This window comes from Corythoichthys intestinalis, chromosome 2, assembly GCF_030265065.1.
Source record: "Corythoichthys intestinalis isolate RoL2023-P3 chromosome 2, ASM3026506v1, whole genome shotgun sequence".
Lineage (NCBI taxonomy): Eukaryota > Metazoa > Chordata > Actinopteri > Syngnathiformes > Syngnathidae > Corythoichthys > Corythoichthys intestinalis.
The window spans coordinates 55,902,299-55,974,387 of NC_080396.1; the positions used below are offsets into that span (position 1 = coordinate 55,902,299).

The window sequence follows — 72,089 nt, forward strand, 5'->3', positions numbered from 1 at the left end:
TTTAAATTGAATAAAATACAATAGATACAATTGTACAATAAATGAAGCATGCCAAACAGTACGCGAATTTAGCAAAGTCCAATAGAAAATAGAGCACAAAAACCCAAAACGATCAAAGTAGGATACAACTGGAGGAAATGTGGAGAGCACGAAGATGAGGGCACACAGCGGTAAGCAAAGGAGTCGTCCGACAAAGCTGATAGACACAGACGTCCTTAAATACGTTGCGCTCCTAATGCGTCACAAAGACAGTGTGCTCCTTCATCCGTCACAAAGGACAACTGAGAATACAAACATGACGGCACATTAAAGAAACGCCACCCCCCCCACCCCCCTCAACGGACGCCCTCTGGTGGACCACCTGGTTTCCCAGGGTGGAGAGAGTAGACATCCAGCAGAAGCAATGGATCGAGAATCCAGGAGCGGGGCAACTAGGAACGCTCTTCAGGACCCTAACCCTCCTAGTTGACCAGGTACTGCACACCCCTGCCCCTCTTTCTGGAATCGAGAATAGCACGCACTGTGTATACCGGCCCACCATCAACCACATGAGGAGGAGGCTCTGGCGGAGGATTTAGTGGAAACGTGGAGACTGGCTTGAGCAGAGAGACGTGGAAAACTGGGTGAACTTTCATGGAGCTGGGCAGCTTTAACCTGACTGTGACTGGATTCACTACAGTGTCCACATCAAAAGGACCTACGAATCTCGGACCCAGCTTCCTAGAAGTCCCCGGAAAATTCAGATCCCGCGTAGACAGCCAGACCATCTGGCCCGGACGATAGATTGGAGTGGGTCTTCTGTGACAGTCAGCTATCCGACGGTTGCGGGCTGCCGGTCGGACGAATGCAGCTTGCGCGTCCCTCTAGATCCTATGAGCCCTCCGGAGGTGGACCTGGACAGAGGGCACGACTACCTCTTTTTCTTGAGGCAGGCAGGCAGGCAGGCAGGCAGACATAGGCAGTCATGAATGGTGAGCTCCCAGTGGCTGAGCAGACGAGGGTGTTGTGCGCATACTCCACCAACGGGAGGTGTGAGGACCAGGAGGAAGGATGCTGTTGACAGATGCAGTGAAGGGCGGCCTCCAGCTCTTGGTTGACCCATTCTGTTTGCCCATTGGACTGGGGATGGCACCCAGAAGAGCGGATTGATGTGGCCCCCCAGGCCTTGCAGAATGCTCCCCAAACAGAGACAAACTGGGGCCCTCTGTCAGAGACGAGATCACAGGGAATGCCATGACTTTGAAAAACGTTCGTTACCAGCAAGCCGGCAGTCTCCAGAGCAGAGGGCAATTTGGGGAGCGTGACAAAGTGCGCCATCTTTGACAGTGTGCTCCTTAATGCCTCACAAAGAGCAACTGAGAACACAAACATATCACAAAGAACAACTGAGAACAAAATCATGACAGCACATGACACTGGCAGAGATCATTCAACTGGACAAGTTCAAATGGATTGGGTTTCTACTATTGCCGCCAATTGCCAGGGCTGGCAGTGAGCACTTGCCAGTTGAACGATCAATGCAAGCCCTCCCAGTTATCAAGGGTTTGCATAGGAATGGTAGGGACATAACACTACCAACTTTTCAGGATGCTCAAATTGTCCCCACCAACCTTTGAGCACCTTCGCTTATTTAGGTAGTTTAGCTTATCTTCCCATATGTTGTAAGGATAGAATTGACCCTACCATTTTTAAGTGAATCATTTTCATCATGTTCAGACTTACATTTACCCCTTTTCATTTGTTGAATGTGCCGGTCCATTTTATTCCCTCAAACGCACGTTTGATTGGCTGATGACTGGATCCCGCACACACACACACAACCTCGACAGAAATACATGTCAACATGCCGCCTTCTCTGCCCCCTTCGAAGAGAAGGGATATTAAAGTTTTATTCCGCCAGCAGCAGCAGCAGCCACTGTAAGTAATGTGAAAAGACGTCAATGTTTTGGAGGTGGGGAACATGCCACTAGTTTTGCTCCTGAAAGTCCAACCCACATCAGAGTTAGCATAACAAACTGTGAACTTGCTAGGGCGAGGAGCAAGCTGCTTAGAGAGAAGTGTCCTCCTGCATGTGTTTTAGTGTTAACGTAAATTAAACTGTGAAAAATGTAGGGAACTCTGCTGGAAACTATGGACCCAGCAAGCCGTGAGCAAGAAGCTGCTTAGAGAATGAGGTCCCATTCTGTGTTCCACAGGAAAGTGTTGACATAAAAAAAAAAAAAAAACACATACACATTCTGCTCCTTTTCTTCTTGCAAACGGCCTAGTTTAGAAGAAAAAAAGGGTAGAACATGTGGTGACTTTACACTTTTGAAGCCAAATACCAATAAGAGCATTTATTCATTAATTAAAATGTATCTATTTATTTTCTACCTTATTTATTAAAAAAGATATATTTATTTGCAGCCTATGCATTTTTTCAGACAATCATATAATTGAGGTAAAATGTTTAATTAATCCCAATTTGGATTTTTTTCCATAAGTGCTCAACCCACTAATGCACCTTATGAAAATAAGGGAAACGTAGAAGAAAGAGACAACCAATTAAATCAAGATATTACTTTTGTGGAAGGACAATGTAAACTAAAATGTAGTTCCACGTATAGGTTAAGCAGTACAAGGAAAAAAAAAAACCACACACAAAAAAAAAACACTGTTAATTTCCTTTATATGAAACAATAAAAAAAAATGGCTTTCTCCCATGAAAATAACAACTTTTTTCATTTTTACGTAAGAAACACATAAGCATATTCGTGAGAAATGTAGCCGTGCCCCTGATCCCTGTTCACCCTATCTGTTTGGTCTTATTAATCTCCCGTCCCCTGCAATAAGTGTACATACAGGTTATGCTGTAGTGTACCTACCAATGTTGAGACCAAATTTACACCCTTGTTAGTTATGGACGTTTATGACAATGAATGAGTTATAAATTGAGAAGATTGGATTAGTGTTTTACAGACTGAAGGCCTGTATACTGTAATTGAAGCTCATTTTGTGCTTGTTGGGGCGTGTAACATCGTTTTTTATAATGTATATTTCTCCGTTATTTGAGGACGGATCAGAATGAAATTTGGTAAGTATATTCAAGGGATCTACAACCCCCAGAAAAAAGTATGGAATCACCAGTCTCGGACGAGCACTCAGACATTTTATCATCTAGAACAAACGCAGATAAAAAGCTTGAAAAAATAATGAATTTGTTCAAAAGTGCAACTCTCTAGCATTCAGAAACACTAAAAGAAATGAATAAAAAACATTGTGGTGGTCAGTAAGTGTTACTTTTATAGAGCAAATGCAGGAAAATATGTATGGAATCACTCCATTCTGAGGAAAAAAATATGGAATCATGACCAAAATCAAACCAAGGTTCCAGCATCACCTTGTCAGGAGTCAAGAATCTGCATTGAACGAGGTGTCAAGAGTCAAGAATCTGCATTGGACAAGGTGATGATGCTGGAACTTTTTTTTTGGTGCTGTTCCAGTGAGATTTACAAATATGACTGCCTGAAGAAAACATCAAAATTCCCTCAGTGCTTGATGGTATGGGGCTGCATGTCAGGCAAAGGCACTGGGGAGATGGCTGTGGTTAAATCTTCAATAAATGCACAAGTTTACATTGAAATTTTAGACATGTTTCTTATCCCTTCAATTGAATATATGTTTTTCATTTTTCAAGATCACTCTAAATTGTCCGTAGGTATGAGTGTGTGCGTGAGTGGTTGTATGTATCCTTGTGCCCTGTGATTGGCTGGCAACCAGTTCAGGGTGTCCCCCTGCCTACTGCCCGTAGTTATCTGGGATAGGCTCCAGCACATCCGCCACCCTCGTGAGGAAAAAGCGGCATGGAAAATGAATGAAATGAATGAATTTTTCAAGATGGCAATGCATCATGCCACAGAGCTAAAACTGTTGAAGCATTCCTTGGAGTAAGACTCATCCAGTCAATGTCATGGCCCGCAAATAGCCCAGATCTCAACCCTATTGAAAACCTGTGGTGGAAATTGAAAAAAAAAAAACAGGTCCACAGCAAGGCTCCGACCCGCAAGGATGATCTGGCAACTGCAATCAAAGAGAGTTGGCACCAAATTGATGAAGAATACTCATCAAGTCCATGCCTCAGAGACTGCAAGCTGTCATAAAAGCCGGAGGTGGTGCTACTAAATACTAGAGATGTGTTTTGACTGTTATTTCTTTGTTTGTTTCTCATGATTCCATATTTTTTTCCTCAGAATGGAGTGATTCCATATATATATTTCCCTGCACTTGATCTATAAAAGTAACATTTAGTGACCACCACAATGTTTTTTATTCATTTCTTTTAGTGTTTCTGAATGCTAAAGAGTTGGACTTTTGAACTAATTCATTATTTTTTCAAGCTTTTTACCTAAGTTTGTTCTACATGATAAAATGTCTTCTATGCCCAATATTTTTCTTTATTTTTTTTTGTATCAGGACTGGTTGATAAATTGTGGACTTACTGTTGCTTGATATAGGTTAGGAACCAGCCAGTAGAGGGCATGCAAGCTCTTTGCCACAGCCTTCAGCCTGTTGTGGCACATTAGTGCTTCTTACATTTTTTTTATTACGTCATCTACACCATTCCCCGCTCCCACACTAAATTGAGTTTGAGACCCCTGCTATAAAATATAGCTGTGAATGTGAGTGGAAGTGAAGTTTTTATTTATTTAGTACATCTATTTATTTAATACACTGATTTCTTGCCTTGATTATTGTTGCAAAAACAAACATAATTGCAAAACAGAAATACAAATGTATTCAAGTAATGTATGTGGAAAGGCTAAAAATATTTCTCACTATTTTTGGGCAGCTGCATGTCAGGCCAAAATCTATAGTGTAATGTTTGGAAACGAATAAAGGAATTTTTCAAACTTAAAATCGAATACTGTATCATGAGCTTGTAATTCGTTATGAATAGATCAATAAATTCATAAATAAATAAACTCGCAGCTCGTCGCAGACGCACGCACACAGGCGGGCACCCACTTCGCCATGAATGGCTGTGTGTGCGCATGCGCGTTGGCGCTGGCTCGCTCACGGTCAGGGTGAGAAGCATCTGTTCCGAAGGACTGCTGAGATTCCAACATGGCAGTGGCGGCTGTGGTCAGTGTCTGCTGAGCAGCTCACTTGGGATGCTTCCAGCTCCACCGCGACCGGGCCTTACCGGACTTCCCCTGGTTCCGATGCTGTCCTGAAAACGCAAACAATCCCTCAACCCCTGTCCCCCCACCTCACCCTACCCCACCCCAACCCCACCGAAACACCACGCTTGAGGTCGACCTGTGGCTAAAATAACAGGTAAGGAGAATATATTATTGTCGGTCCACAGAAGCTTTTTGTAAGCGGCAGGAGTGCATTTATAGAAGCCGCGAATGATTTTAACCAAGTTTTGAATCGCCATGTCCGCGTGGATTCTTCTCCCGCTCTCTTATTTTGATATTAATTTCTGAAACGCCATTTTTATCGGACTGCACCTGGCAGGCCTGGCTGTGTTTTTGTTTCGTGGATTTTAGCCACTTTAATCAAGACAACTTGGCGTGTTCATCACCTCCACGGACTGTCACTCGCACCCTTTTGTAGCACGCAGCCTGCTTTACAACAAGTTGACACGAGTGCTGCGATGCAAATGTATGGAACCTTTCTCCTTTCTGACATAGTCCTCAACTCTGGTTGTGCGTAACAGTAATAACAATAATATTGAGTTCTTTTCCTAGTCTGATCAGGAATTTATACATGGAATTTGCATCTAATTTTTCTCTCCATCTTTTCCAGCACGACATGATCAGCAGCAGCAACAACAGCAGCAGCGTCTATGGTAAGTTTATTTACATTTATTTTAATTTGTTTCCTCGTCACGATTGTTACTTGGATATCAAAAAGTTGATCACAGGGAATATAAATTGGAGACTTTCTTAATTAATTATTAATTAGTGTGGTAGATAATAATCTTTCTTGGAAGTGTTAAATCATGTTGTCATCACAAGCAAGTATAGGAACTTTTCCAGATTTAACAATGGAAATGCATGCAAATTACAAGCTTTCACCTCATCTCTGAGACACATCAGATAGACCTATGAAATTTTATTTTTAAAGTTTAAAAAATAATAGTTTACATATAATATGTTGTTATACCTTTTTGTATCTGACTTAATTGTCATAGCAATCTACATGAAGGTTCACTTCACTTAAAGTGTGTTTCCCCCCGCAAAAAAACCCAAAAACAATTTCAGGTATTTGTTTGACAATAAATTAAAGTGCAATGCGTGAAATGTGTACTTTTGCATGTTAAATATCTAATTTACATTAAATAAAATAACACATTATTTCACTATGAAACAGTAGCTTTTTAAAGAGGAAAATGGTAGAGAACCAACTACAAGGAAAATATAAGTCTGTTACTATCTCATGCTTTTCAAAATATTTTTTTCTGCCAGACATAAATTCCAAAACTCAAAAAGCTCAAATGTGCATGACTGAAGTTGATGAGCAGTAGATTGACTGAATTGTTGTTACACTTTTTGGACAGCCAAAGCCATAAGTGCCCGAGTGCGTCATTCAGTTCCAATAGAAGATCAGAAGAGTATAATTGGCGTTAAACGTATGGTGACCCTGGAAGTCAGACGGATATTAAGCACAAATTATTATTTAGATAGGATTAAATATAAGATACAGTATACTATATATTATGTGTGTGGGTGTGTGTGTGTGTGTGTGGGGGGGGGGGGGACGACAGTGCCGACTGGCTGTTTCTACTGCTTTGAATACTGAAATGCAGTAGCAAGTTCCTGTGAAAACCCAAGCAGTAACAAAAACCAATAGCAGGCAAGTCTATCATTTGTATGATGGAACATGCTCTTGACTTACTGTATACACAGTAAACCACTTGAGGCTTAGTTTGAGTTTGTGGTGTTTTAAAAAATGATTAACTTGTTGATTGTATTTGCTGGTGGCTGTAAAATATATTTTCCTGATTTCTTGTATAACTGCATCGATGACCGCCCTCATTGTAAATATAGCATCTTGTCTCACATCTCAACATGTGAGATGGTTAGATGGTGAGTGAACCAGGGATGGGGTGGGGGTTCTGAGCAAAACTGGGAGCTTCTCCTATGTCTTTTCTTCTTTCCTAATCCATGCTTTGCCTCCCATGAAAAGAGCGATAGAGGTGGCTAAGTGACTCCCAGTGGGACCATATAGATAAATTATCCTGACACTTTCTATCAGTCTGTAATGTTTACCATTAAAAGCTGTTTTACCATCCTGCATTCCGCCTGCCCCATGGGACCTCCTGACAGATGTAAAATAGTTGATGGGGGCGATGTGTTTTTTTTGCCTGTATGTGCGCGTTAAGCTCAGCCTTGTCTCTATGAGTGCATTTCGCACAAGTGTGATGCTTTCAAACATCATCCAGGAATGGGTTATCATCATTTAGCAAATATGTTAAGTATCTGTTATGTTTTGCTCTGCAAGCAAGTGCACTGCAACCCATGGGAGGCCCCGAGCGTATGCAAATGGAAATGCAAAAAAAAAAAAAAAAAAAAAAAAAAAATCCATCTGGTCTGTAAGTGACCCGTCTTCTTTTTCTGCTTACTTCACATTTGCCCGATAGCGCTTGCTTTGTAATCTTTATGCGTTGTGTTCGGATGGCTTCGCACGTCCCTTGAAAAGATTTGACAACCAGATCTTGCTGCAGTCTCTTCACCAGCAGAATTGTCTTTTTCTTGTTGTGGAAGGGTCCATCCATTTTCCCACTACGGCTGGTTCTTAGAGGCTCTATTTCAAGTAACCGTGTTCACTAAGTGTGCAGGGTTGTGCCACTAGTTTTCATGAGTGACTGATTGATGGCCACTAGTTTTTGCTGGGATTTGAAATTTGATTTGCAGACGGACGCCCTCTCAGTTGTACCAGCGAAAACTTCCATGCCATGTTGCGTTAACTTTCACATTAACTAAGTGGTTGCCATTGCCGGCGATGGATGTCCAATGCATTTGGACTGGGGGAGCTTAGAAACTTAAATGTGTCCAACCTATATTTTGTCAATTGTTATCTTCTGAAATGCATCCAGACTTTTAATTGTGAGGCGACAATGCTGCACACCTGGCTTCAGTGAATTAAGGAAGAAACTCAGAAACTCTTACTACACTTCTCAGATGGTTAAACAAAGTTAATATTTTCAGCAATATAGATAACTAAGTCAAGACAGAACAACAGAAATTTTTTTGAAACAATATGAAATTTACGATATTTAAAACTACAGCCCAGCAGCAATGATGATTTTGTTGTAGGGAAAAAAAAAATCTCTACACTACACTCTTGTGGCACTTTTCCATTCAGTCGGATGAGAAAAGGCCTCACAACCGTTGACCAAGGATATATTATGTGTCGGTGATTCCCTCCTCTAATGAACAGATGCAAGTAGACATCACAATGGAGTAATTTGAGCGACCAATAACCCTGACTTGATCAGGAGTCAACAACAGTTTTTTTTTAAAAGAAGTTTTGGACTGAAAATAAATCCTTCTCCATGTTAATTTCCTGTATTATTTCTCAATCCACCTTTTTGGAAAAAGTTCAATAGTTTATTGAAAGAATGTGATTAACTGAAAGATTAGATGTCCCAGATCCATAACCCGCATTCGGCAGCAGATATATTTTCATCCATTCAGGGTGTGTAAATGTCATCCATCGTTAGGCCATATTAAAAAAAAAGATTAAAAAAAGATATACATATACCCAACTTCCACTTTTGAAATAGAAACACATTTGACCTCAAAAGAGATATTGGCTAATCATTATTCAAATGAGAAGTTTTTAAATTCTGGCAAAGCTATTAAAAGTGTGATTACGCACTGATGTGCAGAGAAACTAAACACTTCGTGTGCTCTAACAACAACTTCCACTTCAGAAGCTAAAGCAAAATGGGGATGCTGCTTTGAGTAGCAATTTGCCAGTGGTCCAAACAAAGCATCTCAACAACTTTGCCATGATAAGTTCATTTGTAATTGAAAGAATAAACTTTTCTATGATATTAAATCTTTTGGTAATTTTTAGAAAAGGGTCTGTATTTGAAATAATTTATAACACCAATTTGTTCATTCACTTCCAGCCATTTATCACAAGACATCTCCTGCTGTACCAGCCATTTTCAGTGATTTTGTTTGATCTTTCAAGTGCCACAGGATATTGTGCTCGATGGCTACATGAACACAGAACCTACCAAAAGAAAGATAGAAGAATAGATAGAAAGAAGAAAGATTTTCTTTCTTCAAGAAAAAAAGTGTTTATACTCTGTTTCGTTCTTTAGTTATGAGCAGTAGAACATAAAGTTTTCAGAAAAGCCTGATTTCAGGGCGGGCATCCATCCATCCATCCATCCATCCATCCATCCATCCATCCATCCATCCATCCATCCATCCATCCATCCATCCATCCATCCATCCACCCCCCCCCCCCCCTCCCCACCTATCCGAGGTCAGCTGTTGAGGGGAGCAGCTTCAGCAGGAAAGCCCAGACTTCCCTCTCCCCAGTCACTTCATTCAGCTCTTCTGGGGGGATCCCAAGGTGTTCACAGGCCAGCTGGGAGACATGGTCTCCCCAGCATGTTTTGGGTCAGCCCCGCAACCTCCTTCCAGTGGGATGTGCCCGGAACCACCTCATCAAGGAGGCGTCTGGATAACATCCTAATCAGATGCCCGAGTCACCTCATTTGGCTGCTCTCAATGCGGAGGAGACACGGCTCTAATTGGCGCCCCTTCCAGATGACTGAGCTTCTCACCCTATTTCTAAGGAAGAGCCCAGACACCCTGTGGTGGAAACCCATTTTGGCCTCTTGAATCCGGGGTCTTGCTTTTTTGGTTAGGGTTAGGGTTACTCATAGCTCATGACCATAGGTGAGGGTAGGAATAAAAATCAACCGGTAAAAAAAGAGCCTTTTTTCTCAGCGTCTTCTTTCCCACAACAGACTGATGCAGTGATGCCCCCCAATCCGCCTGTTGATCTCCCACTCCTTTCTTCCTTCTCTTGTGAACAAGACCTTGAAATACTTAAACTCCTCCACTTGAGGAAGGACTTCATCCCTGACCCGCAGAGGACATTCCACCTTTTTTCTGACTGACAACCATGGTCTCATATTTGGAGGTACTGATTCTTATCATGACTGCATACTCAGTTGCGAACCGCTTCAGTGAGAGTTGAACATCACGGCCAGATGAAGCCAACTGAACGAAGTCATCTGCAAAAAGCAGAGATGAAATTATGAAGAGATGAAAAAATTATGAACAGAACTGGTGACATCCTTAGCGGAGTCCAACCCTCACTGGAAACTGATCCGACTAACTGCCATCTAGAAACTCTGAGACTGGTCATACAGGCACCAGAGCGCCCATATCAGGAGTACCACCCACAGGACTCCGCGGGGGACAAGAGTCGGACACCTTCTCCAAGTCCTCGAAACATCTGTTGACTGGTTGGGTGAACTCCCATGAACCCCCGAGAACCCTGCTGAGGGTTTAGAGTTGATCCACTCTTCCACGGCCATGATGAAGACCACGCTGCTACTCCTGAGTCCGAGATTCATCGTCCCGATGGACCCTCCTCTCTAACCCTGAATAGACCTTCCCAGGGAGGCTGAGGACTGTGAACCATGACTTCAGGGCAGAATACCGAAAAAAAAAACAAGCTTTTTGTGAGAAGATACATTCAAGCATAACTTTTGCACTAATATTTTATTGCTTTTAGACACCTAAACATTCATTCATTCATTCATTCATTTTCCATGCCGCTTATTCCTCACGAGGGTCGCGGAGGTGCTGGAGCCTATCCCAGCTAACTTCGGGCAGTAGGCAGGGGACACCCTGAATTGGTTGCCAGCCAATCGCAGGGCACAAGGAGACACACAACCATTCACGCACACACTCACACCTATGGACAATTTAGAGTGTTCAATCAGCCTACCATGCATGTTTTTGGGATGTGGGAGGAAACCGGAGTTCCCGGAGGAAACCCACGCAGGCACGGGGAGAACATGCAAACTCCACACAGGAAGGCCGAAGCCCGGGATTGAACCCTTGATCTCAGAACTGTGAGGCAGACGTGCTAACCACTCAGCCACCGTGCCGCCGACACCTAAACAATGTTTTCCTATTATACCACAACATAACACAATCAAAATAACTAATTTACAAATGCCATGAGCGATTTACAATTTTCATGTTGAATAAGTTTGAATAGAACTGCATCCATGTCCGTGCCATAGAGCTCTGTTGGAGTCAGTTGAGGAATTTCATTTAGACAAAAGTAGTGCTTTGCTGCCATCTTCAGGCATGTAACTTTAGGGAGGCCTTCCAATGACCTGCTGATTTCTGCTATTTGTGGCAGAATTCGTTCCCTATACATGTGTTGTTGTGTTGTGGTGTACAAGTCTGACGCCTGGAGGCGAGAGAGAGGCCAGAAATCGAATGCAAGGATAGGCGCATGCATGAGGCTGTCCTCCTGCACCCTATGTGATGCATTAAGCATGCACAAGGAGGAGGATTCACGCATGGTATTGACTTTTGAGTAGGTGTATGCTTGTCCACTGTTGGCTCAGTGATATTGCTGAGGTCAGAATTGTTGCTCGAGCTGTAGCTGTAAGATTTTTTTCTATGTAAATAACAAAAGTTCATGGTATAATTATTTATATAACTGATTGCTGTTAAATGTTTACCACAGCCGAGCGTAGGAGCTAGGATTGTTCATTAGTTTGATGCAAAATGAGACAAAAATCATACCCCAGACTTCCATGAAACTATGTGGAAATGCGAAGACCAAGTCCCCATTTATTTATGGCACACGTTAGAGAAAAAAATGTTAACGCTGCCTACGAATTTAATTAAATGTCATCCACCTGCCCTTAAAATCCACAGTGGAAGTTATGCAACAATTATTAAAATATTACATTTAAAATCTTTAAATGTCATCCCAGTGTATTTAAAAAAAAAACCTGCAGCACTATTCAGCTTGTAGCCTACATTCAGAATCATTGAATACTAAATCGATAACATCCTTGCCAGGACATTTTTTTATGTTCAAATGTTCAGACTGATCCAATAATAATATTTTTTTAATTTTTTTTTTAAAGAGGGCCATGTTTGTTTGTGTTGCAGCTGTACCTCAGAGGTTTAGAACTCATTTTTGTCATTGTCAAAATTATAGTTTAGCTCGGAGGGCCAATGTGAATGGGAACCTACAGTGATGTATGATTGCCTCATATTATTACATATACACAACAATTTAAACTCATACATGGTTTTGAAATCAGAAGTCAGCAGACGTTTTTGTTCACAACTACCGTATTCAATTTATTTTAAATGCGGGCATGGTTACAAAAATGCTTTCAATATCATATTGTTTTTAAAAGTGACTGTAACGTGTGATTTTGGTATTTTACATGGAAACATGAAATTGATTCTCATTTTTTGCTTTTTGTGGGCTAAGTTAAGGGTTGCATCTGTCCCCCAGGCCTTGAGTTTGCCACCACTGCTCAAGATGAATATTACTTAAAAAAAATATATATATATACCTGTATATATATATATATATATGTATATATATATATATATGTATATATATATATATGTATATATATATGTGTGTATATATATGTATATATGTATATATACATGCATGTATATATATATATATATACATGCATGTATATATATATATATATATATATATATATATATATATATATATATATATATATATATATATATATATATATATGTGTATTAGGGCTGTCAAAATTATCGCGTTAACGCGCGGTAATTAATTTTTTCAATTAATCACGTTAAAATATTTGACGCAATTAACGCACATGTCCCGCTCAGACAGTATTCTGCCTTTTGGTAAGTTTTACAGCAAGGCTTTTTGTGCTGTTACAGTGAACTCTTGTGGTCGCTTTGCGACATGGTTTATTTTTTTCTTGCCAGTTCAATATGGCTGCACGACGTCTTGGGCTGACGCCTACGTTGTAATGTTGTGCTTATATGATCCTTGGACAAGATTTGTCCGTAAGTATGGTTGTTGTAAATAATGTACATATTATGTTAGTAAGCGAAATGTTCTATTTTTTGTATGAGACGCTTTTTGTTTATGTTTAGTGAACCTGTATAGCGTGCTAAGCTAACGTTGTTGCTAATGCAATGCTTGTGTACTTTTTTTTTTGTAGTTTTATGACGGTCTAAAGAGGACAATGGTTTGAGGCTATTTTATTAATAAATCAGATGAAAAAGGAAGAAGTCTGATTATTAAGGCGTCGTTCACTAGCTGTCTAGCTTTGGAAAAAGTAGACGCTTCGGAGTGAGGACAGCATAGACAGATTTAAATGACAGTAGAGTGAAATGCCCACTACAGTCCTTATGTATCGTATGTTGAATGTACAGTGGGGAGAACAAGTATTTGATACACTGCCAATGGGTTTTCCCATTGGCAGTGTATCAAATACTTGTTCTCCCCACTGTATATATCCATCTTGTGTCTTATCTTTCCATTCCAACAATTTATTTTACAGAATATATATATAATTTACAGAAAAATATGGCATATTTTATAGATGGTTTGAATTGCGATTAATTGCGATTAATTACGATTAATTAATTTTTAAGCTTTAATTAACTCGATTAAAAATTTTAATCGTTTGACAGCCCTAGAATATATATATATATATATATACAGTGGTACCTCTACATACGATCACTTCGACACACGATCTTTTCGACATCCGACGTAAAATTTGAGCCGCCATTTGTTTCTACATCCAACGAGTTGCTCGAAATACGACGACATGACAGCACTGCAAACGAACGCACGGTGGATTTTCTTGTGTGAGAAATCAACACAGTTTTCAAAAAAGGTTGATACAGTTGGAGAAACAAGGAAAAAAGTAATGCTTACCTTTGAAATGAAGATGCAAGTTATAGAAAAATATGAGCTTGGGGTGCGCGTCCCTGAACTGGCTCAACAATACAGCTCCATGGTCCTCTTCCGACCACCGTTCGCCACTATTTATAAGTTAAGGTGACAATTATTATTGTGGTAACATTGCCAAGGAAATCGCCAGCTTCGTCACGTTTTTATCATTTATTTAAGAACTTATCCAACACAAAACGCCCATTGTCTTAAGCAGTTGACTGCTCTCAAGAAAACGAAAGTATTATCTCTACCGCACCGACCTATCTCACTATGACGTCAGCTTCGCGGTGCGTTCAGGGACAGTAAAAAGTGTCCGCCATATTAGAATCCAATTCGTTACATTATTTACAGGAATAATTATTAATTATTCTTCTTATTATTATATTATTCTGACTTATTTATTTATAACTTATTTGTTTTTCTATGTTTAATTGCCATTTGTAACAGTGCCAGCAGTATTTATTAAGAATTTAGTGTATGTTTTTAGGCTTTGGAACGAATTAATGGAATTATAATGTATTCCTATGGGAAAATCCTGCTCGACATACGACCATTTCGACTTACAAACAAGGTCCTGGAACGAATTAAATTCGTATGTAGAGGTACCACTGTATATATATATATATATATATATATATATATATATATATATATATATATATATTTATATATATATATATATATATATACCATATACCCAAAGCATATTGTTACTGTACATACTGACATCTAATACTATGCAAAAAAAACTGTAATAACGGCCCAGGATTTTTTTTTTTTTTTTAAAAGAAGAAACAAATCAAATCTTGATGATTAGGCACAATGCCTTTATTTTCTTGCCCACTAACATATATTTATCCTCTTCACACCACATTCCTCAAGGCCACTCAAATCCCCCCTCGGGAGTCCAGATGACATGCTCGCTAATGTGGGCTTTGTCCTCTAAGTCTCACAAAGCACTGTATGATTTGCCCCATTGTGGCTGCGCTTGTGCCAAGTGCTTGAATCAGAGAGAGGCTTAGTACTTGCTTCCAGGGGGAAGTGTCAAGTGCCAAGGCATTGAAAATGTTTTAGAGGGGGGGCAGGGGAGCGTTTGATGGCAAGTAGAGAAACTAGGTGGCCGCTGTCAAGCAACTCCTTTGAGGCTGGGTGAATGGCTCATTCATATTTTCCGACAATTACACAGATGCCATATTGTTGGTTCAATAACAATTAAATGCAACAAAGATGGGGTTGTTGCAGCGTCTTCAAAAGTGCCAATGTGGAAAATATCTTGGAAAATGAGTGTAGGTGACGCATTTTGACCGTTGGTTTTGTAACAATTACTGAAGATACAGTATGTCTCTCAATCATGTAACTTTATTGTAACATCCTTGAAAACAGCAAGTTGGAATCACATCTTAGCAGGGTTGCACAGAAGGATAGATATTTGAAGTACTTTCTTTGTGTGAATATTGGCAATATGACTGTTCAATCGTCTTTTATTTACTTTTATTTTCAATCACGTTCAATCAAGTTCTAATTTCCCTTCTTTGTGCTTTTCTTTACTCGCTGGAACTAGCAGTGCACTGCACACATTTGGGTTTCAAGCATGTTTAGCCACTGAATATTAAAGCATTGGTCCCTGATCTTTATTGCAACTGGACAGTTTCTGTCTCAATTATATTTCGACACATGAAAGCAAATGATTCAATGGACAACTCATGTTAATGTAATACTGTTATGTTTAGTGCCATTCCGACACTTGTTTCTTACTTTAAAGGGGAAGTTCAGAATTTTCGACATCAGGCTTAACTTTCGGATAGCGGGGTTTTAATTGGTTGGTGGAGTTGATCTAAAAAATTCTATGCAGTTTGTCAATTATTTGTTAGTTTCAGGGCTCCGGAGTGACTAAGCTAGAGCGAGTCAGTGGTGCCTGCTAAGCATGCCAATGAAAAAAAATATTAACCCTTTAACACCTGAGCCTATTTTGTCCGAATTTGCATGCCTTTATTGTTTCCTTTATATTAAAAAAAAAAAAAAAAAAAAAAAAAAAAATTCAATGGCCTGGTTGGGTCCCTTTTTTCAGGACACCATAACCTTCATGTCTAAACTGTTGTTTGTTTCATTGACAAATTATCATCAACATTTTGGACCCCAAAAGACAAAGAAATCCCAAATTTTTTTTGTCAGAATTTGTAATATTCAAGTCCCATTGACAACCAAACATGCTTGACGAACCGTTTTGAAGCTTGATAATATTTATTCAATTTGTTAGGAAAAACATTCAACAAAAAAAAATAAGAGAGTTAAGTAGATATTATCGCGTACTTATCGCATGTATCACTAAGTGTCAAGACACAGCCGTGAATGGCCACAGCTGGATTTTTTTGGGAATTTATGGGCGAAACATGGTAATATAGCAAGGGTCGCGATGCAGAAATCGCAGACATCAAGGAGTTGTCCAGACTTTCTTTTTCATGTATTTACCCCTTTTAAACATTTTTTTTTTCAAATTTTCTTTGTTTGGATGCATTATTTATCATCTAACATATTGGAGAAAATGCAACAGTAACAAAAAAAAAATACAATTAAGCGATAGTTATGAGGTAGGTATCCGTGACTTTTTTTTTTTTTTTTACAAACACCATTTTTTTCATTGTGACGTAATTTGTTTAAAAGTTTAAAATATGCGATTGAATAATTTTAAAAAGTTTTTTTTATTTTTTTTTTAAGGGAATATTATACATCAATTAATGATTCTAAGCTAAATATGACAGACATTTTGAATAATAAATATTATTAATTACCTTTGTTTTATGGCTGGGTTGAAACAAATGCGGTTGCGCGACATCTGTAAACGGGGGTTTCCAGGGTGAAACGGACAAATTAAAAACAGTTCGGGGCTTAATGCGCAATGAATCTGCCATGGCAGCATATAGGCATATTGTTCGATCAAACACAACAATTGTTTTGGCTTAAAATACAGCAGTTTCTTTTAAAGAGGTGTGCAAGAGCAGAAACTGCTTTTTCAGTCTTGTCTGTGTTTTCCGCCATACTGTATATATAATCAAAAACAAAAAGGGTTTCGAGGATATCTGTTTGTGAGGTTAGGTATTGTACCCATCACCTTATAAAAATGTATACATTTAATCAAGCTTCTCAAACACACACATTTATATACAAATTGAAAAGATTGATAGTGAAAAAAAAAATCAAATATAACATTGAAAAAATATTTTCAAAAATATTGACAATAAACTAGTTCAGCTCAATTTTTTCAGGCATGCCACTCAGTTCCCCCTTTAACAGGACTAAGGGCCACGTCATACACTACGTCACACAGCCCACTCTTCCGCCGTTTGCGCTGTCAGCCTGTCACTCTTCCTAATTCGCCGACTCATCCGAAGAAAACAACAACAAATCTGGTCCTTCTTCTTCCTGGAGTTGACGAAATAATGCATTAGCTTGTGCTAAATTTAGTTTTCGATTCATTCCGCACGTTTCAAAGTCGCTCGCTCAATCCAACCGGCCATCTCTCGCTACCTCGCCTCCCTCTCCTTAGGTGGCGCCTCGCTTGGCAATTTATTAAAAATGTTTACGTTACGTCCGTCAGTCTTGACTTCACAATGGCTCCTGAGATATGCAGTCTTTTGTGGTGCTTTCGGTTTTGAAAAAGGACAAGAACTTATGGTAATATGAACATAAACACATGGTCCATGGAGCGTTTTAATGCTTATTTATGAGGGCAATAAAACTATAAAACTCAAATGACATTATCTCCCGTTTTACTTGGTCGATTGACTTCAAGTAAAAACGGGTGTGGACCTCAACTTCTGCACTTTCAAATGAGACCAACCAGTGTCACGTGGGTGATGTAATTACAGCATGATGCTGCCTTAAAGATGATATGCGTTATTTTGTCGCCGCCGAAAAATTCGGTGTTAAAGGCCAAATTTTGGGGTAATAGTGGATAAAGGGACGCTGTTACTATCCTACTCCTAAAAATCATACTCTACTGTGTTTTGGGGCTATTTAGGTTTTATTCCATCATTTGTATGCTTTTTGCCACAAATCACGTTTCCAGCTGTTTGTATTTTTATTTTTTTTAATTTGAAGCCGTTCCCAGGCATCTTAGATACTTGTCTTTCACATGCTTTTGTCAAAATCCCCCACGGTTCAAGAATTACAGAACACTTAACTTTTACTTCTTCTTTATACCCTACCAGGGAGCTGTGGGTTGTGACAATTCTATGGGGTTTAAATTCATTCTGTTGTCACTCATGGAGGCTGTACTATTTTGTTATACCATAAATATGTTATACTGTGACAAAATTGTCATTTTAACATCCTATAGCTATACCTATAACCAAAGAAATTACAGAATTTATAAATTATTCTTATTTAACGGCATCATCACATTGATATTGATCATATATGAGCTTAGTCGGTTGGTGTGTCTCGTAACAACAAATGCATTTTTTCTTTGGCTACAACCGTTTGCTGACAATTTCTTCTTTTCAGACTTGTGCCTCCGAAAAGCTTGTTTGTCAAGTGCTGATATTAATGACAGTTTGTCCTGGAAATTGCATGTGGCAGCACTAGGCATGTGCCGGTATGAGATTTTCACGGTACGATAACCGTGAGCAAAAATACCGCGGTTTCACGGTATCACGGTATTGCAATTATAGCTCCAAAATTTTGAGATGTATGGGTTTTAAAAAAAAAAAAAAATCCATTGAACAGGATTTTTTCAAAACATATTTGCAAATTGGAACATGAATATAATGTGAAAATAAATAAATTAACAAAAAAATAACAAATATTATATAAAATTAAAATAAATAGAACCTAGACTATACCCACAGCCACAGCTCAAGTTGCTCAATATTAGAGTAAGAACAAAATAATTGCTATAAAAAGTAAAAACACTTCTAAATAAAATTAAAAATATATACTGTATGACTTTTTTTTGAGGGGGGAAGCTCAAGTGAAGTTTCGCCATTTTCAGCCACTGTGTCAACTCTAGTCTACATGATGCCATGCCTTTGTGTTAAAAAGAACAAAGAATTCATAAGTTAATAAGTTAGTTAAAAATGTATAAGTTAGTTTTATAAATTAGTTAAAATGTAAATATTGTTGAGGAAAGGTTTCATCTAAAAAAAAAAAAAAAAGTGAGGAGTGAGACATCCTCTCTCAATTAGCGATCTTTGACGTGATTCTTTTTCTTTCCCCCCTGCATTCAAGCTTTTCTCTCACTCAGCGGCTTTGAGACATAAAAGAAGCTGCTCTCCCAGTTTAGCCTAGGCTAACATTCGTCTTTGTAAGTTTTAGTTAGTTTGTATATTGAATTTGAAAGGAAAATGTGTGTTTTGTTTTTGGCGAACTTTTTAATGGAGCTACTGCTATCCTGTTGAACCTAATCACACGTGGAAAAATACAATTGTACAGCGTTTTAAATGTATTTATTTGTATATTTCACCACGATTTGAGAGCTCAATAAATTGAAGAAAAGTACGCCTTTGGTTTGGAGGATTTGTTTTTGGGTTTGCTGGCTGTTTAGTGACACTCACGGCAACAAACGGGAAGGGGTGAGCGGTGCCGCACCAAGCCACTTCGGCTGCATTTTGGCACATGAAAAATAGCGAATACCGTACTAAGGTATGACGGAAAATTTTAGTGGTTTTGAAACCGCGACGTTTTCACACCACGGTAAACCGTGAAACCGGTAACCGGCACATGTCTAGGCAGCACCTTATTGAACAGTGCATGTATAGAACAAAAGAATTGTATCTCTCGTAACTTTTTCTAACAAACCACACAACACTTATTACGCATATCGATGAGGATATGATAGGGAAATAAACACAAATAGAAAGAGCACAACATTACAAAGCCCTAAACATGAAGGTAAAAACGTGATACCCATATTAATGTAAAATGTGACAAGATAATAATTTCTGCTCAGAGTAGCTGCGGTACTGTTTTGTAAAGCTGGCTGCGCAGTTCGACTGTAATGGTAAAGAGACGAGTACTTAAGCCACTGACTGAATGGTCAGGAATCATATGACACATTTTTCTTTAGGTTTGTGAATTATCTACGAAACATAACAATCCTGACATTGCATTTTTTTATTGCTTAAGTGAACTAAAAAAGAAATATTCATAAAATATAAAAATTTCGTAGTGAAGCTTCGCGTTATCTGATTACCGAGAGTGCCAAGCTGTTAGAAGAACTCGTATCATACCCACAACATTTGTGTTGTGTACTCATTTTATACTCTATCTAATTCTAGGCAACACATTTGTGTATTGCAACCACAAATAATGCTTTTGTGGACAAGTGTATCCACAGGACATTGTGGTAACAATTCAAAGTGTTTTCCCCATGTTTCTTCATACAGATCATCGCAAAAATGAAAATACTGCCATTTTGCCACAACAAAAAACTGCCATTTGTTGAAAATTATAGTTTTGGATACATAAATGTCAAAATAGCAAAGAAAAAGAGGGGGTTGCTAACATTTATTCCGCTAGCCCAAACCTTCTGCGCTTGTCACCACCAGTGTTGTTAGTAACGGCGTTACAAAATAACGGCGTTACTAACGGCGTTATTTTTTTCAGTAGTGGGTAATCTAATTAATTACTTTTCTCATCTTGGCAACGCCGTTACCGTTACTGAGGACGGAAAGGCATGCGTTACTATGCGTTACTATATTGGTCGAAAAGTCTGAGGGAGACGGACTCACCGAGACGACAGAGCAGAGCAGGAGCGGGGAGGAGGCAAGAAAGTTGTAACGCCGAGCAAACGCGATGCTAGGTAGCTCCAATAATACATGTTGTAGCCGATAGCCGACAAACTACGCCCGCATGTTATTGTAGATATGGTAGACATGGTAGATATCACTTGTACTGTATATAGATATAACTAGATGCAAAATGACAGCCGCCATCTTAAAGCAGTAGGCATTTTAGGACGGCTCTGTTGTAGAGAACCTTCCTCGCGAACCTAAGTAACTTTTTATCTAAAATACTTCTAAATCGGCAAAATCTTGACTTGAATCTATCTTTAAATGATGAAACAGTTTTCAAACTTTCATATGTCGAAAGTAGAGAGAAGGGAACTAATGCAATAATGGGAGCAATTTTAACAACTTTTAACAGTTGATTCAGGGTAAAGGGTAAATTAGGGTAAAGAATTGGGCTCGGGCCAATTGTACCAAAAACCTCCACAAAAAACTTCATATAGTGTGGCCAATGTTTTTTTTTTTTTTTTTTTTTGGAGGGAAAAAAAAAAAAGTAATTATCACCAATTACTTTGCCAAGTAACTAATTACTCTTACATTCAGGTAATTGAGTTAGTAACGCAATTACTTTTTGGGAGAAGTAATTTGTAACTATAATTAATTACTTTTTTTCAGTAAGATTAACAACACTGGTCACCACCCATTGTGCAATAAACCCATTTGAATCTGTCCTCGATGAGAGGCTTATTACATTTATTGTTTGACGGGCTGGCCGCTAATGGCTGTTTAATTACTCAATAAAACCCACCATTTAATAGATTCCTAGGTCTCCTGTGTGTTGAGCAAATGGTATTGATCTGGCTCTTCGCTGCAATTTGATCTCTTGAGAAGGACAATCAGACCAGTCAGACCTTGGTAGTGCATTTGTCACTTATTAGCGCCATTAGATGGAGGGTGGGTGAAGATGTAACATGAGGCTGTCATTGAATGGATTCACCAAAAATCACTTTTCAGGACAGCAAAAATATGGAAAAGCCCAAACAAGTGACTAAGAAGGAAGGCACAACCAAGGAGGTGAAATTTTTAACAATACACAATGAAGATTGTATTCGTCTAGTCTAGTCTAGTCTAGTCTATTCAGCTTTCAACATTTTCAATGCTGCTGATGGAGCAATGATATTGATTTGTGAAAAATATAAAATTAGACATTTCAATCTGATTAGTGTACTTGAGGAAAATGTGTCCATATTAATAACATCAACATTTTAATCTTCCAAGGTGGATATCTGATAAATTTACTCACTTCCCCGGAATTAAATATGACAGGACATGAGTTAACATGTTAGCTATCTGCTCTGTCTTTATTCCTGTCTATTCCCTTTAAATTGAATATGGATCGCCTGCTCAAGTTCATTAAAATTTATGCGTCCTGTCATCTGTGAGACCTTAACAGAGTATCTGTCGGTGGTGTACTTTAAGTTATCATGTATATTAGGTATCCCCTTGTTTCTTCACTCACAGTGCTGCCATCCTCTCTGATTCCTGGAGTGTAACAGTGTCTCAATAGGCCAGCTATTCAACATGCAGTTCCAAGTTCATTAAAAAGGAACATGCCCAAAGGCGTAGGTTTGCATAGGGACGGTAGGGACATAACACTACCAATTTTTCAGGATATTCAAATTGTCCCCACCAACTTTTAAGCAACCTTATCTGCATTATATAATGACTTCAGATATATATGTACAGTAATTTAGATTGTCTTCACATATGCTGTAAGGATAGAATTGACTCTACCATTATTAAGTGAATTGTTTTCATTATGTTCAGACATAAATTTTCCCTTTTCACTTGTTGAATGAGTCTATTTTTCCCCTCAAATGCACGTTTAATTGGCTGCACACACACACGCACTCACAGCCCCAACAGAAACACAACATGCCGCCTCCTCCGCCCCCTTTGAAGAGGAGAGATATTAGAAGCTTTTTTTTCCAGCCAGCAGCAGCCGCTGTAGGTAATATAAAAAAACGTCAATGTTGTGGAGGTGGGAGGACACACCATTAATTTTGCTACTGAAAGTCCAACCTGCATCAGAGTTAGCATAACTTTAAACTGTGTGAATTTGCTAACCTGCAAAACTCCAGTATGAAGCTGCTTTGAGAAAAGTGTCCTCCTGTATGTGTTTTGTACTGTTAACGTTAAACTGTGAGAAATGTAGTGAAATGAAGTTTACCCACTTCGCCACAATTTTCATTTTTAGCTTATTTATGTGGTCTTAAAGCACTTTAAAGGAGCTTTCTTTTTTTGTGAAGTTTGGCTGTCTTGTGGACAAAAGAAGTAGTGTTTTACCTATGGAAACCTCCTTTTTATTATTATTATTATTATTTTTTTCCCCCCGCCTAAGATGTTTTTTCAGTTATATTGAATTTCCTTATTTAGACAGATAATATTGAGTGGTCGTAAGACAAATGTTTTAGTTTTTATCATTCCTGGATAATTAAGAGATTTTTATTAAGTTTGTATTTATTGTGTGTGTTAATGCAATTTTTTAAAGTTATGTTCGAATATTGCAATTTAAATTTGCTAATAAAATCCAGATATTTATTCTACAGGTTTTCAAAATGTTTTTTTAATAGGTTTGAATTCAACGGTGTATCACCTGAACCAATACATATGAAAGTTATTATAAGTCAATACAGATTTATTTTGCATTGATCATTTAGCCTATCAATTAATTAGGTTCAAATTTAGCCCTTACCTCCGTTCACCCAATCTGTTTGGTCTTACTAATGTCCCATCCCCAGCAAAAAGTGTACATGCAGGTTATGCTGTTAGATCATCCCTACCAATGTTGAGACCAAACCTATGCCCTTAAACATGCCTACTCTTTTGTCAAAAGAACTGCCATTATGTTTTGTGGAAAACATAATTTCATTTTAATTGATAGTTGGCTTGTTTGGAGACAGCATGATACGGTATATATTGTCAGATCGGTTTCACAATCAAGAGATCCTGGGTTCAAATATCAGTCGGTCATTTCTGCGTACGTTTCTCCGGTTACGACAGCAGGGAGAGGCTCCAGTCCGACTGCCACCCTTTGAGGTAATCGGTATAGAAAATGGAGGAAGGATAAGAAAAGTTTTTCAGAAAGGGTTGTACACGTGACGTAAATGCATTGTGGCAATCAAGCTTAATGAATTGTAGTTAAATGTCAAAAAGTCAACCCACTCTATTTTCAAGCGATAGGAACCGAGCCAGATTGTAATAGCGCATTTCCAAGTTAAGGAATTTGCGATGTAGAGATAATTATGTAATTGCCTATGTTAATAGTTTAAAGTGTTTCAAATGTTACATTAAATGTTGAACCCTTGCAAATTCTGCAAAATTATTATTTTCCCAGCTATGTACACAGCTTGTTAGTTTTGTAATAGTGCGCTATACTGTATGTGGCCGTGGATTCTTACTTACATATTTTTCCTTTCCTTCTATTATGTATATTTGGAGTTCTGCGCTTGCAGTTCTAGTAACATAGGACAGAGAAGTGCTTTGGATATCTAAGAAACTCACCATGAGACTTCTCCATACCTCCGCGAGTGCAATGCGAGACCTAATAAACTCTAGCCGGTAACTTAGCATATCCTTCGGCAATCCTATACTCCAACGTCAACTTTAACATTCGATGTACATTATCCTCAAATCAGAATTTTACCACGTCATTAAAAATTGTGAGTAGGTGGGTGTTTCTGCTGATAATGGGGTGTAGGGTCTGAAAAAAGGTCAAATGACGGTGAATTTTCAGAATCGCAATGGTGCTCAACAGTAAATGTGCGGGGGTCGTTTGAATCCTAAAGCAGCTGTCCACCCAACACATATTTTTTTTTATAGGGGTATAAAAATGGTCACCCTAATTTATCCGAAAAGCAAGCTTGCTCTGTGTCCTTAATATTTTTTGTTCTGGTTCTTTGTGATCCACTTTCTCTTGATGTGTACATCAATTGAGTGCAGGCTTTTTTGCAAAGGCTTGAGTCACTCTGGTGGCTTTGTGGACCAGAATTAGGCCTTGTAAAGGGACAATAAAAGCGACATTGTCCTGTGAAGAGTGTACGGCTCCTTTTTGTCGATAAATGGATTTTCATGCTCATCAAGAATGAATAACTGTGGAGAATGTGGAATTATCGTCTAGTCACACCAACCTTGTGTGGTCTTTTGAGGGATGGTTTTGGAATATTGTGTTTTTATATTCCTATTTTATGTTGTGTATTATTGTATTATCATCTAATATGCATTGTCCGTTAATTACAATGTCACTACGGCTTTGTGTCTTGATGGTACTTCCATAATCTAGGCTCCAAAGTCTAATATGTGTTTTTCCAGTGCATTGATTAGGTTAAAGATTAGATCTTCACTAACCACTAGTGTACAGGATTTAACATGTTGTGATATGATAAGCGATGACTTGCCATCGCTTTCAAATGGGTGTCCAATACAAGAGCACGTCCGCCCATACCCATTACACAACATAGACTCTTATACTGAGGCTGCTTCAGTATACCCACGCATTTGCAATCATGATTTATTTAAGGTGGAAAACACTCAGGTGTCTTGAAGCTCTGAAACCCCCAATTTGGCCAAATTTCCAAATTGTTCGACATGCATGTGTGATACATCATTGGAAAGCTTAAAATCTCAATTTTCTGGGTGAAGAAAATTTTTGAACAGGAGGGCATTTTTAAAAAAAACAAAACAAAAAATCCTTTTAAACAGCGAAACCCTATCTGGAGGTATGAGCACGCGAGAGCAGAATTAAAGACCCCACGACTTTAACGAGATATTATCGCGTACATACTTTGTTTCGATCCAAAAACTCCATGTAGCATGTATCACTGAGTGTCAAGAAACAGCTGTGAATGGCCACAGCTGGATTTTGGGGGGATTTTCTGGGTGAAACATGATAATATAACAAGGGTCGCCATGCAGAAATAACAGACATCAAGGAATGGTCATGATCTTTTTCAGATATTTACCCTTTTAAACATTTTTTTTCAAATTTTTTTGTTTATTTGGATTGATTATTTATCATCTAACATATCGGAGAAATGCGACAGCAACAACAACAAAAAAAATACTATTAAGCGATAGTTATGAGGTAGGTATCCACGACTTTATTCACAGACACCATTTTTTTCATTGTGACGTAATTTGTTTACAAGTTTAAAATATGCGAGTGAATAATTTTTTAATCTTTTTTTTTTTTTTAAACGAAATATTAGACATCAATTAATTATTCTAAGCTAAACATGGTAGACATTTTGAATAGTAAATATAATTAATTACCTTCGTTTTATGGCTGGATTGAAACAAAAGCGGTTGCGTGACATCTGTAAACAGGGATTCCCATGGTAAAACAGACAAATTAAAAATAGTTTGGGGGCTTAATGCGCCATGAATCTGCTATGACAGCATATAAACATATTGTTCTGTCAAACACTACAGTTGTTTGGCTTAAAATACAGCAGTTTCTTTTAAAGAGGAGTGCAAGAGCAGAAACTGCTTTTTCAGTCTTGTCTGTGTTTTCCGCCATAAACAAATTAGTTATTAACAATGGGTGGAAAATTGGAAAGGTTTTGGGTTTGAATCTCTGCGATGTGATGTCATTGCGACCACCTTATCATTTGACATTTTCCCTCCCTTCTACAGATTCTCAGAGAGTGCTCTTTTATTCATGTGTGGAAACTGACAGGATTTTTGTCTGGTGAATATTTTGTACTATTTGAGCCAGTGCTGTGTGCATCTGTACTGGGTAATGGGAGAGGTATTCATGAACACCAATATTTACCGCAGTCATTTTACATGTCGCTTATTCAAATTGAATAATAAATAAATTTGATAAATTATAGCTGCGGCTTCTGCTTAGACAACCTTTTCCTTTAAATACCAATTTACATAATGTGCCTAATGTTTTATTTTGCAGCTGAATGCGGAAGTAGAATCGGATCAGTTATTGTAGTGTACCAAAATCATCTATACATAAACTTGTATTAAAGGGAATGGTCTCCTTGTTCCAATTGCAACCCCATTCTACTTCTGTATTATTTGCATTCAGCACTCATTTTCAGAATCTATCAAATAGCTAACCTGGCTTCCAAACTTACAAACTGTAATGTGGCTATTTTTGCACTACGTGTGAGTAGAAATATTGATACTGCAGGATATCGCTTCCTTGGCCTTGGTTCCTAAATGTCAGATTATACTATAGTTAGAAATGTTGGCATTGTTTTGCAAAGTAAAAGCAGATGTTTGCAGATGTTTTAATTTGATCAAACACAAAAATTTTGCTTTCATGGAGGATATACAATATAAAGTACTTATGAAAACTTAAAATTTAAGGGGTTGCACAATTGTAACTTAAACCAGGTATTAAATGATTTATTAGTTCTCAAAATAGTTTGTGAATAATTTAATTAGCTGGGTGGACGCTATAGACTGTATCTGTTCGGTCTGTTTGATTGTCAAGAATCATATCATTTCCGAACTGCATCAAACCGTTATGTCTTTGTGGCGGAAAACACACAGGTGACTAGAAGTTCCACCCTGACACCCCCAATTTGACCAAATTTCAAAATTGTCCTATATACATGTGTGATAAATAATTGGAAAGCATAAAATCTGTATTTTCTGGGGGACAAATTTTTTTGAAAAGGAGGGCATTTTTTGACACCTTAAAAGTAAGTCAAATCAGGTGAGTGAAAAATATGTTGAAACCTTTGAAATTTTCTTTTAAGTTTCTCATTTAAAAAAAGGTTTTGAACACCCATCCTAGTACATAATAAATAACAATACTTCAAGATGATCCTCCTTTTTTCTACTCAAGTCCTTGATAATCAATATGCATGCACTAAGACATGTGTGTGGATGTACAATAATAAAGGAAATTGGTATGTGAGTAAATGTAGATTTAATGTAGCCCTGTGCTTTATTTTTGTATTCAAACATGGCTGAATGGGAAGTTAGCTGTATAGTTAATGATAAATTCACTGCATACATTTTTTGATTTAGCTTGATTTTATCTGTGCAAAGAAAAACATTTCCAGGGGAATTTTAGGAGTTAAATTCCAATACCATAATATTTTGATTTTTGCAGTCCACTTTTAAAATATTCAACTATGATTTAAGAATGTGAATGCGAGATACTGAGAATAAAAGGCTCCAAATGCATAAAGGGAATTAAATGTGAGTCAATTAAATGAATTAAATGTAAGTACATAACACTATCTTTTTCTTGTATTTAGCCTTGAAGCCTAGGACCTAGGCTTTATGATTTAAGCATCTAATGTATCTAATACAGCGATTATCATCCCATACTAAGCAATCCAAATGCAACAATGGTCAAAAAGATACGGGACAGCACGCTAGTCAGTTAGCCTGCTGTGTCCATAATTCTCGCACTAACATTCAACTGCAGTGTACGTCTTTTTGTCATAACACTTTGTGTAATGACAATAAAGGCATTCTATTCTATTCTATTCTTTCCGCTAACTCGAGGTACGAGCATGAGCGAGCATCATTAAAGATACGCTGATTTTAACGAGATATTATCACGTACTTACCTTGTTTTGATCCAAATACTACATGAAGCATTTATCACCCAGTGTCAAGACAGAGCTGTGAATGACCACAGCCGGACTTTGTTTGGATTTTATAGGTGAAACATGATAATATAACAACGGTCGCGACGCAGAAGTCACGGACAGGAAGGAGTGGTCGAGATTTTCTTTTTCAAATATTTACCCTTTTAAACTTTTTTTTTTCTTCGTTTGGATCGATTATCATCTAAAATATAGAGGTAAATGCGACGGTAACATAAGAAAAATACAATGAAGCGATAATTATGAGGTAGATAATCGTGACCTATTTACAGACACTACTTTTTTCATTGTGACGTAATTTGTTTAAAAGTTTAAACTCCTCGAGTGAATCCTTTTTTAGAGTCGTTTTATATTTACTTTTTTTTTAAACTAAATATTAGACATTAATGAATGATTCTAAGGTAAAATTGATAGACCTTTGGAATTATTTTTATGGCTGGGTTGAAACACAAGAGGTGTGCAGTGTCTGTAAATGGGGGTCTCCAAGGGTAAAACGGACATATTAAAAATATTCCAGGGGCATAGTGCGCCATGAAACTGATATGGCAACACATAGACGTATTGTTCTATCAAACACAACAGTTCTTTTGCCTTAAAATACAGCAGTTTATTTTAAAGAGGGGTGCAAGAGCAGAAACTGCTTCTTCAGCCTTGTGTGTTTTCCGCCATGTACATTATCATTATTATTTCTTACTGTATTTATCATTTTTGTATTATTTATTTATCATTATTTATTGTTTGATGTATTTTAATTAACTTGGAATGCAAGAATAGAAGAAATTCTTAAATCTTAATCTAAAAAAAAAAAAATTGTGTCAAGGGGCTAAAGCTAGTATTACTATTAGTAGTAAAGCTAGTAAAATTCTGTATCGAATCGACTTCATGTCAGAGATGACCAACTTTAATGGATGCGATGGATGCCAACCATACAATGTAAACTTTTGTTAGATCACAATGAAATTTGGTTGATATATTCAACTTGTGTATACGCATCCAGCCTCAGAGCCTGATTTGATTTAAATTGCTGATTGATTAAATTAAGTGTGGATTTGGAATTGAATTTATTCGTTATTCGTGAACGAATCACATTGAAATTTGATTGTATATTCTGGACATATATACGCCTCGATCCTTGGAACTTGGTTTAAACAAAAAAATGTCGCAGGATGGATTAATTAATTACAGAATTATTGTTGCCTGTAGGGTAGGAGCTAGTCAGTAGAGCGCATGTGGACTCTTGGTCACATTGCTCAGCCTGTTGTAGCATATTTGTGCTTGTTGAATAAATCTATTGAACTTTCCAAATATTCCCCCCAAATTTCGACATACTTTGGGCCTTCTCCTTTTGGAAAAAGAACTTAGCTTTTAGCTTCTTTTAGAATCTGCTACATGAATTTAGGTCAGGCTCACGTCATCAACATTCCTCCCAGACCACACATCGAGGTGTGGCATAGTTGTTTACCTCTTAAAGCTATACACTAACATGATTATAAAAGATTTTCAACAGTTGGAGGAATAAAATCATGAAAGGTGGCGGGCCCCCGTGTTCATCAGTTGTGGATGTGATTACAGAGATCGATGGCAAGACAATGACACCATGTGGATGGCTAACACCTGAGGAGACTATGTGCATGTGCCCATATGCCTCTGTGTGTGTGCGTGGTAATGGGAGATCAGACGTAGCCTGTTAGTCGCATCTGCTGTCAGCCACTTGCTGTAACTCCGTTAAGGATGTTATTGATTGCTCATTACGGGCCTGTTCCCTGAAAGTCGAGCGTCCCTGATGATCACATTAAACCCCCCCGCCCTCCCCCAATATCGGACCCCCTTCTGAGATACCTTCTGCTCATCAGCTCACATCTAGTTTCCCCTCCGAGATCTGATATCAAGCAGCCTGACATTCTTTTATTGTCCCCTTTTTTGATTGTCTCAAAATAACAATCTTTGTTTAGTTTTAAAACATACAAAGAAATGGATGTTTTTTTCACCCCTTGCATGTAAATCAATGAACATGGATGAGTACCATTTTAAATTAAAGTGTGTTTCATTTTTATTCACCCAAAGTGGTGTTTAATGTGAGCTTTGTGATATGTGTTTTGTTGTCTCTGTGACGAACAAAGAACAGCAGACAGTGAAGAAGTTATTGAATCTTATTGTTTTTGTTTTTGTTTTTTTCTTTTAATCAATTGGAGCATTCAAACATGTTCACATTTTATGTGTTTGTAACAGTACGGAAAATGTAACTTGGCATGGACCGAATGAGAAGAATACAACAACGACAAGTATTTTTTTTCTTTAATTTCACTTGTATGACTAGAACTGGCTATGTTTTTAATATATAAATCTTCGCACTGAGCTGCGGCCATTTATGGATTAATTAATTTTTACATACAGTAAATGACCTTCATATTTTCCCATTTAAAATATTTTTTAAAAATTACATTACCATTTCATTTTGTTCTGCGGGCCAGCATATCACAATGATGTTGCCACTTAGTTGTCACTGAAAGTCTTTAACCGTTAGGGCGAGCGTTCCATTTTGACAGCACTCTTGAGTTTCCTTGGGTATCCGGACGTGCTTCGTGTGTATTCTATTCAGTCAGTTTATGCGAAAACTAGTTAATTTCAGGTACATAAACACTTTGCCACTTCACATAAGCACTATCCACATGTTTTCAGCAGGTGTAGTCATTAACAATTCACACCTGTAGGGTGAATCCTGTAGCAAAAAATAGATTTATATCAAAGTTTTGATCTATGCAAGTAAGTCCATTTTAATTTCTCACACAGTCACACATTCTTACCCTTCTGTTGGTCTGGAGGCACTCTCAGAAGTCTCCAGTGACACCCCAAAAAATCAATGTGTGAAGATTGGATACAGGTACAGTCAAGTATGCTTTTATTTTATTTATTTAGTTATTTATTTTACACATATACTGTATTTAGACAGAATAATGTCAGAGATCTTTAGAAAGATGTGGAAACAACTTCGAACAAAATTGGGAAAAGCAGTACATAAAATGGACGGATATGTCTCCTTCAATGTTTTCTGCCTATAGGTCTTGCGCCATCACACTTGGAAAGTGATCTATTAATAAATGTCTGTGCCGTCAACATTTCTAGTCCTAAAACCCAACTACATGGCAATAATCCCCCACTCGCAGGCGCGTCTTCATTGTTCATGATGTACTTTTTGCCGAGACAAATAACAAGAGATCAGGGGGCCGCCAAGTGACCTCCTGAATGGATGTTTTGGGATTAGTCCCGTCCAACACTTCCCTCCAAGTGGCCAATAGATTGGTACTTCCAGAAATGAGTCACTTGAAAAATGATCATCGGGCCGCCGTCGCCATGTATTGTATGATAATGGATAACCATTACAACCCACACTCCACACACAAACACGCACACAGCTCCTCACCATCACTTGAAATATGAGGCATACCATACGCTTTGTGAGCACTTAATGTCCAAAAGCGGCACATTTGTAGAGATTTACAAGATCGGCGATGTGAAGGTGACGGTGGCATGAAAGGTAGGGTTAAAAACGACAGTGCGTCAATAATTATCTCATTTTATTTACGGAGATGGACGCCTTTAGATGAGGTTATAGAGGCCGTCTCTATTTTCTGCCTTCTTCTGTAGCCCTGTCCTCTCATTTCTGGTTCTATTTTCATTGGTCGCAGGATCAATGTAATTTCTTAAAGGATTAGGCCTCCGCTCATAAAATCTATTTTAATTACCCAACACATAAATAAACAAAGTGGTTCCCAGGTATGGATTTACCTCTTGGAGAGCGTATTGGCGGCGCGTGCCCCCTAACCGGTTAACCTCTGAGCTGCACTGAGAGAAGCATTGATATTAGCTTCGTTGACCCACATCATTCTGTTTGCAGAAAGCAACTTTTCTGTGATGGGATTTAGCACTATTAACTCAAGGTTGCATCTTCTGGAGTTGATCAGCAGTTCCATCATCTTTAGGGAAATAAACATCAAGGTACACGTACATTAGTGCCTTAAATGTGAGATCATATGAAAATGCTAACCTCCACTACTGCTCATAGGGCAGACGGGTCATTTTGAAAATTAAAAAATGACAACAATCAAACTTAAATATGAGACAAAATACCAATTTACCATTTTAATGCATTGCATGACCAAGCTAAAAAAAATGCAAACGCAGTTTACAGCAGCATTTAAACGGTCTCAACTAGCCAATACCTTAGAGCTTTGATAGTGTCATAATCAATGTTCTGTCTAAGCTGCACGCGTGCGCAATCGCGCACTGCTTGAATATACTCTGCGCACAAAATAAAATTCAACATAAACGTATTGTAGCGTCACTACTACTTTCAACGCCGCATTATGAGTGTGTTCAATACAGAAATGCGACGCTCCTATAGGTGCGTTCGATACGGTAATGAAACTCGGACAAATGTCGGCGCCACTGTAATGTGTCAGCGCGACACTCCTATTGGTGCGTTCGATACGGCAACACGACGCTTCCATTGGTGGTGAAAAGAAAGCTAGACTCCTGCGCTAATTTACTGAAGGAACATTCCGCTGCCAATCTTTGCAAACGCTACAGTATTAATTAATATCTAATTTTAGAACTGATATAATCTAGTTAATCAAACCAACTGATCACATTAGAAAATAAAATTATCACCAGGATCACCGTAAGAGCTTTGCCTCTTCCAGAGGGGCCGCTAGACTAGATCAACACTTTCACAGTTCGCCGTCACCCATTTTGGCCCGCCTTCAAGTTACAAATATTGCAAAACACATGGAACAGGAAATACATTTACTATTTACTTACGTTTCATCATGGATGGGCAGGTAGAAAAGGTCTAAGACACATTCTGTCTGTCATGTTAGCTGCACAACAACTGCACGCCGCTGTTTGTTTACGTCTTTGCCGTGTAGTAAAGCATTATTTTTCATTACAGTATATTCGTGTTGACCATATGGCAATTACGCGTTCCTCCGACGTCGGCCAGTTTGTCCGGCGCTACTCTCCAGCTGCTTCCCCGGCGAGCTCTCCTGTCCGTAGTAGCAGGGGAACGAGCTGTAACTTGCTCTTTGCCGGGCGGATTGCCGATCGGCGAAGACAATCGACAACCTCGCGGCAGTGTGACATGATCCGGGCTAGTTTTGTGTGATTTTTGCTTGGAAAAGCGAAAGTAAGACTTTGAGACGTCACTCGATTCGGGTTAGCATGTCGGCTATCTGTCAAACCTCTTGGCTTGTTTACATTCTCCGAAGCCGGGGGGCAGGGAAATGTTAAAAACCTGACTAACAACGGCAGCATAATATAGCGTTCAGGAGGTTCGACAGTAAAGGTGAAGTCGACAGTTTTGACCATTATGGAGTAATTTTGCCATGTTGTACTAAATAAATGCATTTTTATTATTTCATATTCCATTGAGCACAAGATTGTTATTTGTTATGACCATACCATTTATTTAGCAATTGGGAAAAATAGTTCGATAAAAAGAAAATCCTTTAAAAACATTGGAGTAGAGGGACTGAAACAATGACATCTTGCGGCTCTCTTCATCGCATTTTCTTCGTTATGAATAATTCCCCCTCAATGGGCTGCATACTAAATCAGATGAAACCATTCTCCCGCTGACGTCATCCACCTGTTGGGGACGCTAGAGCCCTATAATGGTAGGCGTGGCTAGACGGTGGATTGAAACACGAATTTCTCGTTATCTGCGCTTTGCCAAATTGTTGTACATAGTGGAATCGTCTCAAAATATGATTTTAATTCACATAATAATGCTATTTAAATAAAATAAAATATCTTGTTAAAATCAGCGTGTCTTTAATGATGCTCGCTCATACTCGCACCTCGGGTTAACGGAAAGCCACAAAAAGACGTACATTGCAGTCGAACGCGAGTGGGAGAATTTTGGACACAACAGGCTAACTGACAAGCATGCTATCCATTATCTTTTCGACCCTTGTTGCCATCTGGATTGCTTGTTATGGGATGGTTTCGATGTATTAGATCCATTAGATGCTTAAATCATAAAGCTTCGGTCCTAGGCTTCAAGGCTAAATACAAGAAAAAGATAGTGTTATGTACTCACATTTAATTTGTTCCCTTTATGAATATGGAGCCTTTTATTCTCTGGATCTCGCATTCATATTCTTTAATCATAATTGAAAAAATATTCTTAAAAGGCCACTGCAAAAATGAAAATATTATGGTATTGGAATTTAACTCCTAAAATTCCCTCTGAAAATGTTTTTCTTTGCACAGATAAAAATCCAATCAAATAATGTATGCAGTAAAGTTATCATTAACTATACAGCTAACTCCCCATTCAGCCATGTTTATTTACAAAAATAAAACGCAGGGCTAAATTACTGAATACTGATGCAGGCAAATATCTATTTTGCTACTAATGGATCTCAGTGCCGCATTCGACACAGTTGATCACAACATATTACTCAGCAGATTGGAACAGTTGGTAGGGCTCACTGACACTGTTCTTCAGTGGTTCACATCTTATTTACATGATAGGGATTTCTTTGTGTCAATCGGAAACCATCAGTCAGAACGAACCAAATTCACGTGTGGAGTCCCTCAAAGGTCCATTCTTGGACCACTCTTATTTAACATGCTTCCCAGTATGACATCTCCTATCACACCTTTTTTAGATGACACACAACTCTACATTTCTGTGTCCCCACATGATTATAGTCCCTTAGTTTCCCTGAGTAAATGCATTCATCAAATCAATCAATGGATGTGCCGCAATTTTCAGAAGTGATCATTTTTGGGCCAAAAAAGGAAAGGTCGAAGATAGGCACGCACCTTAGCACAAAGTAACTTACAGCTTACAAATCAAGTCAGAAATCTTGGCGTAATTATTGACTCAGATCTAAACTTTGAGAGCCATCTAAAGTCCGTCACTAAATCTGCTTATTACCACCTTAAAAATATAGCCAGAATTAAGGGGCTTGTGACTCAACAAGACATGGAAAAATTTATACATACATTCATTTTCAGTAGCTTGGACTATTGCAACGGTATATTTACAGGTCTTGATAAAAAATCAGTCAGGAAGCTGCAGCTAGTACAGAATGCTGCTGCCAGAGTCCTTACAAATACAAGGAAATTGGAGCAGATTACACCGGTTTTGAAATCATTACACTGGCTTCCAGCGAGTCAAAGGATAGACCTTAAAATACTACTGCTCGTTTACAAAACACTTAATGGCCTTGGACCAAAATACGTGCTTGATTTGTTGGATCCCTATGAAACATCTATACCCCTAAGGTCGTCTGGAACCGGTCTCCTGTATGTTCCAAGAACAAGAACCAAGCAGGGTGAGGCAGCATTTAGTTATTATGCTCCTCACCTCTGGAACAAGTTACCTGAAGGTCTGAAGTGTGCTAAAACTGTTAGCTGCTTTAAATCAGGGCTAAAAACGCTTTTGTTTATCACAGCATATCCATAACTGTCTACATATTTCAAACCTCAAGCTGTTTGCTTTTTATTCCTTTTCTGCTTTATTTCCATTTCTGATTTCAATTTAATTAGATTTTTATGACCTTCATGTGATGTAAGCACTTTGAGTTGCCCTGTGTTGAATTGTGCTATACAAATAAATTTGCCTTGCCTCGCCTAAATTAAATTTACATTTACTCACGCACCAATTTCCTTTATTACTGTACATTTACCCATATTAGTGCATGCATAATGATTATCAAAGACTTGAGTAGACGAAGGGGGGTCATCTTGAAGTGTTCGTTATTTATTATGTACCAGAATGGGTGTCCAAAACCTTTTTTTTTTTTTTTAAATGAGAAACTTTAAAGAAAATTTCAAAGGTATCAAAAATGTCTATTTTTCACTCACCTGATTTGCCATACTTTTTAGGTTTCAAAAAATGCCTTACTGTTCAAAAGTTTTCTTCCCCCCAAAATAGAGATTTTAAGCTTTCCAATGATGTATCACACATGCATATAGGACAATTTTGAAATTTGGACGAATTAGGGGTCTTGTCATGTTTTGTTAAGTCTCTTCATGTCACCTGAGTGTCAAAAAAAAAAAAAAAAAAATCTTGATTCCCAAATCAATGTATCGCTGATTGATTTCTCAAAAGTTTGTTTATTGAAACATGTATTTTAAGCAGTTTTATTTCTCTGTTTGCTTTCAAATGTCATTAAATCTCGTTCCCCTTAAAGAATCGTACAATATGTATAATTTTGGGTATTGTGTATGGTATACAAAATATTTAGGGGGAAAAAATGTCTTAATTTTTCTACATGATGCCTTCTGACTTTATTTACTGGTAATCTAATGAAAAAAAAGTACTAAACCACTGTAACTTCCCTTTTCAATTTTTAAAAATAAGATAGCGTATTTGCTTCAGCTGGCCAAACTTTTCCAGTGTTTGTTTACATCCTGGGGATATTTAGGGTTGCCTTTAAGGGAAGGAACTATTCATCAATCCAGGCAATTCACCATGCTGCAATCATCAAAGGAAATGGAGTAGTTGACAGACACAACAGCAACCCACCTCACCTACTATTTGCAAACATACACTCACACACTTAAGGCACGATTCCTCTCAATATCATCACGGAACGACAAACAAAGCCATGCAGAATTTCCTTGATCGTGAGCATTTGTTTAACTGCGCCCTACCCATTTAACCCACCTTTTCACGTGCCTGTCTTGTCCAAGCAAATTTAGATGGTGTCTTAAATCTTTTGTTGTGATTCTACTGCTGGCAGGCTTTGACAGTGTGAGTGTTTTAATCATGTTTGCGACTAAAAATAGATGTTTGCCACTTGTAAAATGTGTTTGATAGCAGAAGAAAGTATAATTGAAAGTGACACAAATTTTTGTATTTGTTAATATTCATATGTGTTGAATGAGGGAGATTCATTGAAATGAATTGAGAAAAAAAGTCTCAAACTTATGTTTCACATCAAACAGATAATAAGAAGACCTAAGTAAGTGTTATTAGGGTCTGCTGAACACACTTTTATTGGTTAAACTTGTCTCTAGAGATTCTAATGCTAGATATTTTGTTTCCTCATGTGAAAGTGTCAGTTTTTAACGTGGTGCTGAATAAGAGGCATCAGCATAAAGCCAGTCAATCCAAATGTTGTGTGCAGCTGACAATAAACATTGCAGTTAAGGATGTTAATTGAAAACTAGTTGTTGTTGAGAATCTGTTTCCATTGTTTAAATTCTCCAGAATCATTTGCCATTTTTTGCAAACGATGCGCTTATCTATTCCAGTCTGCGTGAATGACGTCACCATATATTACAGAAGCGACCAATTAGGATTTTACAGTGTTTTTTTTTCTTTTTTTAGATCACACTCATAATTTATTTACTCAATCTAAACTGTTAAATTTTAATGATCTTGTAAAATACAACAATACACATCAATATTTTTATTTAAAGCATTTCATAAATTATTACCTGTACCCCTCAACTAACAATGTCTTTTTACAGTGCGTGAGCAATTTCATAATTTGAGAGGATTTGCCAACTTTTCATTACCAAAATTTCTTACGACTCGTAAAGGATTCTGTGTGTCTGTATGTGGGGTAAAACTCTGGAACATTTTGGGATTACATTAAAAGCAGTGTTATAGTATCCAAAGATTGAAATTGCTGTATAAACATCAGGTCTGGTCACAATACACAGAAAGAGGTCTCTAAATGTCTTGAGTATATACAGTATATAAATATTACATGTTATGTATAATAATTATGACATATGTGGTAGTTATATGTATTATTACTGGTGTATAAATATATATATATATTTATATATTGATGTTATTATGATTACTGCAACTATTATTATTATTATCGATATAATCATTATAATTAGTATAGTTGTTGTAGTGATGGCTGGAGTGATCATCTGATGATGATGATGACGATATTGGGAGGTGACTGCATTCTTATAGAATTTTTGGAGTGAAATAAGGGTGGGACCCCCCAAAAAAGCTCTGCTTTTTCCACTCCTTTTCGAGCTACACATGTATGTATTGTTATTATTTCTGCTATAATCATCATTACTGTTTTATTTTTTTCTCTCCATTCTTGTTGTTGTTTTTCGTTTTTATTGCTCGAAATAAATCAATTAAAAGAAAAAAAATTACATTTAGATGACCATGCGAGACAGTTTGACTGGCTCATAGGCAGTATTCGCTCCAGTCTACCGCTAGCTTCTCCTTTCAGTGTGGCAGAGAAGAGTAAAATGACCGAGAACAGGATAGACGAATGCCAATGAGCAGTGACTAAGTTTGTGGTTAAAGGCTTGCACACCTTTGCCACCCTAGATGCTCCTGATTTCATTTACGTCACAGGTGTCAAACCGATTCCAGAAAGGGCCTAGTGGGTGCTGGATTTTGTTCCAACCGATAACGCGCAGAGAGTTTAACCAATGAACTTCCAGCTGAAACAAGCAGCACCTGACAAAGTTTAACTGATTACACATGTAAAAGATCTAATTGGTGAAAAGGTGCCCTCTTCATTGGTTGGAAAGCAAACCTGCACCCACTAGGCCCTTTCTGGAATCGGTTTGACACCTGTCCATTACGTGATCAATTGTTGGCTTTGTTTCTTTTGTGTGTGCATGCTCGAAATAAAAAAGTTTCATCATCATCATCAATTGTAGGCTAAATCCAGGGGTCGCGTTAACCGAATATTTTCCGTCGTTGACCGGTTTTTTAAAACGGTGACGGAAAAAACTTAAGTCCATCCGTCATTTTGACAGGTTGCAATTCACACCCCAGACCACAGGGTGGCGGCGAGTGAGCATATTAATTAGCTATTGTCTCTCTTGATGCATTACGTCGTTGGCCTTACTCGGAAAAATGTCAAGGCAACTGAGTGTTTGCCTAGCATGGCCAGACTGTTCTCCCTGTATTTTTCAAACACTGAGAGACAAGTCTGGGACACAGCCTCTCGAGTAGGTACAAAATCAATCGACAAATCAGATTTGTTTATTTGCGTGACGTGTTCTTCACGAGCAACGTCACTCTTGCGCGCCGAAAGTCGTCTCTAGAACAACACGGATGGCGAACGGGAGAGCCGAGAATACGTTTCAATCCGCGGTAAATTCATTTTTAAATGAGCTAAAACACATCGACACGAATCATTGACAACAGTCTGTCTCGCGCTAGCCATGTTGAATAAACTCCGTTCTCCTCGTATGTTTACTTCCGCACGCAAGTCCCTCGTCCTGCCCTCGTCGCTTTGCTAATGGCACGTCTGCCCGTCGCTGATTGGTGCACTCCGCTGTCTGTTTGCCTCTTGTTAAGCTTGTTCGGACAGAATATTAATTAAAAATGAATGAAAACTAAATACTATTGAATATGTCATTATTATCATTTTAAAAATGTAAGTGACGGGTAAAAATAGATTATGACCGGATTTTTATGACACTGTCAGTCAAAATGACAGACAACGAAAAAGTCTAGCGCACCCTCTGGCTAAGTCACAGAGAATGTTAAAGTTGCATGTTTTCCTCGAAGCAGATTTTTCATCCCACTCATCCCCATTATACATTTTTTATAGAGATGACAAAGATTCTCAAGATTAGCCTGTTTGTTCTCCTTTTTTCCAAATGAAAATCAACAAGAGAATCGAATTGTTACACAAAATCAAAAATAGAATCGGAATCGTAAAAGTCTTATCAAATCCCATCTCTAGTTGCAATATATACAATATATAATGAGAGATACAAAGGTTTTTCTGCAAAAATATATAAATGTGTTGCTCTGAGGACAACTATGTAGATGAACAAAAATATTTTGGTGAGTGTGTGGAGTGCTTTGATCTGTTGACCATACACAAGCCAATATCAAGTTAAGTGTTGCGAAACTACGCTGCCTTTAAAGTCCTTCCATATACGACTATTTACAGTACTATGTGATGACTTGCATGTAAACAACATTGCTTTTGCAATAGCCTAGAAAATTGAGGGTATAACTGACATCATGAGCAATGACCAACTATCTGAAATACTTGCATTTGATTAGCTAAATCAGATGAAGAGATAATTTTTTCCCCATGTAAACGTAGTCAATGGCAGATTGTACATGGTGTCATCATAAAACTAGGGCTGTCAAAATTATCGCGTTAATGGGTGGTAATTAATTATTTAAATTAATCACGTTAAAATATTTGACGCAATTAACGCAATGCCCTGCTTAAACATTAAAATGACAGCACAGTGAAATGTGTACTTGTTGTGTTTTTCGGAGTTTTGTCGCCCTCTGCTGGCGCTTGGGTGCGACTGATTTTATAGGCTTCAGCACCCATGAGCATTGTGTAAGTAATTATTCAATGGCGGGCTACTAGTTTATTTTTTTTATTGAAAATGTTTACAAATTTTATTTAAAGGAAAACATTAAGAGGGGTTTTAATATAAAATTTCTATAACTTGTACTAACATTTATCTTTTAAGAACTACACTTCTTTCTATCCATGGATCGCTTTAACAGAATGTTAATAATGGTATTGCCATCTTGTTGATTTATTGTTATAATAGACAAATACAGCACTTATGTACCGTATGTTGAATGTATATATCCATCTTGTGTCTCATCTTTCCATTCCAACAATAATTTACAGAAAAATCTGGCATATTTTATAGATGGTTTGAGTTGCGAATAATTGCGATTAATTACGATTAATTAATTTTTAAGCTGTAATTAACTCAATTAAAAATTTTAATCGTTTGACACCCCTACAATAAACATTTTAAAATTATACTCTGCAAACATCAACTTGCATGAAGTGAACAGGAGAGCTACAGTCATTTGCCCTGTCAGTCCTAAACCACTAACTGGTAGAAGACATTTCTTCTGTTATTATTACAACCATTGTTGCTGGTGGTGAGTATTAGTAGTGTCAGTGACATTTTTCACTTGTCAACCAGAAGGGGAAAAAAGAAACGACTGCTTTCTCAAGTTTATAGGACTAAATTTAGCTGCATTGTTAACAATACCTTTGCAATCGTCTCATGATATTTTGGATTTGTCTAGCATAAAGTAAACTTGTCAAAGCTGATCTTGATGATTCCCGTGATTGGAGTTTGATGGTCACGCTGTGATGTCAAAGAGCATTGATTACCATGAATATTAGATTTTTTTTTCTTAAAGATGCTGACATGTGTCAAGTATCTTTATATTGCCACAGCGAGCTGTCATCTTTACAGCAGCCAACCACCAGCAGCCCTTACCATCTTTGAATTAGTGACAGCTCATTTCTCAGGGTCAATGCTCAAGCATCTGAGACTTTGAACTAACGTTGTTTACTTCCTTCATCTGTTGTTGTTTTTGCTTTTGACAGACTGCTTGTCATCACGGTGAGTTGAGGAGGAGCTCAAATTTGACTTCAAAGTACATTTGGATTCTTCTTTTTAGTTTTGTTTAGTGGAAAAAGTGAAGGATAGGGAGGCATTTTTTTATGATCTCTTTTAGCATTTCTAACATACGTACATATTGTCATTTATACCAGCCCAAAGTGTTCTGATGAAGAAGGTCAATACTATTGTTATTTCAGTTCTGTTTTTGATCATTTTAGAATGCTACGTACCATTGTGTCTCACACATTCCTGAACAAGCAGAAACCGCATGAGAATGATGCGACCAAAGGGACAGTTTTGCTCAAGTAACCAGGTGGCAGAATGTTGGCTTGGTGCTTAACTTAAAACAAATCATTAGGTCACCTGTTAAAGGGCTGTTTACTACACATGCATGCTAATAGACAATGAGTTCCTTGAATGGCCGATACTGAGAGTAATGAAAAATGAATGATGTGTGCATTTCAACATGCTGGGCTGACCAAAGGAAGGGAAAATTAAAAGATGGTATGGAATTTAATTTAATGCAAACTTAATTATACAGTGGTATATTAAATGACTTTGTGTGTATTTAACTTTGACCTCACCTAGTTTTGATGTTTTTCTGCACAGTATGTCATTCAAACCTGATAATTAAAAGGATTTGTTTTTCCAGGATTCCCTCTAAACTGTGTGTTGTTGCTTTTCAAACATTGTGGGGAAATTCCATTTAATGTGGTGAACATGATTTACCAACATTAGTGCCTGTACTATCAGAAGTGTTCCCAGGCTTTTTAAATTAAAAAATTTATTTTATTTTTTTTAAAGGAAACCACTGATAGAAAGACTTGTAGTTCTTAAAAGATAAACGTTATTATGAGTTAAAATAATTTGATATTAAAACCCCTCTTTATGATTTCGTTTTTATACAATTTGTAAAATTAGCTAAACTTGACGTTGCAGGGAGGTGACGTCACTGGGTTACGCTGCCGGGCTTCCAGAGTATGACTCCGGAGACATAAACAAGTCATCTGTTCAGCCGTTTGTCTGACTTGAGAGGAACATTTATGAGCATGACAGCACTGTCAATATTTCACAAAACGAGCAGCAAAAGCAAAATGAAAAAGAAAGACGGGATGAGACGAGATGAGAGTAGGACAAACCGGTGTTCTCCCAAAATGTGCTACACCGGTTAAACGTCCACAAGAGGCAAATTTGACACCCAAAGTACTACTGTGCGCTTTCAGCTTGTTTTGTTTAGATGCATACAGACATAACATACTAAAGATGCCAAAAGAAAAATAGTTAAACGTAGTAATATCAAATAAGGGTGGGTTAAATACACTACGTGACTAATGTGGTCAGCTTGCCTGGTACACCAGACTCACCGCTGTTCCAGCTATAGAATCTGGCGACTGTTCGGCGGATCAAATTCCCAGGGTGGAGCAAACCACAGCAAACAGACAGCAGAGTGGGCCAATCAGCGACGGGCGGACGTGCCGATGATAACGCGACAAGAAACTCTAGGGCAAACGAATAAACATGCAAGGAGAGTGGAGAACGGAGAAGTTTATTCAACATGACTAACGTGAGACAGACTGTTAGTTTTAGCGACTCGATGTGTTTTTGGTCATTTAAAACTGAATATACCGCAGATTGGAAAATGTTCTCGGCTCTCCCGTTCGCCATCTTTGTTGTTATGGAGACGATTTCCAACGCGCAAGTGTGACGTTGCTCTTTAAGAACATGTCATGCAAATAAACGACTCTGTTTGCACGGATGATTTCGTTCTGGCTCGAGAGGCCAAAAAGGAGATGGGTCCCAGACTCTTCTCACAGTGTTTGAAAAATACAGGGAGAATAGTCTGAAAACTGAAAGCAGCTGTTGTGGTTTAAACATAAAACACACTCCATATCCATAAGAGTAACCAAATGACAACTAAAGTAGAACATGACCTTGGATTTATGGATTTTTTTGAAGTACACATCCTGCATTTGTAGCTTAGCATTAACATTTATTTGGAATAAAAAATGTGCTACACCATTTCAGGAAATGCATTTCATTACCTGTTACAAAATCAAGAGACAATCCAGAATCATACTACCCTTGAAAAGCAAGACAATCCTGCCTGATTCATCAGTGTTAACGGCCTCAAGTCGTCCCAACAAGCGTTCGGCTCAGGAAAACGAGGCGAGAGCTGCAGACGTGAAATCACGAAGAAGCGACTATCGGGTTGAATGAAAACGGGTTCCTGTAAATGCGTCAATTTCCGAAGTTTTGTTAGAAATACACTCAATGTCCTCATTAAAGCGGAAATGTGAAGTAAGGTTGGCCAACCATGTTTTTTAATAATATCAATGGCTAAACAATTATAAGCATATTTTCGTTATTTTTTTTAACGCAACCCTTCCAGATTCTTTGTTTCACCCATAGCAACGCCCTTGACAACGAAAATGCTTTTCTTCGGCAATCTTCGGAAATTACGTCACACTGAGAAGTGCGAGGGAAGTCCACCATAGAACAGTATTGTTTGTTGCATTGCTTCTCGGTAAGATGCCACGGCGGTGTGTGGCGATGTTTTGTTCTCACTCAAACGAAAAGTTGTATGAGTGGCCAAAGGATAGCAGGGCACGTAAATGGACATCTTTCGTTCGCACGAAGCGAATGAATTTCACGCCATCATCGAGTAGTGTTCTCTGCTACAAACACTTCGGAGATGCCTGCTTCCTTAACCGGTCTGCTTATGATCAAGGATTTGCCAAAAAGTAAGCGTGATTTTTAGATAGATGACTGATGACATCGTCAAAGCTAGCGACGTTAGCCAAAAGCTAACTCGTGGCAATCCCCAATCATAGTTGTTGTTCGCTAGGTTAAGCGTGTTTAAATTGTGCTTCATCTACGATCTTGTCCGAAAGGGTTAATTAATCCACTGTCAATCGGGAAAGGGGTGTGGATGTGCATGTAAGCGGGTCGGCGTCGCGGTAATTCACGGTCGCGTTGCCGTAAGAGACACACACCGCTCGTGAGTTTGTGCACATTTATTTGTATTTGTATAATGTATTTCCACCTTCATGCTTCAAGCATTGCATTGCATTTGTACGGTTCGGCGTTTCTTTCAAGGTGATCGCTTGATAGCCTTCTACTTTGTGTTTTACGAGAGCCACTGACAGGTAACAGCTGACGAACAAGCGTGTTGATTTTAATGTCTCGCAGCGAATAAGCAAGCGCGCAGGTCACGCAGTGAATCATGGGAAATGTAGTCTCGGGACAACACTGAAGTGGTCTTTGTAATCTATTCGCTTGTGTGAAAAAACTACATTTCCTCACGCCATTAGACGCCACTTCCTGCCGAGAGCCCCAAGCTGTGTTCGTACTGTTAGCTCCATGTGTTAACAAAGAAACAAAGTTGACAGCACGTCGTGTGTTCGATACCTTTGTCAACAAAAAGCCCATAACAAGACACTATGCACGATCCGTTTAAGAGACGCTGGGACTGGAGAGCCGTGAGTAGTAGGAGGCGAGGGGAAGGTCAGCGAGAAGCAAAACTTCTCGGTCGAATGTGGCGGCAGTCCGCGATTATTTTGTTTTCTTATTGTTGCCACAATAAAGTGGAGAAAGCCATCAACGACTCATCTCCTTTTTTCCCCCAACGTTTTTATATTATTATTTTATATGCACGAGAGCTGCCGGATCTGCCAAAATGAACATGAAGTCTGATTATTATTTTTTACACAATGTCATCAGATAGACAAAAACATAAAATTATGTGCAAATGCCTGCATCTTCAAATCATGAAAATAATAACCTATATCTTACCAATCTTGTAATCTCGATGGGTCTTGTCTCCATTCCATGTCAGGTAGTCTAGGCACATTGTTTGCATCCTGATTAGCGTCTGGCTAATACATGTTAGGTCCAACATGAAATTCCAACCTCCTCTTCTTCCTCCAACTCTTCAAAAGCTTGGATCTCCTCCCTTGCGCTCGATCTATCGCTTATATCGCTGTTTGAATCATTGTTTGAAGGGCTTTGTATGGCGGCCATATGGAGCGCTGCCATCGCTGTTCTCGGTGTGACGTATCACTTCCGGGTTCGTCCCCTTTCAGGCTCGAACTTCGGAAACACGATTATTTTGTCAAATAATACAACATATAAATTATTTTTCCATGCTTTATTTGTTGGACAATGTTTAATTACTTTAATTGTGACCCTATTTGGCATGTTATGAAATTACTTCACATTTCTACTTTAAAAGAGAAAAAGACCGAAAAAAGATTTTTTGACAGGAAACTATGTTTTTGCTCTTCTACCAAACAATAAGTCATACTGTAGCTCAATGTGGATTAGTCGGTGATGATTGTGATGAGAAGAGCCACTGTCCAATTAGCAGCCTTATATCTCCTCCCATGAAAATTGTATCAATTGCAATGCATTGCATTAGTTCCGTGGAGGATATATGGAACACTCCGTCTGGCGTGCCAGATTAGAATCATGCAGCGCTTTAATGCAAACACTTCATTTAGTGAACTTTTAACATTGAACAAATGGAGTAGGAGTTTTATACTGAATCCACATTTGTTTGACTGCATGAATGAATGACCTTACCAAAGTAGTGATGGAAACAGACCATAGACCAGTATTTCAAATGTATGGCTCGTCCGTCCATCCGTCCGTCCATCCATCCAGCCATCCAACCATCCAGCCATCCATCCATCATCTGCCGCTTAATCAGGGGTCGGGTCGCAGGGGCTGCAGCTTTAACAGTGAAGCCCAGACTTCCTTCTCCCCAGCCACTTTAACCTGCTCCTCCGGCAGGATCTCAAGGCGTTCCCAGGCCAGCCGAGAGACATAGTCTCTCTAGCGTGTCTTGGGTCGTCCCCAGGGCCTCCTGCCGGTGGGACATGCCCGGAACACCTCTCCAGGGATGCGTCCAGGAGGCATCTGAATCAGATGCCCGAGCCACCTAGACTGGCTCCTCTCAACGTGGAGGAGTAGCGGCTCAACACTGAGTCCCTCCCGGATGACCCAGCTTCTCACCCTATCTCTAAGGGAGAGCCCGGACACCCTGCGGAGGAAACTCATTTCGACCGCTTTTATCCGGGATCTTGTCCTTTTGGTCATGACCAACAGCTCGTGACCATAGGTGAGGGTAGGAACATAGATCGACTGGTAAATCGAGAGCTTCGCCTTCTGTGCAGAATCCGCATCACTGGAGACGCTGCACTGATCCGCCTGTCAATCTCCCACTCCCTCTTACCCTCACTCGTGAACAAGACCCCAAGATACTTGAACTCCTCCACTTGAGGCAGGATCTCATCCCAACCCGGAGAGGGCAAACCACCCTTTTCCGACTGATGACCATGGTGTCGTATTTGGAGGTGCTGATCATCCTAACTGCTTCACACTCTGCTGCGAACCACTCCAGTGAGAGTTGGAGGTCACGGCTTGATGAAGCCAACAGCACCACATCATCTGCAGAAAGCAGAGATGTAATAATGAGGCCACCAAACTGGACCCCCTCAACGCTTCGGCTGTGCCTAGAAATTCTGTCCATAAAAGTTATGAACAGAATCGATGACAAAGGGCAGCCTCGGCGGAGTCCAACCCTCACTGGGATCCAATTCGACTTACTGGCTTCCATGCGGACAAACTCTGACACCAGTCGTACAGGGACCAAACAGCCCTTACCAAGGGGCTCGGTACCCCATACTACTGGAGGACCCCCCAAAGGACTCCCCAAGGCACACGGTCGAACGCCTTCTCCAAATCTACAAAACCCATGTAGACTAGTTGGGTGAACTCCCATGCACCCTCGAGGGCCCTGCCTGAGGGTGTACAGCTGGTCAACTGTTCCACAGCTGGGACGAAAACCGCTCTCCTCCTCCTCAATCCGAGATTTGACTTGCCTCCTCTCCAGCACCCCTGAATAGACTTTACCGGAGTGGTTGAATGGCGTGATCCCTCTATAATTGGAACACACCCTCCGGTCCCCCTTCTTAAAAAGGGGGACCATAACCCCGGTCTGCCAATCTAGAGGCACTGTCCCCGATGGCCACGTCATGTTTTAGAAGAGTGTCAGCCACGACAGCCCCACAGTGTTGTATGGCTCATTACTGTCAAAATACTTACCCTGTGTGTTGTCTACAAAAGGGTTATTTTTTTCTCCTTGACATAACTGCAGCATGAACAGCAAGTAGTACAAGCAGAAAAACAACACCCATACATTTGTGTAAATACTCTCTCTATTGACTCATTCATCATTTGTACCGTTTGTCCTCACAAGGGTCGCTGGGTGCTGAAGCCTATCCCAGCTGATTATGAGCAGGAAGCAGGGTGCACCCTGATTGGTTGCCAGCCAATTTAAACTTTAACTTGATACTAAAATACATTCAGGACACTGCTGAAATGGTTTTCATCATAAAAAGATCAACTGCAAAACTGTATTTTTTACTATCAGGGACTTAGAAAAGTACTGTTTTGTACTGTCTTATACCCTTTCCAGCCACTCCCAGATTCAATTACCAAATGTCCATTGTTCTTGTTAGACACTTTCCACTGCTGACAGACAGCTGGAGAGGGGATTTACAAAGAAGAGTTTAGTTTAGGGACTTTTGATCCGTATTCTATAATTCAAGAATGGTGATACATACTGGATATACGTAGGGTGGAAAACACTCAGGTGACTCGAAGTTCCGCTCTGAGACCTCCAATTTGGCCAAACAGCAAAACCCTATCTGGAGGTGAGCGCACGCAAGAGCAGAATTAAAGACGCCATGACTTTAACGCAGAGGTTGCGCTAGACTTTTTCGTTGTCTGTCATTTTGACTGACAGGGTCATAAAAATCCGGTCATAATCCATTTTTACCCATCATTTACATTTTTAAAATGATGATAATGACATTGTGGTGACCCTTTGTTTGGCATAATTCACCTTCCGTACTTGTGTGTCCATTTGGCCGAGCGCGTTACCGGCTACGACACAGTCACGTGACAGAGACACTTAAGAGCCGCGCGCGTTCCGGCTTGAATAGAGTTCACAGAGAGCAGCAGAGCTACAGCGGCTGGACACAGCAATTCGAGCTAACAAGACTCTTAACAATGCATACCGCTTCAACATATTCAATACTATTTCGTTTTCATTCATTTTAAATTAATATTCTGTCCGAACAAGCTTAACAGAGAATCCACACCGTGCCATTACACATCAAGAAGATGAATATGTAACTTTTTCTCCGCAGTGACAAAAACAGCTGACTGTGGCCCCAGTAGGTACGGCTACATATGGAACAATGAAATTAACAGTTCACCTGCAGTGGCCTGAACGGAGTCTTACACCTTCCTCCTGGTGCGCATGGACTTGAATTGCGTGCCCGCTTGTGCAGTCCCTGTTTTTTCACCTCTTTTATCAACACCATCGTCGTTTTTGGGCTTTTTGAAGAAACTTCGGACACTCAGTTGCCTTGACATTTTTCAGAGTAAGGCCAATGATGTCATGCATCAAGAGAGACAATACATAATTAATATGCTCAGTCGCCACCCTGTGGTCTGGGGTGTGAATTGCAACCTGTCAAAATGACAGGTGGACTTCAGTTTTTTCCGTCACCGTTTAAAAAAATCGGTCAACGACGGAAAATATTCGGTTAACGCGACCCCTGCTTTAACGAGATATTATCGCGTACTTACCTTATTTTGATGCAAAAACTCCATGTAGCATGTATCATGGAGTGTCAAGACACATATGTAAATGACCACAGCTCGATTTTATGGGGATTTTATGGGTGAAACATGGTAATATAACAAGGGTCGCGATGCAGAAATCGCAGATGTCCAGGAGTGGTCGAGATTTTCTTTTTCATATATTTTCCTTTTACATTTTTTTTTTTTTTTTCAATTTTTCTTTGTTTGGATCGATTATTTGTCATCTAACATGTCGGAGAAAATGTGACAGTAAAAAAAAAAAAAATACAATTAAGCAATAGTTATGAGGTAGATATCCATGACTTTTTTACAGACGCCATTTTTTTCATTGTGACATAATTTGTTTAAAAGTTTTTTAAATGAAATAAGAGACATCAATTAATGATTCTAAGCTAAAAACGACAGACATTTTGAATAATAAATGTAATTAATTACCTTCATTTTATGGCTGGGTTGAAACAAAAGCGGTTGTGCGACGTCTGTAAACGTGGGTTTTCAGGGTAAAACGGACAAAGTAAAAATAGTTCGGGGCTTAATGCACCATGAATCTGCTAATGCAGTATATAGACATATTGTTCTGTCAAACACAACAGTTGTTTTGGCTTAAAATACAGCAGTTTCTTTTAAAGAGGAGTGCAAGAGCAGAAACTGCTTTTTCAGTCTTGTCTGTGTTTTCCGCCGTATATTTTGCTGTAGTTTAGGTGGAGGTCAAATTTAAATAATTCATATAATTGATACCAAACTGTAGGTCTTTCCTTTTAATCACTAACTGACGCAAAGTGGAGAACGATACCTTTATAATATTTTGTAGTACTAAGGGTTTAAATCTGCTGTGATTAATACCCACAGCATTTGGTGGAATGAGTTGATAGCTGTCTTTCCATGTTTACAGATGGAGCTGGCTGAGATTAAAGGAAACAGTTCCTCACCAGCCCCCCTGAGGCAATAAAAGAGGGTTGGTAGGGGGCAGGTGAAAGTAGCTGGAGAGGAGATAGAGCAAAGGGAGGTGGGTAAGAATCAGGAGTGAGAGCAGTAAATAAGAAAGCCGGGGGCGGTAGTTAGGAAACTAGAGAGGTAAGGGACTGAGAATGGGAATTATAAATATTGTGAAAATGAAAGGAGGAGATTAGAATTATAAAAATAAAATCAAGTGATTGAGGGTGGAGATGCACAATAGACAGGATTCAAGTGAGGAGGAAAGGAAACAATGGCAGCCCAGTTGGGTGGGGGAGGTAAAGCTACAGAGATGAGGTCAAGGTGGAACTTTGCAGGAAAGAACCAAAGCTTCAGACACAATTGTGATTCATACCCTGCAGCAATCGCCACAGTATTGCATGCCCATGTTTGTTCATTTGGGTCAGTGAAGGCGAGCTACCGTGTATCCGATTACATGTTTGAAGAAATCTAATGGTCTTGTGTGATGCTGCAAGATGCTTGACAAGTGCCTTTTTTCCCTTTCTTTTTTTAATGAATAAATCCCACCACCAGTCTCCTTGAACAAGCAAGCTGTTGTAAATAAGATTGTTGGTCTTTCTTGGGTGCAGGTCTCCACACAATCAAGGGTACCTTGACTTATGGGTGCCTTGATTCAATCCAAGTTCGAACTGTAGGTTGCTTCACTATTATTATTATTGTTTTACTTTGTGTGGAAAAACTAGCATTTCAAAAGCATGATGCACCCCTAACTCATCGCCAGCCAATTGCAAAATGCTTACGGCGGAAAACACTCAGGTGGCTTGAAGTTCTGCTCTGAGACCCTCAATTTGGCCAAATTTCAAAATTGTCTTATATGCATGTATATGCATGCATCATTGGAAAGCTTAAAATCTCTATTTACCCTGGGAAGAAAATGTTTGAACAGGAGGGCATTTTCGACATCTTAAGAGTAGGTCAAATCAGGTGAGTGAAAAATACATTTTTGAGACCTTTGAAATGTTGTGTTTCTCATTAAAAAAAAAAAAAAAAAAGTTTTAAACACCCATCCTAGTACATAATAAATAACAAAGACTTCAAGTAACATTTTGTAACAGAAAAGTTCTATAAAAGTTGTAGAACAAAACAAAAATGAACGAAATGAACAACAATCCTTCAAATTATTTTTCGAAAAGATAATGTGACTAGTACCTGAGAGACGGTCCTTTGCTTTGCTTAGCCACAACTACAGCTGAGGAGGCAAGATGGATATTTAGATTTTCTTTAAACCTAAGCTTTCAAAAGTTTCAACAACTAAGCTTGAATCGAGGATTGAACACGAAATGTCAAGATGTATATACTATATATATAGTACAGGCCAAAAGTTTGGACATACCTCATTCAATGCAATATAAATGATGGTCCCGACCCCATCGAAAAACAAATTCCACTTATTGACCCTGATAAGGCATACCTGTGAAATGAAAACCTTTTCAGGTGTCTATAACTTGAAAAATATTGAGTGACAAAAGTGTGCAAATACAGTGCCTTGCAAAAGTATTCGGCCCCCTTGAACCTTGCAACCTTGCGCCACATTTCAGGCTTCAAACATAAAGACATAAAATTTTAAATTTTTGTCAAGAATCAACAACAAGTGGGACACAATCGTGAAGTGGAACAAAATTTATTGGATAATTTAAACTTTTTTAACGGATAAAAAACTGAAAAGTGGGGCTTCCATAATTATTCGGCCCCCTTGCGTTAATACTTTGTAGCGCCACCTTTTGCTCCAATTACAGCTGCAAGTCACTTGGGGTATGTTTCTATCAGTTTTGCACATCGAGAGACTGACATTCTTGCCCATTCTTCCTTGCAAAACAGCTCGAGCTCAGTGAGGTTGGATGGAGAGTGTTTGTGAACAGCAGTCTTCAGCTCTTTCCACAGATTCTCGATTGGAGTCAGGTCTGGACTTTGACTTGGCCATTCTAACACCTGGATACATTTTGTTTTTTAACCATTCCATTGTAGATTTGGCTATATGTTTTGGATCATTGTCCTGTTGGAAGATAAATCTCCGTCCCAGTCTCAGGTCTTGTGCAGATACCAACAGGTTTTCTTCCAGAATGTTCCTGTATTTGGCTGCATCCATCTTCCCGTCAATTTTAACCATCTTCCCTGTCCCTGCTGAAGAAAAGCAGGCCCAAACCATGATGCTGCCACCACCATGTTTGACTGTGGAGATGGTGTGTTCAGGGTGATGAGCTGTGTTGCTTTTACGCCAAACATATCGTTTTGCATTGTGGCCAAAAAGTTCAATTTTGGTTTCATCTGACCAGAGCACCTTCTTCCACATGTTTGGTGTGTCTCCCAGGTGGCTTGTGGCAAACTTTAAACGAGACTTTTTATGGCTATCTTTGAGAAATGGCTTTCTTCTTGCCACTCTTCCATAAAGGCCAGATTTGTGCAGTGTACGACTGATTGTTGACCTATGGACAGACTCTCCCACCTCAGCTGTAGATCTCTGCAGTTCATCCAGAGTGATCATGGACCTCTTGGCTGCATCTCTGATCAGTTTTCTCCTTGTTTGAGAAGAAAGTTTGGAAGGACGGCCGGGTCTTGGTAGATTTGCAGTGGTCTGATGCTCCTTCCATTTCAATATGATGGCTTGCACAGTGCTCCTTGAGATTTTTAATGCTTGGGAAATCTTTTTGTATCCAAATCCGGCTTTAAACTTCTCCACAAGAGAATCTCGGACCTGCCTGGTGTGTTCCTTGGTTTTCATAATGCTCTCTGCACTTTAAACAGAACCCTGAGACTATCACAGAGCAGGTGCATTTATACGGAGACTTGATTACACACAAGTGGATTCTATTTATCATCATCAGTCATTTAGGACAACATTAAATCATTCAGAGATCCTCACTGAACTTCTGGAGTGAGTTTGCTGCACTGAAAGTAAAGGGGCCGAATAATATCGCACGCCCCACTTTTCAGTTTTTTATTTGTTAAAAAAGTTTAAATTATCCAATAAATGTTGTTCCACTTCACGACTGTGTCCCACTTGTTGTTGATTCTTGACAAAAAAATTAAATTTCATATCTTTATGTTTGAAGCCTGAAATGTGGCGAAAGGTTGCAAGATTCAAGGGGGCCGGATACTTTTGCAAGGCACTGTAAGTAATACGAGCAAAGAGGGGATACTTTGAAGAAAGAATATAATTCGACATGTTCATTTATAGTTTTGATATCTTCAGTAAGAATTTACATTTAAATATTGACAACACTGTGTAGAAAACGCACAAATGATGAGGTCTGTTCATCAACATGTTTTGAACCCCCCCCACACCCCCCTACACACACACAAAAGTCAAACTCTTCCTATGGTTCCAAACTGTAGCTATAAAACGTACTTAAAGGCTGGTTACAAATTGTAAAAGTTCTCTCGTTACCTGTAGGCTGTCCTTCGAGTTGTATAGCGCTGTGCTCTAATTCCAAGTAGTAGTAGTTCCTTGAATTGGATGTGGATTTTTTAGCGGTCGCCAGTCTTTTTGAGCCAGCGCAAAGTTTGCAATGCACGGAGGTATTTTTGTCGTCTTTACTGGAAAAAAAAGGGAAGTAATGGCTTTATTTCCGGTGAGCAAATGCAGCTGTTTGTTGTATCTTTCATCGCTCCTCTTTCACTGTTCGCGTCCTGACGAGGAAGCTAGGCTATTTTGTGTTGGTACCCACCGCAGACTCTCAACGCTCACACAGCATAGTAATACACATGCTTCATTCTACATACAGTACATTATGAGGCAATAGCAAATTACAAACGCACAGGCACTAAGAAAACGAACTTTAATCAGATTACTGGTTTGTAAAAATGAACGTGTTAGATTGAGGTAATCAAATTACAGTAATGCGTTACTTAGTACGATAAACGCATTACTGACAACACTGAGGTAGATATGAGGTAGATATCCATGACCTATTTACAAACGCATTTTTTTCATTGTGTTGTGATTTTTTTTTTTTTTTTTTAATTTAAAACACGCGAGTGAAAAACTTTATAAAAGTCGTTTTGCTTTTCTAAACTAAATAATAGACATCAATTAATGATTCTAAGCTAAAAATGAGAGAAAATTCGAATAATAAATGTAATTACTAACCTTGTTTTTATGGCTGGGTTGAGACAAAAGCAGTTGCGATGTGTCCATAAACGGGGGTCTCAGGGCTAGAGCGAACACATAAAAAATAGCCTGGGGGCACATTGCGCGATGAAACTGCTATGACAGCATCTAGACATATTGTTCTATAAAACAGAACAAATCTTTTGTCTTAAAATACAGTAGTATTTTATAGTATCGGCAGCACAAGCAGAAACTGCTTTTTCAGCCTTGTGTGTTTTCTGCCTTATTACATTTACTGTATTTACCTGTGCCCTCTCTGTTCATACCAGGGTTGAAGATGCAGTGGCATCCTGAGCAAAGCCAGTGGGCTGAACAGCATTTTGATATCTCCTCGACGACATGCTCCCCAGCCCACAAAGCTGAGCCCTATCGTGTTGTACCTGGACACCTTCAGTGCTCTGCTGCCTACCAGTATGCCTGGGCGAACGATGACATCTCAGCCCTCACAGCCTCCAACATGCTCAAGAAATACGCGGAGAAGTATTCAGGAATCCTGGAGTTGCCCATGTCGTATCCCGAAGTCCCCAGTATTCCAAGAGGGATAAACGGACGGAAGGGTGAATCAGAACCCTGGCAAGATGGTGTCTATCCAATGAGCTGCATACCCGACGGGGTTCCCACCCGCAAGGGAGGCGTTACAGCACCTTCTGAAGTGGTAACTGGTTTGTGCAGCTCTCCTGGTCTTGCCTCTAGCAACCTGAGTGAGCCTAGCTACTCAAACAGCAGCTGTGGTAGTCACAGTGCCACACTCCACTCATCCTCATTGCCTTCTCAGGAATTTGGTATTTCTTACAGTGGTTCCTACTTGCACAGTAATTACAATTCCCAGTCAGTCCCTGTCCCTGCACATCCCTCCCCATTGCACAGCTCTGGTCTTCTGCAACCACCTCCGCCGCCCTCCCACTCCTCTTTAGTCCAAGCTTTCAATGGAGGCTCCCAAAACTTGTCTAATTATAATTACTCTACTCCAGGATACCCTGCCCAGAGCTCAGTTGGACCTGGATACAGCACTGGGGGAGTGCCCCCACCAGCCTCATATCTTCCCACAGGCATTGCCACACCAACACCCCTTCCCCCTTATCAATACCATAACCATAACTTGGCCCCAATCACCCCGGGTCCTCTGAACAGTTGCTCCTCCAACTTGCTGAAGAGGAAAGCCTTCTACGTGACAGCCCAGGGAGATGTAGACTCGTCTTATGCAAACTATGGCTATGACCAGACACGCAGTTCAACTGAGAGCCCAATGTACAAGGTGGCTGACAGTAGCAGCACAAACAGAAGCTGTAATAGTCCCACTGGCAGTGGTTTTGATCGGAGTGTTGAGAAGCCAGCTCTACTTTTTAATCCACAAAAGCAGTCCGCAATGCCTTCAGAGCAGCAGAAGCAGCAGAGAAAATATAGCAGCCAGGCAACTAGCAACCCATTATCTCCATCAGCCTATGTTTCTTCCTCACTCGTGGGTTCTCGCATGGCAGACTCTCTTGTCAGCTTCATATCGCCAACCCCCGGTGATCAAAGTGCTGAAGCTCATCGTGTCCGTCACTCCCACTCAGGGGCTTCCTCTTCTTCAACCATGTCCTCCTCACGCTCTGCTGAAGAGCAACTAAAATCCTGTGACCCTCACCTCTTGGACATGGTTACCTCTGAAATTGTTCAGCAGGGTCCTCCCATTGACTGGAGTGACATTGCAGGTTTAGAATTGGCCAAAGCAACCCTTAAAGACGAGGTTCTGTGGCCCATTCTACGCCCTGACATATTTAGAAGCTTAGGACACATTCCACGTTGTGTTCTGTTGTTTGGCCCAAGAGGGAGTGGCAGGACGATGCTTGCCCGGTGTGTGGCCAGCCAGCTTGGGGCATCATTACTTCGACTCAATGGGTCGACTTTAGTCACCAAGTGGCTGACAGATGGGGAGGAAATAATCCGAGCGTCCTTCCTAGTAGCTTGCTGCCGTCAACCCTCTGTACTCTTCATTAGTGAGGTGGACATGCTGCTTTCAGCACAGTTCACCGAAGGAAGTCCCATCAACAGACTAAAGGGGGAGCTACTTTCCCAGCTGGACTCACTTCTAATGGGCTCAGGTGTGGATGGAAGACGTCAAGTATTAGTGTTTTGCTCTACAAGCAGGCCCCAGGACATAGATGAGGGGTTGCATAGGTACTTTGCTCGGCGCATTTTGGTATCCCTGCCTGATAGTGCGGCCCGGCACCAGATTTTTAAACAGTTCCTCGCTCAATCCCAGCACAAATGCTGCATTAGCGAGGAGGAGCTGACACTGCTGGTCCAACACACTGAAGGTTTCTCTGGACTTGACCTATCTAGACTTTGCGAGGAAGCCCGTGTGGGTTTGTTACACATTTCCACACAACAGAGCATGGAAATGTCCAATATGATTCGGCCACTAACCTACAAGGACTTTGAGCGGGTCTTTTGTAAATTGCATGCAAGTATATCGCAAAAAGAGATTGACATGCACATTGAATGGAACAAGATGTTTGCCTGTAGACAATAAAATGACATTGAGTACTTATTGCCAAGAGGCCCTTTTCCTCAGGGCAGAGATATTGTGCTAGAAGGGGAAAACAACAATAAGGCCTCACAGAAAATAATTCACACCGTTTTTGCAGGATATGTAGAGACACTGTATTATGTATATATACTAGGGGTGTAACTGTAGGCTATAATTAATTGAATGTATATTTTTTCAGTACAGCACAGTGTTGTACAGAACATGGATGGATGAGACCAAGAGCATGTCCTTTACCAGGAAATGACTTGATGTTGATTGGAGAAATTACAACTACCAACATAAATCTAAATGAACCTTTAATCTCTTGTGTGAACTAAACTGTGATGTAGGGCGTATCGTTACACCCCTGATATATACAATTCTTAACAAATGTATTAGACCAGCTGTCTTAAAAAGAAGAGGTCATGTGGTGTCATTAAGTGATTTAATGGCGCCTCCTCCAGCGAGCTCGCCTTGGTTTATCATTGTCGGGTCAATCCAAAATTGAGTCGCTGGGCTTCTCGTAGGGAGAAGTCACCAATCAGTCAATCATAACATGCAGGCACTAAACCAAATTGGTCTGTTGACAAATGTGAGTAAACAATTAAAATTTGACATCCTAATTTAGACATATCAATGTGTTTGACTAATGATTTTGTGTAACAGTCAACAAGAAAATTCTTATATAGTTGTAATTCAACTTTAGCATAATATATGCATGAATTCAAAGAGCTAACATACAGTTGAATCACAGAAAAAAAAAATTGAGGTAATTATCAATACTGTTAATTTAGGGCATTTTAACAAATACCCCAACAACGGATGGTGGTCTGATAAATTTGTATAGCACTGTGTATATATACTGTATATATACATATAATGTTCTTTGGCACTCTCATCCAAAATTAATGGTACTGTCAGGCCAAACCTTTGATAAGTGCAAAACATTTTGGCTTTATATCAAAGTGTGATTATGAGATGAGCATTTCAGCTTTCATTTTCAGGTATTTACATTTAGATCAAACACTTCTACTCTGGGCACCTTATTTGGCAATCCTTAGTTATTTTATAAGTGTGTTTTGAGGATCTCCAAATCTGTCTGCATCTTTTTTTTTAATTGTTAGACACAATCATTCTGGCTGTTGACCTTGGGACATCATCTTGCTGCTGCCACCATAATGTTATATTATATGTTGTGCCATCAGGAAGATTAGTCAGCCTGTCCCTGGAAAAGACAATTTCCACAGATAGGTTGTGATCATGAGTAAATCCAAAGGCTTTGCTTTTCCAAAACTTGGGATTCAGATTAAACTTGGTTTCACCCATCAAAAAAAAAGATTTTTTTTTCAGCTTGACTCGTATCTTTTTTTTTTCTTCATGTAAATGTCTTTTACTGGTGCTGTAGCAGTCACTTTAAGGTCGTAATTAACATATCTAAAAATTCCTGACATCAGCTATGAATGTGTTGTTTCTTCTTGATGGCATTCCAAATGTGTTTATTATGTTCATAGAAAGACTGTCACTGCTTTCACAAATTCTTTGAGCTTTACAATTGTTCATTTTTCACCCACAGTTTTATCATGCTGGTTATGCCGCTAACTAGTATAAATGATAAATGCAGCAAAAACAAGCTTAAAAAAATAAAATTCAGTTAAGTAGTCAGGGAAGGCAAAAGCCAAGGCTGAAACTAAAAAGTATAGACTTTCAGCACAATTACAGGTTTGAATTATAAATACAGTGAGGAGCAGAAGTATTTGCACCCCTTGTGCTTTTTGCAATTTCACCCACTTAGAAAATAGGTAGAGGTCTGAAATTTCAATCATAGATGCAGTTCCACTCACAGAGACGTGATCTAAAAAAAAAAAATCCAGAAATCACATTGGATTATTATTATTATTTTAAATAATTTCTTTGTAATATACAGGGGTTCAGAAGTTTTTGTACCCCTCAGAATCAGCAATAATTATGACACTCAGAGTTGTCAGTGTACCTTAAAAAAATTTCACTTTTACCTCATGAGTAACCAACTACCCATCCCACCACCCGTTTGAGGTCAATATTGTCACCCGTGCACCCCACAGTCAGTCATAATCCAACTGCTGCCATGGGCAAGACCAGAGAGCTTTCTAAAGCACCAGAAAAAAGTGATTGAGCTCCAGAACGCTGGAAAAGGTTAAGGGACAATTGAAAAGCAGCTTGGCCAGAATAAATCAACAGTTGCAGCAATTGTTAGAAATAGAATAGGCTAAACATGACTGATAATCTACCTCAGACTGGGGCTACATGTAAAATTTCTCCTTGTGGGGCATCACTCATGATGAGAAAAGTGAGGGCTCAGCAGGAGTTGGTCAATGACCTGAAGAGAGCTGGATTCACAGTTTCAAAGGCTACTGTCAGTAGAACACTACGGTGCAATGGTTTAAAATCATGCATTGTTCAGAAGGTTCCCATGTTGAACCCAGTACATGTGAGGGACCATCTGAATGATGCAAAGGGGTAATGGGAGAAAGTCATGTGGTCACAAGAGACCAAAGTAGAAGTTTATGGTGCAAACTTTTAATCGTCATGTGTGCAGGAAAAAGAAGGATGAGTACAATCCCCAGAACACCATCCCCACTGTGAAGTATGGGGGTGGAAACTTCTTGCTTTGGGGCTGTTTTTCGGCAAAGGGGACGGGAGGACTGTACTGTATAAAGCAGAGGATGATTGGTAAAATGTATCATCAGATTTTGAGCCACAACCTCCATCTCCCAGTCAGACTTGAAGATGAGTCGTGGCTGGATCTTCCAACATGACAATGACTCGAAGCACACAGCCAGGCTGACCAAGGAGTGGCTGCGTAAAAAGCATATTAAGGTTCTGGAGTGGCCTAGCCAGTCTCCAGACCTCAATCCAATAGAAAATGTTTGGATTGAGCTAAAACTTTGTGTTTCTCAATAACATTCCCGAAATCTGGCAGATCAAGAGTAATTTGTTTGGAGGAATGGGCCAAAATCCCGGTTTTCATATGTGAAAACCTGGTGAAGAACTACATAAAGCATGTGACCTCTGTAATGGCAAACAAATGCTTCTGCACTGAATATTTGCACTGATTTTCTCAGGTGTACAAATACTTACGAACACCAGTAAATTACAAATGAATTACTGAAAAATCATACAATGTGAGTTCAGGATTTTTAAAATTTATTATAGATTATGTCTCTGTAAGTAGAAATGCATCTATGATTGAAATTTCAGACCTCTACCTATTTTCTAAGTAGGTGAACTTGCAAAATCACAAGGGGTGCAAATACTTAAGCGCCTCACTGTGTAATAAGACACACCTCATCAAAAGGCACACTTATCAGTCATAAATACTTGCAAATACAATCTGAAATGTTTATCTCTTGACTCATATTTATCTATTGATTGATGTCAGACCTATATGTTTGCAATTTGTAGCAAAGTAATTGGCCTCACTCTTTAATTACTTATGAGATAGGAGATAACTGTAGTTGGTTATCCAAGTGCCTGAAGTGGTCCTGTCTGTTTTATTTTGCATTGTAGTTGGCATTCATTGATGTAATTGATGAAAAACTGTGAGCTTTAAACCTTAGTGTTCAAATTTTGACACTCATGTTTATGTCTTTGCTAGGGCAACAATATTCTGGGTAGTAACCCTGCAAACCAAACAAACAAAAAAAAAAACAAACACAAAAAAACTCAGGAAAAAGTTGATGGAACCTTTGATGATCTCAAGATGTCTTAAAGAGAACTAGATTTTTTTTCCCATTGCAAGGTTATATTTTATGTGCCACCACTACATACAGTAATTCTTGGAATAAAACCATTTATCAGTTGCAATCAATAACATGGAGCTGCCTTGTTCGGCAACATCCGTGGAGTGCAAAACAAACGTTTAAAATACATACCTGTCCACCCGAGGCCGTTTCCAATCTTACAAATAGTGACGTATGCCCTTACAAATTGGGGCCTAATCTTACAACGTTTTATATAGCGTGCAGTTTGAAACAAAAATAAAACTCAATTTTTAAAATAATATGAATTTATTGGTAATATTGTGACATATAACCTGGTGCAATCAAAGAACAACCAATATCTTCAGCTACATCATGATTACTAAAATTTAACAGTGACTTTTGTTATAATTGTATGTAGCACTCTTGGCAATTTCTATCATGTCTTTTGGTGGCTGCACATCATGGCACTTCAGCTCGCAATTCAGTTTGACTTGAAGGTAGTTCGTTAGTGTGTCCAATTATAAATTAAAAAGGTCAATTGATGAAATTAACTTACCGATGCAATCTTTGAGTCAGGGAACATTTCTTTTGCTAATTCTGAGAAGTGATCAGCAATAGACAAATTGTGTTCGGCAACAAATTGGCAGAATAAAATCTCCGCTTTCGTCACTTTTCATTCTGCAAAATGCATCTTTATGAGCAGTGTTGTTAATCTTACTTTAAAAAAGTAATTAATTAGTTGCAAATTACTTCTCCCCAAAAGTAATTGAGTTAGTAACTCAGTTACCTGAATGTAAGAGTAATTAGTTACTAGTTACTAAGTGGTGTTACCTTTCATGTTTTTTTTGTTGCCCCCCCCCCCAAAAAAAAAAAAATCAGTAACTGTTGCTATGTTTGGAAGTCATTTAATGTTGTGAATCAACCGTTAAAGTTGTTAAAATTGCTCCCGTTTTGGCAGTAGTTCCCTTCTGTCTACTTTGGACATGTGAAAGTTTTAAAACTGTTTCATCATTTAAAGATAGATTCAAGTCAAGATTTTGCCGATTTAGGAGTATTTTAGATAAAAAGTTACTTAGGTTGTTTATTAACGCCACCGAGTCTGTCATTTCGCATCTAGTTCTGTATGCATGTGATATCTAGTTTAGCATTAAGTGGCCGTAGATTGTAGACTGTCGGCTACAGTAAGGAAATATTGGAGCCAACTAGCCTAGCATCGCGTTTGCAACAGCGTCACAACTCTTTCCTCCTTCCCACTCCCGCTCTTCTCTCTCCGTGTCTCTGACTTTTCTTGCGTCATTCAACCAACGTAGTAACGGATAGTAACCCACATTGTCTGGTTGCCGAAACGGTGACAAAATCCGAACGGAGAAAAAAAACGTGATGCGCGAAAAACCTACAGATTTTGAACGTACGGCGTACACATTTCAAAATCAGTGCTCACTTGCACAAATTACGCCGAAACCGTACAACTTGACAGGTATGAAAATACCTTCGTGATAGTCACTATCAATATCAAGATCGAGCTCGAAAAACAAGTCTATAGTCTCGTGCCTCCTGTGGTGTTGATGACAGGATAGTGTGAACCTGAACTTGCTAAAATGTTGTTCAAGTGTGCCAACCTTTTCCAGGTTTTGGTTACTGGCCCAATGTGGAAACTCCCTGAGATTGATGATTTATTCAGTCTTATTCAACGAATGCTTTTTTATCAAAAAAACATGCTTTGATTAGTGGTGGCACATACAACATTTTGTTTAAAAAAAAAAAAAAAAAAGTTGAGGTTTTGGTTTCTCTTTTACAAGATTCACCCAAAATATGCGTGGGCTCTCAATGTATTATACGTACTATAAATTAAAATTCACAGCTCTCGGGAGAATAAATCTGTATCAAAACAGCAGCTGTCCAATATCACATCTCCAAAGCAAAACCCAGTTTTGGAAAGTTTTTAACTCTAAAATGTAGAAAACTTACTGACCTCAAATTAAATTTGTATGTGGACAAAAGGCCAAAGCACATATAATGTATGTTTTTTTTGCTGAAATATTCGTGTTTGTCTTGTGAAAGTGACTGCAAAGCAGTCGAAGGAGTGCTTGACCAACTACAGAGGTGACAATGAATGTGCAGTACTTGGGATGCTCTGTATTGATGAATTTATTATACCACTGTTGTCAATTTTTTCTTAATTGCTAACATCAGTTTTTAAAATCCCTCTAAAATAAATTGTATGTCTTCCAACTTTGACTCAACAAAAAGGAGAGTGTATTTAACCTGCTAAATATACTACCGTAATTCTTGGACAATAAGCCGCTACTTTTTTCCCTCATTTTGAATCCTATGGCTTATAGTCCAGTGTGGCTTATTTCTTGATTTATTTGGGTTGATAGTTAACATTTTATTTGACAGCGGCGTCATAAGACCGTCATAATTATGACATGACATTATCATGGGCAATAATGAATGCTTAAGACAGAGGTCATCAAGTGTCGTCCGCAAATTTTGTCACTAACTTCATTAATGTCCAGCTCGGATCGTTTATATCCATTCAAAGTGAAACAACTTGCCGGATGACCCTAAATGACATCTGTCGTAAGCATTTGTGAATGCTCATGACAGTGTCCTGTCATAATTATGACGGTCTTATGACAGTCTTATGACACCGCTGTCAAATAAAGTGTCACCGGTTAATATTTTATGATGTAACTATCCAATAATACAGCGAAGACAGCTTCAGGTCATAGTCCAGTGTGGCTTATCAATGAACAAATGCCGTTTTCGTGTCAAATTTGGTGGGTGGTGCCTTACAGTCCAAAAATTACAGTAATTCCTTCTAAAAACACATATAAAATGGGAAAAGAAGCAATCTTCTACTTTAACACTTTCTCTCAACATTTTAAAACTACATCGATCTTTGTCTTTAAAACCATTTCAAAAATTCTATTCAAACCCGGTTAATGTGTATTCTGAAACCAATTTTTTTATTTCACTTTACAGGGTCTTTAATTTCCTACTTTTCAAAGCTCTTTTTTTGTATCTATTGTTTCATTTTTTGTATACAGGAGGTGGCCAGGATTTATTGACCCATATTAATTTTCTCAAAAGCCATCAACAGATCAAGTTGGAGGAGAAAATATATATATATATGTAATAAGGTAAATAATACTGTATACAGATTATATGGCTACAAAGTAAATTGATGTGTCGCTAACGAAACGTTTCCGATAGGTCGATTAAGATTGGATTAAAAAAAAAAAAAAGAAGCCATTTATGTTGCATTGAATTGTATTTTGATAGATTGCTTTCTTCCTGCTTTATCACTGCCTTCGATTATTGTTATGTTGCCAGCAGTGCTTTGATGTTTTCTTTTAACTTATGATGATGAGAAATGATTGCTTTATGACAAATACTAAGTCAGGAAATGACTTATGTGGTACCATATTTTGTTGTGGTGTGAAGACCTTTTGATGGGTTTGAAAGATAATGAGGTGCAGTGTAGTGCTCCATTAAAATGGAACAACATCCGAAAATTCCTCTGAAATGGGTGAGTGTGAAAAAAAGTACTACAGCCACCAACATAGTTTTCTACCTCATGGCTACAAATACCGTCATGGTGTTTACTGTCATTCTTTTGAAATGTCAAAAATGAGGGGCGAGAGATTTAAATTAAAAAAAAAAAAAAAAAAAACACTAAAAGTTATATAACACAAAAAATGTCTATGAAAAATAACACCGTGACATAACATTTGGTCTAACTCTGATGAGATGTCATCTGAGTAGCCAATTTGCATTCAACGGATGCCGGCACAGAAAAACCTACAGTTGTATGTATAATCAAGACAATATTTTGTCAGCTACTTTGGTGAATGTGTATATGAGCACTTTTTGTTTGACTGTTTTATTTTTCTTTTTTTTACTTTTGTGTTTGAGTGTGCTGAATTTTCTAGTATTTTATCACACTTGCTAAACTTTTAACCAGTGTGTGATGTGTTTGTTGTAAATACATGCAAATCCAAATGTGCACTTATGAGTTTTTCACATACTGCCATTCTTGTTGCCAGTAATTGTATTTTAATGTAATCTAAGGCAGCAAAAAGTCATTAAAAGACAACTGACAATTTTCTTGGGGATTATTTCTGGTATGTTGTATTCCTTTACGAATCTTGTTCATATTCACTCAGTCACATCATTAGCAAGGTAGTAGAAGAAAGTGTGTACCAAGTGATACGCTGAATTTGACATCAAGCAGTTTTCCAAAATAATAGAGCAAATATATCTTTTTTATTTTACCATATTCTGACGCATAGTTAGCCTTGTATAGATGACTCACTCTACCTCACGCAACCCTATTAAGCATGTGTACAGAATAAGACAAATATTATTATTTTACTTATTTAAATTAGTATTTTTTCCTTTTGATCAGCAATAACGGGTAGCTATACATCTAGCTTCTACTCCTTAGACCATGGGTGTCCAAACCAGTCCTCAAGGGCCGCTGTGGGTCCTGGTTTTTGTTCCTACCAAACGAGCACAGACAGTTTAACCATGAAGTTTGTTGTAAAACAAGCAGCACCTCACTGCAATCATATGATTACACTTGTGAGACACCAGATTGGTGAAAAGATGTAATCTTGTTTTGTTGGAATGAAATCCAGCACCCACTGCGGGCCTATGTGGAATAGTTTGGACACCACTGCCTTAGACAAAGCCAACATTGATTTTGCAATCCCACTGCTGTGAATTCAGTCAGATAATGCTCAATTTCTCCCAGAAAATTATTGCAATTACAAATGCTTTGGTAGTAATAGCTTCATTTGTTTGTCTTTCAATGAAAAAAAACACAAGAGAATGGGGGGGAATCATTATCATTTTACACAAAACTCCAAAAATGGTCCGGACAAAAATATTGGCACCCTCAGCCTAACTGCAAACAAACGCTTCCGGTTTCCATCAATGAGTTTCTTACAATGCTCTGCTGGAGTTTTAGACCATTCTTCTTTGGCTCCAGGTCTGAGATATGAAGGGGGCCTTCTCCAAACTGCCATTTTCAGATCTCTCTACAGGTGTTCTATGGGATTCAGGTCTGGACTCATTGCTGGCCACTTTAGAAGTGTCCAGTGCTTTCTCTCAAACCATTTTCTAGTGCTTTTTGAAGTGTGTTTTGTGTCACTAGCCACGTTTACATGCTGACTTTTATTCATACCGATTCAAATCATTCTGAATGGAAATTTCACATCAGCTGTTTACATGTCACTTCATCTATTCCGATCCAGCGTTTACATGTGACTGCCTTTATTCCGAAAGGACGTTTGACAACTGCCGTCTGACATGCGCAGATTAATCAAAACAAAGCGTCACGTTGCAAAACATGGAGATCGATCGTCAAGATCAGCTGCTGTTTTAACTTTTCGAGTGGAAACAAAACTTCAGAATGATACGCCGTTCATTTAAAAAGTTGTGTGGGTGCGCTGTGCGTGTGCTTGGAAGCCATGTTGCAAGTGACGTTACGTCACCAAGTGACGTCACCACGTCAGTACGGAGCATGCGCAGAAAGAACACAACCAGACACCATTCCGCTTCCCTGTTTACATGATATAATTTTACTTCTAATCGGTTTGGGAAAAGGAATATTCCACCCCTGTGAATCGGAATGAAATTCCATTCGGTTTGGGCCTGTTCATTCCGAATGAGGTGTTTATATGGAACACATTTATTCGGTTTGAACAAATATTCCGATTGCAATTGGAATATTTGGCTCCATGTAAACGTGGCAACTGTCCTGCTGGAAGACCCATGACCTCTGAGGGAGACCCAGCTTTCTCACACTGGGCACTACATTTGTTGGCTGCAGAATTTGTTGGTAGTCTTTAGACTTCAAAATGTCCTGCACACGGTCAAGCAGTCCAGTGCCAGAGTTAGCAAAGCAACCCCAAAACATCCGGGAACCTCTGCCATGTTTGACAATGGGGACCGTGTTCTTTTCTTTGAAGGCCTTGTTTTTTCCCCTGTAAACTCTATGTTGAGGCCTTTTCACAAAAAGCTCTACTTTTGTCTCATCTGACCAGAGAACATTCTTCCAAAACATTTTTGGCTTTGTCAGATAAGTTTCTGCAAACTCCACCCTGGATTTTTATGTCTCTGGGTCAGAAGTGGGGTCTTCTTGGGTATCCTACCATAGAGTCCCTTTTCATTTAGACGCCGACGGATAGTACGGGTTGACACTGTTGTACGCTCGGACTGCAGGACAGCTTGAACTTGTTTGGATGTTAGTCGAGGTTCTTTATCCACCAGCCGCACAATCTTTAGTTGAAATCTCTCTTCAATTTTTCTTTTCCGTCCACATATAGGGAGGTTAGCCACAGTGCCATGGGCTTTACACTTATCGATGACACTGCTCAAGGTAGACAAAGGTCTTTGGAGATGGACTTGTAGCCTTGAGATTGCCCATGCTTCCTCTCAATTTTGCTTCTCAAGTCCTCAGACAGTTTTTTTGGTCTTCTTTCTTTTCTCCATGGTCAATCCGGTACACACAAGGACACAGGACAGAGGTTGAGTCAACTTTAATTCATTTTAACTGGCTGCACGTGTGTTTTATTTGTTGCCACCACCTTTTATGTGCCACAGGTAAGTAACAGGTGCTGTTAATTACACAAATTAAAGAAGCGTCACATGATTTTTTTCAAAGGGTGACAATACTTTTATCCGGCCCATTTTTGGAGTTTTGTGTAAAATGATAATGATAATTAAAAAAAAAAAAAAAAAAAAAGAAATTCCATTCTCTTTTGTGTTTTTTCATTGGAAGCAAAATAAATGAAGATATTACTACCAAAGCATTTGTAATTGCAATCACTTTCTGGGAGAAATTGAGCATTATCTGACAGAATTGCAGGGGTGCCAATACTTTTGGCCAGCACTGTCGTGACAATCATAATTAAATGCCCTTCCGTTTGCTAGGATAAATGTGCAATTTCCCTGTAGGCTATAACCTGTTGATAATTATTAAACTGAATAATTCATGGGTTCATGCAAAAACAGTTGATAAATATACAGGTATTATCATATTTCAATACAATACACCTCCCTGAGCTGTCATCTTGCTGTAGTTTGTGTGTCCCAGTGAGAGCTATGTTGCCTGGGGCTTTTTGCTCCAAGCAGTATCGCCCATGCTCAAATGACTCCGTTATCAAGAAATAAAGACATTGAATATATAGCAAAATGGTCCAACATTCCGAGCAACCATTCTGTCTGACCATGCACCTGAACAGGAAAAAAAAAAAGGTTGTCTTGGCTGAATGAAAAAAGAAAACAAAAACAAAAAAACACCTATCTGATCATACTCTTCTAATATGGTTCTGCAGAAGTTTCTGATTGAAATCAATGTATAAAAATATTTTATCTTAAGTTTTTAATAATCAAAATATTTGGCAATTACAATGCAGACTTGATAAAATCACACAATTTTTGTTTTACGTTTGATGGGTAAGTCACAATCAAAAAGGAGAGGGAGAGTACAGATTTGGTTTCCATGACAACCGGGAGATGTACTTCTATTTGTGGGATCAGAAACTAGCATGTGAAATGAAAGCCAGCACCAATAAAATAATAAAAAAGACAACCTGTCGCGCCAGGACTTTACTTTGTGTATGTGGCCATAGAGCAGGGGTGGGCAAACAGTTCCTCGAGGGCTGCAGTGGGTCCTGGTCTTTGTTCCAACTGACCCAGCACAGATAGTATAACCAATGAGGTTTCAGCAGAAATGAGAATCACCTGACTGCAATCGACTGATTGCACTTGTAAAACAGCAGATTGGTGAAAAGGTGTCCTCTTAATGGGTTGCAACAAAAACCTCACCCACTGCGGCCCTTTGTAGAATAGTTTGCCCACCCCTGCCATAGAGTATCACCAAATATAAAGGGTCAACCATCAAAAACTTATTCAGTTTTCTCCCTGGCTTTATGTTTTGGCAGTGTAATCCAGAGTACCTGAAAGAAGTACAAGAGTAAAAATTCAAGTATCTTTACCAGAAAAAAAACAAAAAACATTTATGTTAGAGTCCATGAGTAGAAGAATCTATGCATATAACAAATTTGTTAGAACTACAATAACTGATAACTGATTCTTAGTTTGAGGGATATCTTTTTTCAAACAATGTATTGGATGCAAGAGGATCTGCGGGGTTCAGGTTAACAGTTTGAGCCAACCATTGGGTTTAGAGTCTTCAACAGGAGAAGAATCAGTGTAAGTGACCGAGAAATCAAGGTGGGTTCGAACTGTTTATTTTACTTACATATTTATATTACACACTGTCACATACCAATGACAAATATTCAGATTTTTGTGCACAACGTCAGCAGGCAAAGTTAACGCACAGCACTTAAAGGCTGATGGAATCAAACACTTGTATAAAGAAGCAAAGGTAATATATGTGCACATTATTTAAAGTTACTGTACAAGGTGTCCCATTATTTTTCTTTTTTCAATTTTGTGTAGGTTAGATGAGGGGAAATGGAATGCCATGCAGCAGCAGCTTTTTTCCACCAGCTGGTTGGCTTTTTTTAGCTCCTAATATTGGATTTAACCAAGGGCTTAAGGTTGGAGAGGGATGGTAGGGACATAGCTCTACCAACTTATCAGAATGGTCAAATTGTCAACACCAACTTTTAGGTACCTTATTTGCATTATATCATGAGTTCAGTTATAGAGGTCATTTAGATAGTCTTCCTATATTTTGTAACGATAGAATTGACCCTACCATTATTAACTGAATCATTTTCTTATGTTCAGACTTACTGTACATTTACCCCTTAAATTCAAACAGGTTTGAATTGAACGGTGTGTCACCTGAACCAATACACATGAAAGTTACTATAAGCCAATACAGATTTTTTTGCATTGATCATTTAGTCTATCACTGTGAGAAATGTAGCCCTGACCCCGGTTCACCCAATCTGTTGGGTCTTATTAGTGTCCTCTCCCCAGAAAATGTACATGCAGGTTATGCTGGTACATTGTTTGGTCGTTTACGCTTTTATGGCGTTTTCCCCACCGAAAAGGATCAGAAAGAGAACACACTGGATAACTCAGTTTACCAATGTCAAAACCAAACATACGCCCTAGGATTTAACCTCTCCTCCTGGTACAGCCAAAACCTGAACACTGGCATATTGATACTGTCTTCTCCTTTTTAAGTAAAATCTGTGTATGAAACAATCATACATTACATGACTGAGTGGCAGCCCAGCTGCAGAGCAGCAGATTGTACTAGTATATGGTGGAAAACACTCAGGTGACTTGAAGTTCCGCTCTGAGACCCCCAATTTGGCCAAATTTTAAAATTGTCCTTTATGCGCATGTGATACATAATTGAAAAGCTTAAAATCTCAATTGTCTGAGGAAATAAATTTTGAACAGGAGGGCATTTAAAATAAATAAATAAACAGCAAAACCCTAGCTGGAGGTGAGAGCATGAGCCAGCGTAATTAAAGACGCCATGATTTTAACGAGATATTTTCGCGTACTTACCTTGTTTTGATCCAAAACACCATGTAGCATGTATCATCGAGTGTCAAGACACAGCTGTGAATGCCCACAGCTGGATTTTGGGGGGATTTTATGAGTGAAACATGGTAATATAACAAGGTGCAGAAATCGCAGACATCAAGAATTGGACGAGATTTTCTTTTTACTATATTTACCCTTTTACACGTTTTTTTTGTTTTTTTTTCTCCAATTTTTCTTTGTTTGGGTCGATTATTTATCATCTAACATATCGGTGAAAATGCAACAGTGACAAAAAATACAATTAAGCAATAGTTATGAGCTAGATATCCGTGACTTATTTACAGACACCATTTTTTTCATTTGTTTAAAAGTTAAAATATACGAGTGAATAATTTTTTACAGTCATTATTGTTTTTAAAGAAAACATTAGACATCAATTAACGATTCTAAGCTAAAAACGGCAGACATTTTAAATAATAAATATAATTATTTACCTTTTTTCTCCACCTCTTAGTGGGTCTGGCGTGCCATGAAAAATGCGCTTGCTGAAAAGCACCTCATACCCACTGTGAAGTATGGAGATGGGTCAGTGATGCTGTGGGGCTGTTTCGCTTCCAAAGGCCCTGGGAACCGTGTTAGGGGGCATGGCATCATGAATGCTTTGAAATACCAGGACATTTTAAATCAAAATCTGTTGCCCTCTGCCCGAAAGCTGAAGATGGGTCGTCACTGGGTCTTTCAGCAAGACAATGACAATGAAGGGGAGAGTACAGAGGAGAGGACCCAGGTCTCTGGATGAGTTAGAGAGATTCTGCAAAGAGGAATGGCTGAAGATCCCTCTTTGTCTTTTCCCATCTTGTGAAACATTATATGGATAGATTAGGTGCTGTTTTGTTGGCAAAAGGGGGTTGTACAAAGTATTAACACCAGGGGTGCTAATGATTGTGACACACATTATTTGATGTCAAATAATTATTTCTTTATGTGGGATTTTTTCCCCCACTGAATAAATGCACTTGTATTGAAGGTTGGATTTTTCTCTTTTTTTCCATTAAGGTCCCATATTATTTAGAAAAAAAAATATTAGAAGCTACAAAACACAAAATTATTATAAAACCAATATTATGGAGAGCACTGTATAATATATGTGTGTGTGGAGGTGGCAGGGTGTGTATATATGTTATATATATGTCCATCCATCAGCCTCCACTAAAGCCTAATTTATGCTTATGCATTGCGGTGTCGGAGTAGCGACAGCGTAGACACTACGTCATCAATGATCCTTCGGAGTTCTGCGTCGAGGGAACGCGGTGCTCTGTAATTCACCACCAAGCCACGAGTGGGGTTTTGCATTGTGTTTATGGGGTTTGGGGGGATTCTTGTCAAATTCTGTAGCTGGTGGTCGGACCGCCAAGGCCCCTGCCTTTGGCTGCAGCCTTACTCCCTATGCACCTGACCCCATGAAAATGTCAGTGCCAGTGCCATACTTACAATATACATTTAACATACTGTATATAAGTACTGTATTTGTTTATTATAATAACAAATCCACAAGATGGCATTAACATTCTTTCTGTTAGTCTTTCTATCCACGGATAGAAAGGCATAGTTCTTAAAAAAATAAATGTTAGTACAAGTTATAGTAATTTTATATTAAAACCATTCTTAGTGTTTTCGTTTTAATAAAATTTGCAAAATTTTCAATCAAAAAATAAACAAGTATCTCGCCATTGTTGACGTCGCCGAGCGGTGACGTCACATGGGCTCCCTGCCGTTCTTCCACAGTGCCTTTAACTATGTAAGGTCGTGATTGAAATACACCACAAGGTGTCAATGGCGACTTTTAAATTACTTAGAAATCAAGCCAATCAGTGTGTTTTATCCCTG

At 38.9% G+C, this 72,089-nt stretch overlaps 1 protein-coding gene across 2 annotated transcripts; it reads left to right on the forward strand.

Moving 5' to 3' along the window:
* Positions 1 to 5,075: 5,075 nt before the first annotated feature.
* Positions 5,076 to 58,710, forward strand: LOC130912400 (fidgetin-like). 2 transcript variants are annotated; one of them, XM_057830461.1, is made up of 3 exons: positions 5,076 to 5,316; positions 5,791 to 5,833; positions 54,728 to 58,710. In XM_057830461.1, exons 2-3 carry the CDS (start codon positions 5,797 to 5,799, stop codon positions 56,971 to 56,973), a joined length of 2,283 nt encoding a protein of 760 aa, XP_057686444.1. In that variant the 5' UTR covers positions 5,076 to 5,316; positions 5,791 to 5,796; the 3' UTR covers positions 56,974 to 58,710. The 2 variants fall into 2 exon arrangements, with proteins under 2 accessions (XP_057686444.1, XP_057686445.1); XM_057830462.1 differs by lacking the exons at positions 5,076 to 5,316; positions 5,791 to 5,833 and adding an exon at positions 40,123 to 40,145.
* The last annotated feature ends 13,379 nt before the right edge of the window (positions 58,711 to 72,089 follow it).

Excerpts from the sequence above, each read along its gene's own strand:
- LOC130912400 (XM_057830461.1), top strand. The coding sequence starts at position 5,797 with ATGATCAGCAGCAGCAACAACAGCAGCAGCGTCTATG. Across the intron at positions 5,834-54,727 it reads CAACAGCAGCAGCGTCTATG|GGTTGAAGATGCAGTGGCAT; the intron begins GTAAGTTTATTT and ends TGTTCATACCAG.